At 52.3% G+C, this 64,353-nt stretch overlaps 1 protein-coding gene across 2 annotated transcripts; it reads left to right on the top strand.

Annotated features, from left to right (window-relative positions):
• The first annotated feature begins 29,409 nt into the window (after positions 1–29,409).
• On the top strand, positions 29,410–57,532 carry IRS2 (insulin receptor substrate 2). Of its 2 annotated transcripts, none has more exons than XM_059378237.1 (2): positions 29,410–33,398; positions 55,039–57,532. In XM_059378237.1, the coding sequence occupies exons 1-2, from the start codon at positions 29,420–29,422 to the stop codon at positions 55,041–55,043; spliced, it is 3,984 nt and encodes a 1,327-aa protein (XP_059234220.1). In that variant the 5' UTR covers positions 29,410–29,419; the 3' UTR covers positions 55,044–57,532. The 2 variants fall into 2 exon arrangements, with proteins under 2 accessions (XP_059234220.1, XP_059234219.1); XM_059378236.1 differs by lacking the exon at positions 55,039–57,532 and adding an exon at positions 35,473–35,838.
• Positions 57,533–64,353: the final 6,821 nt, after the last annotated feature.

The raw sequence follows: 64,353 nt of genomic DNA, 5'->3' as shown, positions 1-64,353 counted from the left end.
TGGCCCGTCCTGCTGGCTGAGGCCCCGTCGTGATGGCGAGGAGAGTGACCCGTCCTGCTGGCTGAGGCCCCGTCGTGATGGCGAGGAGAGTGGCCCGTCCTGCTGGCTGAGGCCCCGTCGTGATGGCGAGGAGAGTGGCCCGTCCTGCTGGCTGAGGCCCCGTCGTGATGGCGAGGAGAGTGGCCCGTCCTGCTGGCTGAGGCCCGTCGTGATGGCGAGGCGAGTGACCAGGAGGCGGCCGGTCAGCCTCGGCCTTTCCCACCCACCGAAGCTCACACCGCACCCTTCGGGCCGGTGGCAGCGTGTCCAGCTTCCTTAGCTCCTTTGACAGGAGCCCGAGCTGTCCTTTCCTGCTCCTTCACTTTCTGCCTCGACAAACTGTCCCCGGCTGATCGCGTTCGTCGCCCAGGGCTTCGGGAGCAAAGTGCGGCGGACTGAGGGCGCCGAGCCACGGGCGTCCCCTGAGTTCTGGAGTCCGAAGTCTGGAGTCGCGTGTCGGCAGGGCCACGCGCTCCCTGAGGACGCGAGGGGACCCGTGTGCCGTGCCGTGCTCTTAGCTTCTGACACGGCCGGCGGTCACCCCAACCTCTGCCTCTCCGTCCCGCGCTGTCTCGCCGTGTCTCTGCGGGAATGTCTGTCTCTGGGTCTGTTCTCTTCTGCAAGGACACCGGTCACGTCATGTCGTCCCATCTGACGTTCTGCTACCACGCTGTGTTATAAAAGGGAGACACACGGCTCCTCCCTCTGCTCTCAGCCTCCCCCGTTTGGGAAATGCCGCGTGCCCCACGCTGTGCCAACTCCCTCCAACGTCCAGGGAGCGCAGGCACGAGCGTCGGGAAGACACGTCGTGTGAAAAGCCCCGGGAGAGAGCGAGAGACGAGCCGCGTGCCTCCGAGTGCTGACAGCCACCAGCGCGCCTGGAGATGAGGCTGGGCGGCTGGGAGGTGGGAAGCTTTGTGCAAACGCACGCAAAGCAGGGCTCGGAGGTGGGCTCCATATCCACCCAGAAGTCCATGCTACAGAACCCAGCGGGCTGCCCTGCCCTCTTCAACACGAATCTTTCACTTCCACGTCCAAAGCCTGCAGAAGTCAGGGGGCGTGCACCCTTGCCCTGGAGGGGCGTGTCTGGAAAGGGACGCCTGTCCCGTCGCATCAGCTGGAACTCAGGGACTCACCTGCACATTGGAACGACCTTGGGGAACTCCGCCAGCTGGTCCCAAGCTTCCGCCAGCCACCGGGAAGGGAACAGGAACGGAGCATGGTCATCGGTGGACAGGGGTGTCAGGACGCACGGTGGGAGCAAGGCGGGGAGGAGCCGTGGCCACCAACAGTGCTCTCGGAGGACCGCGGAGGACAGCAGGGGCGGCGGGGGACTGCCGGCAGCCAGTCCAAGGGCATGCCGGGCATCAGTGCGGATAGAAACCCTCTTCCCGTTTGCTGATATGGTTTCATTGCGGAGGAGTTGGGACTCCTCAATATTCAGGCCAATCTCCTGTCTGGATACCTCCACCGATTTTTCAAGTAAATTTGCAGCCAGGTACTTCCAGGACCCTGCTTAGCTCAGTCACGCCGGTGGGCACCACGCCGAGCCCAGCGCTGGCTCCAGGGCACAGTGCATGATCGACAGAGGGTCTCTCGAGTCCGTGTTTACAATCACATTCGAGATAGAGGACAGGCTTCTCCGGCAGCTGCTCGCCGGGAACAACAAGCAGACTTCTGTGGGCGGGAGAGGCCAGCTAAGGTGGGTCCCTGGGGTTCTGGGTGTCGCTCTGCAGGCCAGAGAGCAGGTCGGTCATTCTCTGAAACTCAAAGCCCTCCTCCAACCGAACAGGGTCCTTCAAGAATTTTAAGGTACAAGGTGGCCTCCGGATGGCCAGCGAGTGCTCCTTCCTGCGTCTCCCAGAGAGCTCTTCCCCATTCAGAGCTTCACTTCTCCGTGAAGCCTTTCTGGACCCTTGCCAAGCACACAGGTCTCTCTTTGTGGGGTTCATTCCTGACCTTCCGTGACTCATGGTCGTGCGGTTGGCTCTGTCCTGTGCGGACTCGGCATCCCGGTTTCTAACGCACCCATTCCTAACCACGGGTTCCTAACCACGGCCGCCAGCCGTCTCTGCACCTGTTGCATCTGAGGACCGCAGCTACCGGGTCTGCAGTGGATGGTGGTGCTCACGGGAGTCTGGCTCTGATTTCCTTCTGCACACAGAGGGCTGTCATTCCCAGACACGCGGAGGTCAGCAGGGCTGTGGGATGAGGTCCAGGCCATGGGCAGTGAGTGGGAGGGGCATGGGAAGCCCCTGCGTACGTGCAGGTGCCTGGCCTTCCACTGCTCTCCGCTGGCAGGGAGCAGGAGGCCACGCCAGCCTGTGCACGCAGGGTTCTCCGGCAGAGCCCATCCCACCCCACTGTGTGTGCTAGGAAACACACGCTGGCTGTGCTCCGTCACTGCGACTGACTTATGACCACAGTGTGACCTGGCTGGCCTGACAGCTAGACCCGAGAGGGAACATGCATGTATGTGTGCACAGTGCACACAAGCACATACGTGCACATACCTACATGTACACACGCAAACACACACGTACACACACCTGCGTGCACACACGTCTACACACACACACCTGCACACACGCCTACACACATATACACGCGCGCACACACGTCGACACATAGGCACACGGCTGCACATGGCACACACACGCATGCACACAAACATAAATACACATGCACACACATGCATGTGCACACACATCTATACACACATACACACACACCTGCACACACACCTACACATATGCACATGGTTGCACATGGCATGCACACACATGCACACATACATACACATGCACACCCGTGCCCATGTGCACACGTCTACACGCACTACACACACACACCTGCACACACATCTACACACAGGTACACATGGGCTTGCATATACACACAAACATACATGCACACATGCATGTGCACGCACATACACGGCTGCACACATGGGCACACACATGCATACAAACACGCACGCACGTGTCTACACACGTATACACACATACATGTGCACGCACACGCCCACACGGCTGCACACATGGGCACACACGCACATGCATGTGCACAGTTTATAGACGAGGCAATTAAAACTGAGTAAAAAGTGGTTCCGACTTTCTCAAGCTGAGCGACTGACCGGGCCCCGGGACACAGACTCTCTCCACCCCCCGCCGGGGAGCTCTCACCTCCTTTCCCCAGGGCCGCCTCCCCCGGGGGCCTCTTCCCGTCCCTCCCCTCCGTGCGCGGCCCTCCTCCCGTCCGAGCTTCGCACGGTTCTCCTGCCCGGAGGCGGGTCTCCACTCCCTCGGCTCTGACGCATCTGTCCTCTTCTCGGCGTGCACAGAACTTCTCTGGGAAGCAGCTTCCAGCCCCCTAAGACCCGGCGAGGGGCTCCTGCTCTGTCCCCGCGGCCGTCCTCAGCCCCTCCTAGTGGAGAATGTCCCTCACCGAGGTGCGTTTATGCACTGACTCTGCCACAGCCTCAGACCAAGCAGGTCTCGGGTCCAGCGTCTGGACCCTGCTCCTGTCCGCGGCGGGCGTCCCACGGTCGTTTGCAGAATGACTGTGTGACGTTCGACAGCTGCCGGCTAGCGAGTGCTTCCTGCCGGCTGCAGCGCCCCGTCGCATACACGTGAGGTGGAGGGTATCCCGTCGTGGTGAAGGATCAGGAGGACTCTTCAAGTCTAGAGCGATTTAAGATCCAAGATTGAAGATTTAATGTTTCAAAACATCTTTAATCCCAGTGAGATTAAATACCTACCTGACGTCCCTCAGTCAAGAAATGGTGCAGACAGGACAAGGGTCGTGCTCTCCTGCCCCCAGCTGCCGGCGGCCGGGCTGGGAGCACACCGAGCGGAGGACATACGGCTCCGGGGGGCAGCCTGGACAGCCCACCGCCCCGCTGACCCTCCCAGAGCCTGGATGGGGTTTGAAGAAGACACGGCTCCTGTCCTGCTCCGTGAAGCCTTCCTGGCTCCTTGCCAAGCACACAGGTCTCTCTTTGTGGGGTTCGCCCCTGACCTTCCACGACTCACGGTCGTGCAGTTGGCTCTGTCCTGTGTGGACTCGGCATCCCCGTTTCTAACGCACCCGTTCCTAACGACGCTCCGAGGGCGTGGCAGGCCTCCTGGGGTCCCCCGTGACTCAGGCGTCAGGACGTCCAGTGGGGGCCAGCAGCGGGCAGCCGGCCGGTTGGGGGGGTGCTTCACCTTCCTTTCGGGACAGCACGACCTGACACTTCAGTGTCTGTGAACGAGGAACACAAGCCAGTGACTCTCTTCGCCGCCTTCAGACCCCGAGACGCGCTTTGGGACCGAGGAAGGATCGTGGAGGAGAAAGAGCTACACCAGAAAAGAGCCGGTGCGCTTGGGCCCACTGGCCTTTCAGAGAAGGGGGAGCTGTGGGCGGCCCAAGTGCTCTCCATTTAGGGGAACAGTCGGTCAGGGCGGTGGCAGAATGCCTGAGCCCGAGGCCATCTCCGGTGCCACCCAGAGCAGGACATGCTGGTCACGCCTGGCCACCGTGGACCCCGGGACCCCTGGGAGTCACACCGAGGGCCTTGGGAGCTGCGCTCAGCCGCACGCTGTCACCTGGACGGTGCCGGCAGGTTTGCCCCGCGGCTTCTGAGTGACCTCCGAGGTCGGACACAGGATTCCAGAGATACAAATGGTCACGCGTTCTATTCAACACACAGTTGTGCAACACTAAGCACCCAAGGCCGCCTCCCAGGGTCAGACACGTCCGCCGCCCCTCGGGCCGGCCGTCAGCTCCCGGGCTGGGATGACCTGCAGGCGGCGGTCCCCGTAGCCCGCGGCGCGGTGGCAGCACACTTGGCGGCGGGCGGGGAGGAACGCCGCATGCCCGTGTCCAGGCCTTGGTCTGAGGCTCCACACGCGTTCTCACGGGCCCACACTGCCGGGGAGGAAATACTCCAGGTTTGTGGACCACGTGGTTTGTGCCATCGCCACGGTCAGGCAGGGGTTGGAGCCAGGATTCTAACTTGAGTTTGTCATGTAGAGCCCCTGAGCCTTTCTACAACCCTTTTACCCAAATAAATGTGGCTGCTTACACTGCCGTGCCGGTGCACGCCAGACCTCGCGTGCAAGCTCTTCACAACTTGTGCGTCAACAATGTGAGTTATTTAACCTCACATCTTAGGTAGGAATGACCCTTGCCACCCTTTTCAAAATGGAGAAACCGAAGCACAGAGAGGGCTAGTCACTTGCCTAAGGTCACACAGCTCTCGGCGGGGGGAGGTGGCTGGGATCTGAACCCAGGCAGGCTGCCTGCAGAGGCTGAGCTCCTAACAGTTGTGCTAAAACACAGGTGAGCCAAGATGTTGCCTAATTCAGTGTTAAGTTGCACGACAAGGATCCGAGTGGCTGCAAAGTCCATGAGGCCCGGAGTTGTCCCCCTGCATGAGGGGGCAGGTGTGGGAGTCGAGGGCCCACCGTCGGGGGCAGCAGGGGACGGCGTCAGGCTCCGAGGAACGGTGTTACTCGCTCCTACGCAGACACCTTCTGTCTGCCCCAAACCGAAATTTATCGAGACTTTCCAGGGCGCCTTCCCTCCTTGAGCACTTTCTCTGTCCTGAAAGACAAATGAATCTGCTTTACTACATGGATAATCAGAGACTATGAAAACGAAGCATGGCTTTAAAAACCATCCCGAGAGTTCCAGCTGCCCTCCTGAAGGGAAGACAGGCTGGGGCGCTGCGGAAGCCGGCGCGAGGCCCCGTGAGCCGCACGGCCATTTCCAGGGAGGCTTCTCGGGGGAGACCCGTCCTTGTCAGACGGCAGAGCATACAGTTCAAGTGGCCCAGGTCGGAAAAGGAGAGTTTATTGGCCGCATACCCAAAGGTCCAGAGTCGTTCCCTCTGTCCCCATGAGGTGACCAGGTCGCTGATGTCCCAGAGCTGGTGTGTCCTCCCCAGACGTGAAGGTCCTGGGCTGGGGCCTCGTCCTTCACCTCCTCAGCACCCACACCCTGAACGTCCTGCAGTCTGATGGCAGCGCACGCCAGTGCTCCGAGATTTCCCCCCGCCACCCCGAAAGACTTCAGGGGAGTCTGGGCCTGGCCTGGCATCTCGGGAGGGCCTCCCTGCCCACTGAGGGCTCACTGGGGCGGAGAGGGCCACCCTGAGACCCCCCACCACCCACCTTTTACAATGTGGTCCAAAGACCTGGACTTGGCTGCCGAGGTGGGACAAGGGTTGGGTGCTGAGGCATGTGTGCCCAGGGCTGCCTCGTGCAGCACGTGCGTGTGCAAGGCTGTCCGGGTGCAGGACAGAGCCCCGGTGGGAGGGGATGGAGGCAGGCTGCCGGCCAGGCCGGGGAGCCGCGACTCCAGCGGGGCCGACGTGCACACTGAGGAGTCTGGGAATTTGAACCTGGACGTGCTAAGAGCGGGGGAGGGGAGAACAGGGTGGGATGTGATCATTTGGGGGCTTGGTGGATCTGTAGGGTGTTTGACGCTGCATCCGCGCTCTGCCACGAGTGCAGGCAAACACTTTTTCTTACAAAACATGGAGAAAGTCCGTGAAGGGCCGAGAGAGTGGGTGCACCCAGGAGAGGTGTGACCTGAGTCCTGAGCAAACCAGAGAGGTCGGCAGAGGAGGAATGGGGACGCCAGAGAGGAGGGAGGGAAGGGGTGTCCACGCGGATGGGGACGGGGGGTGACAGAGACACGGGGAGCCTGTGCTCCCCTTCGCTGCTGGGGGCAGTGGGAGACTGCTTCTAATGTTCTCGGAAGAATGCAAGAAATTGTAACAATCCGTGTCACTGTATTTGTGTATAGGGTATAGCCTTCTTTGAAGGCAGCTCCAGTGTTTGAGCTGCGGACTGCTGCCCGATCATAGGTGTGGAAAGAAACAAAGTGCTGTTCTCAGTAAGTAGGAGAGATGCGCAGAGAAAGCACAGGCAGTGGCCCGCAGGAAGCATCGCTTCAAGAAACTTCTTTCTGCCGAGGATGTGTACATATCGACGGGGCCACGACATAGAATGAACGGGCTGTTGTCAGGAAGTCTGGAGGTCCCTGGGCTCTCCTGTGTGACACACTCATATGTATTAGTGCTACGTGAGCACTGAGTGAAATGAGACGCACAGAATTCTAGCAGAACGCCCAGCACGCGGGGCACCATCACTTTCATGCCAACCTCTGCGGTGTGTGAGGTCCACCCTCACCGCCAGGAGCAGCCGAGACCAGCCTGGAAGTCATTTTTCTATCCTCAGTCCTCGAGCTTTTCTGAAGTTCTACACACCTTATTAGAGATGTTCGACGAGCTAAGAAGTTGTCAGTACTTTCTGTGTGATTTTAAAGGCTGACCTCAACCCCTGACACACAGAACAACACAACATCACAATCTTAACTCTAAATGACTCCATACAGGAACACTTTTCCCTTTCTGTTGAGGTAGAAAGTACAAACATTTTAAGCATATAGCTTGAGAATCTTTGCTTTTCTAGACCGCCAGGCGCACACCCAGATCAAGGAGCTCTCCCAGAAAGATCTCGGATGCCCCTTCCGTTACTACACTTTATGACCCGAGACCAGTCTTGCTTTGTATACACGCGGATCACACCGTATGAACTTTTTTCCCACTCACCATTTTGTTTATGAGGTTCACTTTTGCCGTGACCTGGTGCAGTAGTTCCTTCTGTCCGGTTGTCTAGTGTTCAGCTGTATGAATATAACCTGATTTGTGACCCATGATAACCATGACAGAAGTCTAGTTTGTCTCTAGTCTCTGCTACTATTTATCTGGTCCTCGCTATTAAAAGAGCCGCCAGGAATGTTCCTGTGCCTGCGTTTTGGTGGAATTAAGTGCCGACTTATACTGGGTGTTTACCCATGCCTATAGAAGAATTCAAATAATTACAACTTTGTAGACAACAGAGTTCATCAATATATAATTTGTGGTAGAAAAAGAAAGAAACTACAGAAATCAACAGGGAATAGACAGATCATTAAAGATGCAGTCTTGGGAACTAGTACTTCCATACGGATAAATGCCAGTTCTATTTTTATTCATGCCATTTACCAAAACGAAAGCATCAAATAAATAAATAAAACCATAATGTGGTCCACAGTCCAGTATAAGAAAACATAAGCAATACTTCTGTCTGGCCAAGGAAAGAATTCCTAAACGTGAACATTTACTAAGTAAACCACAATGGAGAACAGAGAAAATGTTCGGGCGCAGGGCAATTTCAAACTGCTGAAGATCGAGACACATCACGAACTAAGTGACAACTCACATGTTATTTCAGAACAATATTCATAACAAGTGCACCGTAAAGGGTTAATGACCCTACTGTCCATAGAGTTCATGTAAAATTTGGTGAGAAAAACATCAGCGACCCAAGAAAAGAGTTCAACATTTAGTCCCATTGAATGTATTTCTATGTTCAGGGAATCCATCCCTCGGGAATAATGCAAGACAGAAACAATAATGTACGTGTAGCACCTTTGAGGCCAGCATGAGCAGCCTCCCGGGGCAGGACAGACCGGGGACAGCAGATGCTCTGCGGGGCCCCACCGTCCATCCACCGCACTCCCGAGCAGGACCAGCCGTCTGGCCCGCGTGGAGGGGGCTGCAGAGCCTTTAAGCCACAGAACTGGAGAACTGGAGAAGCACCACCGTGGATGACCTGGGGTGGTATTCAGGGTGGGGCTGGCCTGGGAAACAGGGGGAGGTGGTCGTGCCACCTGCTCTCAACATAGGGAAGACTCTTGCTGCTCCCCAAGCAGTGAAGCCTGCTGTGGGTTCATCTAGTTGAGCCGGGTGATTGGTGCTTGTGGGTCGCACCTGCTGGGGGCAGGAAGAGATGGACAGAGATATGGTCAGTATCAACAGACAAAGTAAAGTCCTTACAAGACACACAAGACAGTGTCAGACCACATGCACCCCAGTGTTCACAGCAGCAATGGCCACGATCGCCAAACTGTGGAAAGAACCAAGATGCCCTTCCATGGACGAATGGATAAGGAAGATGTGGTCCATATACACTATGGAGTATTATGTCTCCATCAGAAAGGACGAATACCCAACTTTTGTAGCAACATGGACGGGACTGGAAGAGATGATGCTGAGTGAAATCAGTCAAGCAGAGAGAGTCAATTATCATATGGTTTCACTTACTTGTGGAGCATAAGGTATAACATGGAGGACATGGGGAGACAGAGAGGAGAAGGGAGTTCGGGGACATCGGAGGGAGAGATGAACCATGAGAGACTGTGGACTCTGAGAAACAAACTGAGGGTTTTAGAGCAGAGGAGGTGGGGGGTCGGGTGAGCCTGGTGGTGGGTATTATGGAGGGCACGGACTGCAGGAGCACTGGGCGTTACACGTAAACAGTGAATCATGGGACACTACATCAAAAACTAATGATGTACTGTATGGTGACTAACATCACACAATAAAAAAAAAACTTTTTTTTTAAAGCATTAGACCAAACGCAGCAAATGGCTAGACATTATTCTTCGGCTCGTGGGAGAATCAGAGAAAGCATCGGGTAGGTTCTGTTCCCGCAATTCTCTCTTCAATCTCCTGTTGCGCTGAGCTAGGAAAACGTTCTTGGCACCCAGGAGAGAGAGAGTGGAGGAAACACGGCTTCAAAGCTCGCGGTGAGATGAAAAAGAAAGCAGGAACCTGGGGCGACCCCACTGGCGACCCCACTTGACTGCTCGTGCCCTTGGCTTGAACCGGACTGTTGGCGTGACTTGATTTCGTCGCTTGAAGTTCTTCACGGAGTTGAGGCAGAGACAAAGATCTGGCAGGCGTTGTAGCAGTTCTGCGGGTTCCTCAAGGACGTGCGCTGCGGTAGGATTACCCTTTGTAGTCACTGCACGTGGGTTACGCTCTCTGTCCACTGCATGGCCCCTACCATCTGGTCCTCATTTCGTCGGGAGTAACTGATGTTCGGGAAGGCCAGCCGCCACGAGACCACCACTCTGCCCCAATCCAGGGACCAGTGTTCAGAAGGCACAATGGCCCCGAGGTTTCATGTGGCCCCCACCAACCAGAAGGAAGTGGTAAAAGGAGGTGTCCAAAGCAAGGTTCTTGGCCAGCTCATTCCAGGGAATCCCCTCGCTTAAATCTGTAAGGGAATGAAGACTTCTGTTCTACCTTTGTCTTCCTATATTACAAATTATAATTTATGTTGCAAGTATGTTTCCATTCATATACAACGTCCTCAAGAAATAACTCTTCCCTTTAGGGTTCCATATCTTTAAAATGTTAAGTAATGTTGTCCAAATGTATTTTATTTAGTATTTGTATCTATTGGTATGATACAGTAGGCATTCGAATGCCGCTGAAAGAGTATGTGTTAAAAAGAGTTGTAAGTTCTTTTAGGTATAAAAACAAAAAGATAAACCGCAAGAAAGTTCTCTAGATTGAATGAAAACATTTGAAAGCCTTCGGTTTTCCCCTTTGGGCAAACTTATGGACTTAATACCTTGAAAATTTTCTGCTGTAAAATACTTATAAGTTATCAAATAAAAACCACATCTTTAAAGTTCATCACAGCTTTGTAGGAAAGTAAGAGAAATCCTCAAGGGATAAAACAAAATGGCGCAGGAACCTAGTGGTGAGCCCGCTATGAGTAATGGCTCACTGGAGGCCTGTGTCCCCAAACCTTGTGCTTTGGTTTTAAAATCCACAAAGAAGCAGAAGAAAATAGCTAGGGCTCTTGGAAGGCTAGACTCTGGCTGGACCTCCTCCTGCAGCAAGAAACTCCAAGAGCCACACTCAGCAAGAGGATGAACACGAGAAATTATCTGTCCTTCAAAGGGGGACGTTCAGACACAGAGACCGACCGCAAACAGGCGATGACCCGGACACACACAGACACAAAGTGAGAAGCTAGGACTGTCAGACGCAGGGAGAGACCTTGTGTCCAAGTCTGCGTTCAGGGGACCCAAACTGAAAGAATGACAAGGTTAAATTCACTCCAGAAACAGAAATTTGGTCTAACATTTGAAAATCAATTAGTGTAGTTTGCCATATGAGTAGATTAAACCAGAAAATCCAAAGATCACAGCAATAGATGCCGAAAAATATTTGATAAATGTTCCCATCCTGTCAGCTTAAAGCCATGAGTGTAGTGGGATTTAAACGGGATCCACCAAAGTCTTTGAGAAAGCACGATGCCAAATGGTAGAACTTAAAATGTTCCTTTTCAAAAATCATTAAGACAATGTTGTTCTGGTACCACATACTGTTTGTTCTAGAGAATTCAGTACGAGTTAAAAATAGAGGGAAATGAAAATTTGAAAGGAAAATACAAAATTCCCACAACTTGAACATTATCTACAAAGAATTTCCCTTTAACCCTCTGCAAGTTATTCAGATTGAGAACAAGGTTTTTAACACAATCGCTGGATATAACAGATTAAAAATCAACTTGATTTCTATACCCAAGCAATGAAGAGAAAAACAGAATTTTTATATACAGATGCTATTTATAATAGCAACAAAATATACAAGGCGTTAGGAATCAATGTAACCAAATATGTTTAAGATGTCTACAGGAAAAATTAAAGAACCTTATTAAAAGACATTTTCAGCTCCCCTGAATCGATTGGGAGAGACGCCGTGGTCATGGATGGAAGCACTCAGTGTATTAAAGATGTCCAGTCTTCCCCAAATTCCGTAAATTTTAACAAGGTGGTTCATTAAGCTTGTCAAGCTGATTCTAAAATGTGTAAGGGGTAGGGGTACAAGCGTTCAGAGGTTCCTGTCGAGGAAGGAAGTGTCTCACCAGACAGTGCGATGTGTTACGAGAAGAGAGGACTCCAGCGGCGTCAAGGTGAACACAACAGAGGAAGAGAGGACAGCGCGTCTCTCCATGCGAACAAGGGGATTTGGCTCATCCAAGCAGTGGGGGGAAGCCAAATATTCAAAACATGCCTCCAAAAGGGTAAGAAAAACGGAGCTGAGCCTCCATCCCGTGCCGTGCATACGCAGGTGAATAAATGTCAACGTGAAAAGGAGAAGAAAGAAGGAAGGAAGGCTCGTGACTTTTATGGTAGCGGATTTTTTAAAAAAAGCAAAGCACAAAACCAAAAAGGAAGTTTGATAAATTTGACTCCATGAAAGTTTAGAATCTCTGCTCATTCAGAAGCCAACGTAAAGAAAAGGAGGAGACGGGAACAAATCAGGAAAATCCATTTTTGCAAAGATCAGTGAGCGGAGTAGGTACCCGACTCCTACAAACCAGGGAGGAAGAACCAACAACCCTGAGGCTGAAATGAGTGAGGGCCATCTTGATCCCCAGTTCACGCAGGAGGAACGGCAAAGGCCCGCCACCCTCCCACGAGCCGCTCTGCGTCGGGGGCGACCGAGGAAACACAAAGTTGAGTCTTGAGACGCCATCTTGCATCCCTGTGTGCAGGAAAATGTAGAGTCAACGATACCTTGCTAGTGGAATTTTTTTTGCATACTTACTTGGGAAAATAATTATTAAATATGTGTTACAATTAAGAATGGGCAGAATTAAGAATAGAAATTCCATTCCTGGGGCACCGTGGCTGGGTGCTTCGGCTCAGGTCATGATCTCAGGGTCCTGGGATCGAGTCCCGCATCGAGCTCTCTGCTCAGCGGGGAGCCTGCTTCTCCCCCCGCCCCCGCCCACCTCTCTGCCTACTTGTGATCTCTGTTTGTTGAATAAATAAATAAAAACTTAAAAAAAAAAAGAAATTCCCTTCCTGTGTCCAGACCAATGTGTGTCAGAATATGCGTGCATGTGCGAGTCATTGCTAAACAGTGCTTTAATGGCTAAGAACCACTTAGTTGTTGAACTTACATTTTTTTTAAAGCAAGTAATTCTAAAATAAAAATTTCAAAAAAATTATAAATAGTCAAAACGGCCACCGGCAGAAATGAAACATTATTAGACATGTGTCACCATTAAAATGAATAAATTATGGCTACACTGGCCAAGTTAGACGACTCAAGGACGTCTTGTTGATGAGAGACGGAAGGATCGGTGGTTGGCTGGGCCCGGGGAAGGGGCGTTAGGGGAGAGTCTTTGTGGGCACGAGGTTTCTCTTCAAGGTCATGAACATGTTCCAGGTTTAGACAATAGTGATTGTTTCACAACCTTGTGATCATGCTAAAAACCTCTGAACTGTATGTTTTTATGCAATATGAATTACATCTTAAGATATAGAACGTTGTTTAAAAAAAAAAAAGCAAGTGACAGAAGACTGCAAATAGTGTGATGATGTTTCTAGAATGCTTGAATAAAAGCACAATGCAGAAATTTACCATTTAGGCTTACGACATATCAAAAAGACAAATCATAACGACAGTAAAAGAATGATAAAACCTCATTTAGAATGGTGGTAAGGCCAGTGTCCGGACTTCCAAATAATGAATCTGCTCTCTTAGTTAGAGTTGGAACTGAGTACATTGATGTACCATTACTTATAATTGGCATATATGTTAAACGTCCTTTTGCATGTGTGTACTATGTTGCATAATGTTAAAAAAAAAGTGTTTCTTAAGGTAAACAAAACAAAATCCCATCAAAAACGTGTGAGAAAAGTTGGAAGAGGAAAACAGGATCTACTTTGTAAGTGTGACAAGTAAGAGCTAACAAGTGCCTTGCCCTGTGATTACTCGACCCATGAGGAACTCAGAAAATCGAGACCCAGGCATGCACATGGGGGCGGGTGGTGATGGAAAAAGGTGACATGTCTGTAGGATATTTTGCGTGCAAGTAGACGGGCCCTGGCCCTGGACGGGCTGGGAGCGAGCCCCGTGAGAACTGCTCGTACATCTCCGGCCCGAGTAACTGAAGTGTCGAGACCCACTGGCCAAGATAAGGAACAGCACAAAGTTATGTTTAGTCTCCGCAGCTCAGTGCTTAACAGTAAGAGGTTAGAAACAACAAAGACAGGCGAGCATAAGATGGTAGTTGAATGAATCATGGTGCATTTGCGCAGAGGAATGGTATGCTTAAAAATTGATAGTTCAAGACACTGGAGACATTTCAAATTTTACAAGAGGACTCAAGTCTGCCTAGGCACTATGGTTTCCGCTTTGCACGATAACATTTCTATTATTTGTGGAGTTCTGTATCTGTCTATAATACACATATTTTTATATCTTTTATATATCTAAAAGATTATATATACATATAATCTTTTATATACACTTAGTGATGGCCAAACATCCAACAGTGTTAGCAATGGTACAATGATAATGCATTTAAATTTTCTTCTCTTCACTTTTCCTGGAGTCTAAAAATGTTCTACAATCAGCGATGATGACTTCAATAATCGGAACATCTATGTGGCATTTAACATCGCCGCTGGAACCGTTGCCAGGCTCTTCGCGCATCTGTTGAGACGGAGAAGGGACACGGGCTTGGGAGACGCCTGGGAAGCTGCGGTGCCGCAGCCGACGTGGGAGAGCTGTGGGCAGGAGCAACGTGCGTGTGTTACGAAATGATTGTGTGTGTGGGGGGGCTCCAAGCCTCTCCAGGCGATCAAGCTCCAGCGCTCACTCCGACACTTCTAATGCACGAGTGCTGCACCTTCTTTTCGAGGGGATCCCACCTGATGCCAAGTGAACGCTCGGCCCCGTACCTGCCTGCAGGAAACCACCTGCAGGCAGGAGGCATCTCGGATTTTCAATCTCTTTTCACCAGGTGGGATTCCAGGCGCGGGCGTCTCTCCTCCACAGGTCGGCGCGTTCTTCTTGCCTTGCCCTTTCTTCTTCGTGTTCTCCATCCTTCTCTTCTGCTCTCCTACTCTTCTGCTTTTGGAAATAGGAACATCTTTTGGAATAAATACTACACGTTGTGGCATCTACTACAGTTTAACCATGAGGTTCCTTGAGTCCTCTCGCCGAGGTGACACGCTTCAATCGGGGCAGATTTTATGAAATAAAACTCACATCATACAAAAGAGTGACATTAAATTATTTCCTTTCATACTATCTTATGGTAGGTTTTTGTGGAGAACATTTTGTGGCTTATTGTTTTAGAGCAGGTTCAAGGTCACAGCAACACCGAGAGGCAGGTGTGGCGATCTGCCCAACCCCCTCCCCGACCCGGACGCCCGCATGTGGGCCCTTCCCCGCCTGCTATGGTCACTCACCAGGATGGTACAATTTTTACCAAGAATGCATCTTGGAAAGTAGATTTCAAAATATGAAAGCTATGTTTGCACTGAGCTACAGAGACCTGGGGACCCGTCTACTTCAGCACAGAGACGGCGAGTGAGCCGCTCCCTTCCGGTTCACCCCAGATTGCAGATTTCCCTCGAGCCCTACAAAGTACACACACATATTCAGTAACTGGAAAATGAACAAAAACGTAAAGAAGACACACGCTTTATCCCGATAGGTTTCTGCAATTAAAAATCAGAATAAGAATAAATGAAACAAGATGGGATCGGGAGGGAGACAAACCTTAAGTGACTCTTAATCTCACAAAACAAGCTGAGGGTTGCTGGGGGGAGGGGGTTGGGAGAAGGGGGTGGGGTTATGGACATTGGGGAGGGTATGTGCTTTGGTGAGTGCTGTGAAGTGTGTAAACCTGGCGATTCACAGACCTGTACCCCTGGGGATAAAAATATATTATATGTTTATAAAAAATAAAAAATTAAAAAAAATCAGAATAAATAAGTTCTACATTACCATACTAGCACAGGAGAAATGACTAAGATTTTATACATTAATCCACTTTCCTGCCAAAATGACATTTTTTTTTCTCCCTAGAAACCTGTAGCTTTTTCTGATTGGCTTCACTCATTTTTTGCCTCTAGCCATGGTTAGAAAACAAACCATGGGTTTTCTAGAATTAAATATAGAAATAGTTACTAAATATCTACTAGTTTATACTATGTATCCACTTCATATATATGCTTCCAGAATGCACACCTTGGCATAAAGAAGAGTCATTTTTTAGGTGTTGACCTTGTCTGACTCCCCCACAGAAGACCTCAGTTTCCCTACCTCACTCCGTCCCTTTCCCAGGAGGCGTGAGGATGGATTCTTCTAGAAACCTTGAGGGCAGTGAACTCCTGTACGGCTCAGAGCTCTGTAACTCATGGTCTCACTCACAGTGTTGATTTCCCGGGTCCCCTCTTTCTCCCCCGCACCCCGTCTCTCCCTGCCCCCAGCACCCAGCACCCACTTCTGCCCTCCCTTCCTGCTCATGTGCGGTACCCTCTGCAATTCCCACGGCTCAACCTCAAGAAACAAGGCTCTGTATATCCTCGGGCGTCGGCCCCCAACTCCCTGAATAGAAGGGCCCCGAGATCTCCATGCTTGTGGCGCACAGAAGGTATGACACAGAACACAAAATAGTAACAACACACATTTATTGACTGTTTACAACGTGCAGGCCCTTTATCATTGAAAAGGCTTAATAGAGCGCTTTATTTGAGGTTTTCTGTAATTGCAAGAATGTCCAATTAGAGGACATAGTATACAAGCACAATCCGGAAGGTAGAAGAACAATCCCGACGAGAACGGATCGAGCACCTGCGAGGGGGTGGGTTCCTTAAGAAAGTGGGTCAAGTCAGCAAAAGCCCTGGCGGGTTCAAGGGCCGTGAAGGGAGGTCTTTCAGGATGGGCCGTGAGGAGAGCCCGCCGGCCTGCAGCACCGAGGGCAGGAGGAAAGTTCGGGCATGGCTTCTGTCTGTTCCAGAATGACGTCAATGCTCATCCCGCGTGGTCAGTGGCACCTGACAGTCATCTAATGGCACAACGTCTGGAAATTCTTGACCTGAGCTTTCACAGGGAGCTGCTGGCATAAACAAGTCACCTCTACCCCAGGTACTATGTGAGCAAGTTCTAACAAGCTGTCCGCTTGAGAGTCAAGGAAAGGCATTCTGACCCGTGTTCCAAAAATGCAAAAGCAGAAGAGAGATAGCAAGATGACACTTTGGGGGAAAGTTGGGAATGAGGGGTCTACGATTTCCAACAAAGCAGAACCGTGAGATGGAAAGGAGTGGTGGGGACCCCGTGTCCGGACATGTCCGAGGGCCCCAGAAGCTCCGTGCCAGGGACTCCCCCAGAGCGATCAGGGGCACATGTAGATCTCTCCTTGTCCCTGTCCCTGTCCCACACAAGGGGTGCCCTGGCTGGAGCCTCTCTGGTCACCAACTGTGGATGCCCACACAAGCAACACTGAGGGAAGGGGTCTCGAGTGCCCTGGCCTTCATGAGGGCTGGCCCCAGCTCAGTGGCCACCTTCACAGACGCTGTTAAGCCCAACCTGCTGTGGACATCAGGCTCCCGCCCACAGCAAAACCCCTCCTGCCAGACACCTGCTCCCACACGCTTGCCCTAAGCGGTTTGTGCCTTTCAACCAGCCCCGTTTTCCTTCTTGGTTTCCCGAACATTCTGGTACATTCTTCTACGTGTCATCTCACTGTACACCGGAGTCTGTGTCCTGTGGGGACCCCAGTTCCGTCCCGAGGACGCCGCTGCCCTTTGCCCCCAGGACCGGCGTGTTCTCCAGCTCAGCTCTCTGGCTCCTGGTGTCCCTGGTGACCCCCAGGGCTTTGCCGGCACAGGGAAGGGACGTGCTGTACTCATGGCATTTCCTCCGCAGGGACCCTGGCCAGTCTTCCATGTGCCTCTGGGCTGCGTTCCAACCTCCTCCTCCTCGCCGATGCCCACAGGGGAAGCGCTCTTGCCGTGGAGGTCAAGCCCCAGTTCACGGGATGATTCCCCACCATTGTCCCTGGCCGTGCTTCATCACCGCGGCTGCCACCACACTCGCCTCTGCTCACTGCTGGGACTCCTCCCCGGTGGTTTCCTCCCACTTCAAAGGCTGCTCCTGCCCAGGACCCTCTGGACCCTCTGTGGGTTCTTCTCCCATCGCCTGTCAGTGCTGGCGTGGTCTGGGCAGCTGAGACCACCTCTCGCTCACCCTCTCAGCCCGGCACCCGGTTAACTGCAGCTCTGGGCCCCAGCCCCCCAAACTGATCCCCTGTCCAAACCTGTCTATCCGAAGGTCTGCTGACCTCTTCCCTGGGGCGGCTGACAGCTCTGTCCCACCCCTCGTGTCTAGAACCATTCACTCCATGCTCCCTCCCTGACCTTCTCTTAGGAGAGGGCACTGCGGGTCCCAGTAACCATGCGGGACTTTCCAGGAGCCATTTCTGACTCCCCCCCTTTCGCACACCTGAACCATCCCAAGGGCAACTGAGCCATTCATTAGAGCTAAAATTATTTTCACATCTTTGACTATTTAATAGGTTCTTGTGTTATAAAATCCAGAAAAACCCCAAAAGTCATTTGGTACAAGGGGGGTCCTCACCCTACTTCCCACCCTCCCAACCCAGGTCTGCACTGTCCCCAGCCTTGAGAGTATGTTTCCAGAGCATCTCTGTGTGTACGCACACATTCCCTTTTTATAAAAATAGCAGCATTCCATTAAGCACACTGTTCTGTGACGTCTACCCCACCTTGTAGTGTATTCTCCAATGGGATTGCGGTCAGTGTAGATAGAGCTGCCCCGTTCCCGTCGAAGAACATTCTGGTATGCATTAAGACTACCCTTACACCTGCTAGGTTTTACGGGGATGTGCCCTGTTTATGAAATGGGCACTTGGTTCTCATCGTTAAAATGTTTTCATTATGATTATATTTAAAATTATAATCCGGTCTTGATTAGGGACACCATCTGTCTATTTCCTTACGAGCTAATATCGATGGCTAGATACGTAGAGGAACAGGCAACATTTGATCAGTCCCAAATTGTTGGCATTCAACTTGCTTCCAAGTTTTGGCTATCCCAGGCAAGCCTGCAACAAACACACTTGCATACGTACATGTGATTTCACACAGGCATATTTCTTTCTAGTCCAGTCATTAATGCGATAAACACCCTTGTAAAGAAATCGCCTCGTGTATGCATGAATAATTCCTAGAAGTTAAACTGTGGGTCAAGGACCATGGGCATTTGCCATTCGGGTAGATTCGGCGGAAGGGCTGGGCGCACGCGCTTCTGTCGGTGCCCCTGCATCCCGCTGTGGGAACCCCTCCCGACATTCTGGCGAACACGCTGTGCTATCAAACTTCTTAGTCTGAGCCAATCTGATAGGTGAATGATTGTACCACTTTGTGGTTTTAATTTGCATTTATCTTATTATGGGAAAGGTTAAGCCGACTTCGGTATTTTCCAGACCTTCTGGTGCTTATTTAGTTTATCGTAACGTTTGTGTTCAGACCCGTTGCCCATTTTTGGATTCTTGATTATGGTCTTACGGGACCTCTCAGGTACTGACTAAGGACAGAATTAAAGCATCACCTGTGACACAGCGTGATTATCTCCCCTCACAGAATTCTGGTTTAGGAAGTCAAATTCATCCAAATTTCTTTCATTTTCTCTTAAACTCCATGGTTTCGTGTTTTAATATTGAAATCTTTGGTTCAACTGACATTTCGGTGAGAGCAGACGGCCACGCAAGCTTAACGAGTCTTCAGATGTGCGTCCCGGTATGCGAGCCCCGTTTAGTGACAACCTGTCTTCTACCCTGGTGAAGAGTAGTGCCCACTTGGGAAACGCATCAGGTCCCCCCGGGGCGGTCCCTCTAGCTGTGGACGCAGCACGACGGGCCCCTCTGATTCGGCTATTTGCATACACGTCCCCTTCTTCCCCGCGGACGGCGAGCTTCCTGAGGGCGCTGCCAGGGCTGGAAATTGTGTTCCATCTCCTTACCGGCTCATTGGTTCGCCTGCCCCGTGACACGTGCGCCAGGCGAGGACTGAACATCTTGGCTCAGAGACTCGGGGTCGCCTTTCTTCTGCTCCACCCAAGCCCCGGCGGGGGGGTGCCCTGGAGAGCCCCAGTGCACCTGCTTCTGCGTGAGGTTGTCCCAGCTGACTCACGGGGGCTTGGAGAGCCCACCTCCTCACCTCCTTTGTAGCCTGAAATAAGCAACTTTGCCGTTTGTCTGAGAAGGAGCCGTCGCTTTCTCTGTTCGGGTGGTTGTCTGCAAACCCGTCCCTGGAGAGGCTTAAGTTGAAGGGGGGCCACCGTTTACCCCTCGTTCACGAACCCAGCCGGAGGCGTCTGAGCAGGAGTGAGCCTGGGAAGACTGTCCCTCCCAGCAGGGCCCACTGGGGGGTGGCTGCAGGTTTGCGTTGTTGGGGGTTTGCATTTTTGTCCCCAGAGGACCCCACACAGTGTCTAGCACAAACTGAATGCTTGAAATATATTGATAAATTTTCCAGACTATTTCATTGGTTATTAGGGATTTATCACCAGATAACATAGCCAGAAACAAGGTATCCCGTGTCATTCCACACTATGCAAATAGTTCCTCAGCCTGGAGTCTGGGGCGGGCTCAGCACGCCGCTTTTTAAAAATTAACCTAACACTGGACTAAATAGAATTAGTCATGTTTGTCTAATTAAAACTGATCTCCATGAAACAAAATTTGGAGACTGTATTTACTAGTTTCATTCCCTGGGAAGGCTTCAGCCGGTAACTTGGAAGGCGAGCTCTGGGTGTAAGTGCCCTTAATCTATTTTAAATGAATGTGCCTTAGTTATAAAATGGGCACTTGGTCATTATCACTAAGATGTTTTAATGATGCACTGTCATGTTTGCAACTGTAATCTAGTCATGAGTAGGAACACCATCCAGTAAAGAAAGCTGGAGACAAAGGGCTTGTCCCCCGATGGAATTAGCTGCAGATTGCAAACACCATTCAGGAGGCAGAAAAGGGAACTGCATTAAGAATGTAAAGGGAAGGGGCGCCTGGGTGGCTCAGTGGGTTAAAGCCTCTGCCTTTGGCTCAGGTCATGATCCCAGGGTTCTGGGATTGAGCCCAGTGGCGGGCTCTCTGCTCAGCGGGGAGCCTGCTTCCCCCTCTCTCTCTCTCTGCCTGTCTCTCTGCCTACTTATGATCTATCTGTCAAATAAATAAATAAAATCTTAAAAAAAAAAAAAAGAATGTAAAGGGAAGGGCGCCTGGGTGGCTCAGTCAGTTAAGTGGGTGCCTTTGGCTCAGGTCATGATCCCAGGGTCCTGGGATTGAGCCCCTCATGGGATTCTCTGCTCAGCAGGGAGCCTGCTTCTCTCTCTCTCTGCCTGCTGTTCTGCCTGCTTCTGGTCTCTCTCCATCTCTCTAATAAATAAAGTCTTTTTTAAAAAAATGGGACAAGTTCGCCTAAGAGTGTTTACTAAAAAAAAAAATAATAATAATAATTTAAAAAAGAATGTAAAAGGAAGAGAAGAGCCAATGGGAATAGCAGCGAGATTCAACAGCACGGGGTTAATTTCCATGTTAACGACTCGGCGCCTAACATCAAGCACAACAAATCAAGACACCTTCAAAGAGATTCATTTCGAAGTTGCCTTGCACTCGTTCTCGTGTATCTCCTTTCCTTCTTGTGCTGCAAACAAAATTATAATCGGAGGATGCTGCTACTTAGCAAGGTGAAATTCAGATTCAGTTCTTCTTCTTCTTGTTGTTTTTTCCATCCTGCCTTGTCCTACAATTTTTCTGAACATGTAATGTGATGTGGTGGGAGATGGTTTGTAAAACCTTTGTGCTCAGAGATGAAAATCACTTTCTCTGCCATATATTATTGGCAAGAAGAGGCTAAAATAGCAATATTAGGGATGAATATCAACTGTTAAAAAAATTAAGAACATGCCAGATGATGGTCATAATAACATATAATAAATTTTTGTTTCCAAATTATGAGACAATATCGAATAAAAGGTAGAGAAAAAAAGAAACTTCTTGGACATTGATCATTTAAGGAAATAGTGCCTTATTATTTAGATAGACTAAAAGGGTAAAGACTTACATTCTAGATAATTCCTAAAACACATTTGAAGCTTAACAAATACTGAACATATGTTTAGTGATTTTTATATTTTGGATTGAGGAAGATACAAATTCATCTGAGTAGTGAAGGATATTCCTCCTTTCCTATTATTCTATAATTAAAAAACAGTGTGATTTTAATCAATGGGGCCAAATGGCTACAAGCATATTGATTTCATTTTTAATTCATACTAGAAGGGGTATGGATGCCATGTTGAAATTGTAATACACTCTCGGTGTGTAGAAATGTCAAAATCAGGTACAAGTCTACCAAAATAAAAACAGAAAAACATCAGCTCTCAAAATAGCAATATACTTCATTTTCTGTTTGCTTTTCAGTAGCAGTAATAAATACAGCTTTTTAGTTTTTCTATTTACCACGTAAAAAGGCATTCTCGCAGTATAAAATGTAATTTTAAGAGAACTTTTATATAGAATTCTCATTTTTTCCATGTTTTAGCAAGACGAGAGACTGAAATCTTAATAAAGAACCAGCAAAGGTGAAATTCTGGCTAGTATTTACACTCAAAGTGGTCATTCTTGGAACGAGCTTATTTGAACGGACCTCTCCACCCATCACTCAACAGCCAGCAGGAAACGGCCCTAAGAGCATCGTTGTTATTTTCGGGCGAACCTCGCTAACTCGTATTTCCTCAGGCCGGTTCAGTCCATATCATTTGCTATTAAGTGTTCTAGACAAGGAAAAAGTATAGTAACTATGTGAGCACTTAATTGTTCTTACAATCGTACGTGGGCACATAGCACACGTGAGTGGCATTGAAAGACTGAGGTTCCATTCCCACTTGCGCTGGAATCGTGTCTTTACATGGTATCAGCATCATGGGATAATTACCTATATTTCACTTGTCCCATAAGCCGGTAAGAATCAAATATAGTAGCATCCATGTATATACTGATAAATTGCCCTTACCACTTATAACATTGCTTTTTCCATATCGGTACTTTTTTTTCATCCACAGGTAGTGTACCTGGAGGACACGCTTGGTGGCAAAGAAATGGAGTCTTCTGATCTCCTCAGTCTATTTAGACAGAGAACTTTCCTCTAAGTGGCATTACTCACTTGAGTGTCTCTATTATTTGCACTGCCTGAGGGTGAATTAGAACAATTAAAAAGAAGATGTAATTTATACATTTAGAGTTGATAAATAAATCAAGTGTATAAGTTCAAATTATTTCAATAAAAAATAGTCACATTGGACATTTATTAATTGCCATTTATTGTTTATAGTTTAAAAGTGTTTTCGTTATTCTTAGCTTTTAAGATATATTTTCTTTCCCATCCATTCTTTTTCAAATTTTGCTTTTCAATATCCTTGAAGATGACCAGCATTTATTCTCAAAAAATTTGAGACTGGTAGGTCAATGTAGTGAAGAAATACGATTTTAAAAAAAAGTTTGCTTGCAAGACAAGCAAATCTTGATTTTAAACTCACGTTTACTCCAAAATAGTCCCAAGTTTAGATCCTTGTTTGTTTTAACTTTGTTGGCTAGGTGGCTTTCTAAGCTCTTAAGCGAACACTGATGTTCATTTTTTTATCCACTGACTGTTCTTGTAAATACATATGCAAATTGAGATATGAAATGGATTTTAAATTTGAATGTATTAGCTTGATACTTCCCCAGGCATAAAAAAATAAGTTTTTCAACTTAATGGAGCCATTCGTCTGTCCCGATAATGCCCTGGTTCGCTCACTGCCGGTGTTTCTTTGTTTTCTCTTTCAGTGTTTCTAGCAGATTCGTGCAAAGCAAATGGATGTTAGGTTGTAACCAACTTTCTGCCCCTACTCTGACTGCAACATCTTGCAAAAAAGCCTGCTCTGCCTTAGGAAACAGCGTTGCCAGTTGGTGGCACCATTCACAAGACCGGGTCCCATTTCGCTGTGATCTTTAGGTTGGATTTCAAAACAACTCTAGAAAACAGACTCAAAGGCGAGCCTAGAAACAGCACGTGAACTGCAGTAAAGTAGAAGGTTTCTGACTACAATCCAGTTCCACAAAACCCCGGAGCATCTGGCAAAAAGCAGGGTGGCTCGTGTCCTATTTACCTCCAGAGCGGTTTACAAACAGGGTGAATGCTTGCTCGAGAGCAAACAGTGGGATCAATTGAACTCAGGCTGATCTCTGCTTCCTAACATTTGCTCTGTTCAAGGACACCCAGCGCTCCTCACGGCTCCTTCCCCCTCCCTCCTAGAAAATAGAGCTGTGTCATTTTAGAGACTTTTTTTTTTTCTTTTATGTCATCTGCTCATGATCTCAAATTGAGAAGCAGACAATTCTGTTCTGCTCTGATAGAAAGCCACAATAACAACAAACAAACAACGTTTTAACCCAGCAGCGAGGACACTGACAGCCAGCACTACCCAGGGCACCAATCTGGTCGTGCAAAATGTGAGTGTATTAGGCTACAGGGCAAGTATTCCAAGAGGGATATTCTAAGAAGGAAGCTCCCCCCCTTTTTTTTCACGGTACAGTAATGTTATACAGTCATTAATGTAAAATTTTTATTTTGATCATGGAAAGTCCATAGGGAAAAAACGGTGTTTTTTTTTTCAATTTAGAAATATATTCTCAAAATTCTAACACAACAAAATCCAGAGGTGAACTGATAAAAATGTTAAGTCACTAACTATAGTCACTTTGTAATTCGTGGTTTATATGTTTAAATTTCTTCAACATAATTATATTTAAAATGAAAATGATTTCGGTATTGGGTGAGCTATGCTTGTTCCTACAACATAACTGAGTGTTTTCCTAAAGAGCAGTAATTCAGTGCATACATTTTTCTGAAGAACTCTTATTTTTAAGTCATATTAAAAGTTACAGTAGTCTGCTCCACCAAATACGCCCATGAAAGTCATTTATTTTAGAAAATCCCTCTTTCAGAAAACCCTCCTACCTAATGAATATTTAAGAAAGATGTATGTATTCTTAATGAATGAGCAACGTAAACACCTAAGTGGGAAGCCTTTAGAATTTCCAAGGAACCAATCTGATCTATTAACAAACCCTGATTCCTCAGACATTTGGAATGCCATGCATAGATAGTAAGCTATCCAAACAGTACTTACATTCTCTCATGTCAATCATTCTGTTGCACTCAATTAGCATGTTACAAAATTCTTGTGAAATTTCAGTTGAAACATATTAGCAAATATATTGGTGGGGAAAAAAAAAAAAAAAACAAAACCAACAGCTATGAAAGTCCAGGAAGTCCTCTTACGAATTCTAGATGAGGAAAAGGCTGTCTTTGCATGGCTCATTCATCAGAGAAAGAGAACTGTATTAAATGAGCTACTGAAATACATTATTTAACAAAGCAAACTGTGATAAAATGCTGTCCCTTTTTTAAAAGACTAACTAGGGGGGCACCTGGGTGGCTCAGTGGGTTAAAGCCTCTGCTTTCTGCTCAGGACATGATCCCAGGGTCCTGGGATTGAGCCCCACATCAGGCTCTCTGCTCCGCAGGGAGCCTGCTTCCTTCTTTCTCTCTGCCTGCCTCTCTGCCTACTTGTGATCTCTGTCTGTCAAGTAAATAAATAAAAATCTTAAAAAAAAAAAAAAAACTGATTAGGTCCTCTGACATAAGGCTCTGAGGTTCAAATCTCTTCCTAAAGCATATTTTATGTTACGTTATTTTGTTTTTTTCCCCCAAAGTACATTTTAAATCAAAGCTATTGTAACTGGTTGCATAGTGTTCCACTTAACTATCTGCTCAGACCGTTTTTAGATACAGCTCATCCAGATAGGAAAAACTGTCAAAACTACTGGGTTAAGAATTACAAAGGGGAAAAAAAAAATCCAAAAACCTCCCAAGCACTAAAATGCTATTTACTTTGTCCCCCTAGGTGTGTCTGCCTTCCATGAAGCAGCGAAGAGAAGGATGCTTACTCTTATTTGCATTATTATTATTTGTATTATGGAAGTGATGCATTTTTAATGTCTACCTTTTTATGAAATTGACTGTTTTGTGAAAGGTCATTAAAGGATCCCAGGAAGGACATTTGTTTTAATCAAAGGATCATTGTGTAGGATTCTATGTAAACAAAACAGAAAGGACAAACAAAAAACACTCCTGGCTAAAAGATATGACCATTTAGTTATTGGTAAAACCAAGGAGAACTTCCAACGAAGGATCTTGGACCACGAGAAAAAATTTCATCCAGGCTGCTGGCTGGCAAGAGGCCATGCGAAACAGCACCCAGCCCTGCACGGAGAGCTGGTTGACAGATGTTATTAGCTGACTTTTGCTGAAAAAGTACGGGAGAACAGTTGGAAAATCACAAGGTGTCGGACAAGCTTTAAATAAATAAATAGCTTATTTGGCAGTAGAAAGGGAGAAAGACAATGAGCTCCTTCGTTGAGGAAGAAGACAGGGGTACTTCTAATTACAGAGTTCCTTACTGTTGGTTTCATGGGCTGACTTCTTAATGAGAATGGAAATTGTGCCTCCCACACTTGTATTTAGAGGTTCTAGGACTTGAGAATGACAATTAGTTTGCAGTTTTGCTCCAGATTTGTGATCTTCCTGGTATGAGAATGCCACTGATGTAGGTGAGAGCTCGTCACCCTCCTCCCTTGGTGACGGAGGCAGCACGTGGGGAAAGTGCCAAGTGCCGACTTAGGGCTTCTAACACCTTGACTTGAATATGGCATTTAACACTAGAATAGCCCTAAGGGAAAAAACAAACACTCCACAGATGACACTTGTTAACGTCTGAGGGGCACCGCAAATAAGGATTCAGAGAATATGTGAAAATCTAATTTTGTAGGAGAGGCCCAGACAAAAGGAGAAGAATGAAACAATTGCAAGAGAGACTTTCTTGGAGGAGATCATTAGCCCACAAGGCTGAGAGGAGGTTATCCCAGGATCACCCTTGGCTAGTCAGGGTTGCTGAACATACAGGCAGGCCCATTTGGATCCCTCACAAAGTGAGATGGAAATCATCACAAAGCAGACAAAACTGGGCCACATTTCTTTCAAATTCCAAGAATCCCGTCATCTCTCTTTTCTGAGTAGACATATTGCTAGGCAACATTTGTTAACACAGAGAGGACAACAAGATCTAAAAAGAATAGAAATCCACCAAATCTACAAAGGTGCGCCAGACACACAATCTTACACACACAGATGCACACGCGCACACGCACATACAGGCACGCACACTTCACACGACCTTCCAAAAGGTATTATTTTTTTAAGCATGACTTAAAATGGAAGATCGACTTTCAATTCACGTCTTTGAGGCAAGCTCTGTCCTTCCAAATTCATGGTACTCCACAAGAAACTAAATGTATTGGGGCTAAAACCCTTGTTATCTTTGTGTAAACAGGGCTCCTTTGGCACAGAAGATCAACTGGCAGAATCCTAAGTCACATGCGGACAAATATGTGAAAATCTTTATTACCCTTTCAAAAATCACAATCTTAACTTATTATCCTTAGACTTAAGATTTCATTATGTTTAAAATAAAGACCTTTGTAAACTATAGAGGACATTCAAAGGCAAACTTCCAGGACTTAATAGAAAATAACCAACATTATTGTTTCCAATTATTTCACGAAGACACACAAATTAGAGGAACAGAATAGACAAGGGCTGGTTTTGTTCGCCTTCTCGGGTTCCGCAGGGGCCCGGGGCCCGCGCTGCTCTCCGCTCGGGGACGCCACCCCCCCCACCCCCCGCTGCTCCCACCGTGACATTTAGGAGACGCGGCTGCAGGGCTGCTTATTTGTGATCGACTTCGAAAGTCACAAAAGCCACCACAAAAGCCCTGTAGCTGGAAAACACTAGAAGCGCTTCTTCAAGGGCATTTTCGAGGAGGCCGTCGCCGCCCGCGAAGGGCGCGCAGGTCTGGAGCCGCCCGCCCCGCGCCCGGACGCGCGGGGCCGCGAGGGTCGGGCGGAGAGGGCCCCCGGCGCGGGGACCGGGGCCCGGGCTGCGCCCCCGCCGGCGCCCGCCCTCTCCGCGGCGCTATGGAAACCGCATTCTTGCGCGCCTGCTCCTCCTGCCGCTCCTCCGACCACATCCCGGGCCGGGGACTGCAACTTCCCGGGCGCCCGACGAGTGAATGGCGCTGATGACGCCCCGGAAGAGCCCGCGACCTGGGTGCGGGGGAAGGGCGTCCCCGGGCGCGGGGGGCGGAACCCCGGGAGCCGCCCCAGGGGAACCCGGTCCGGGGGTCGGGGGCGCCGCCCGCGCCCCTCCCCTCCTGCTGGGAAAGGGCCCCGCGCGGCCTCCGACCCGGCGCGCTCCGGTGACTAATGGGATGCTCGTAAACAAGGCGCGGGCCGGGCTCCCGGGAACCACCCAGGCGCACACCCGCCGCGGCGGCCGGGCGCGCGCCCACCCCGAGTTTGGGCGCCAGATCCGCGCGCCCAAGTGCGTGATGGAGGGGGGGGGAGGCGAGGGCAGCCGAGTTCACGCGCCCCCCGGACCCCCGCGAGGGCGGCGGCGGCGATGCGGGGCCCGAGGACGGGCGCTGCTGCCACCGCCGCCCCCCGCCGCCCCCCGCCCCCGGCGCCCAGCCCCGGCCGGCGGTCCCGGCCCTCGATCTCCGCCGGCCCCCGCCCCGCGCGGCGTCCCCTCCCCCGGCCTCCTCCCCGGCGGAAGCTGCGAGCCCAATTAATTGAGTCCGAGGCGGGAGGGGAGGGCCCTCCGCGCGCAGGCCGGCCCCCGCCCCTCCCGCGCGCCCCTTTTCCCGCCCTGGGTGGCATCTCCTCCGCCGGCATCCACAACGAGCCTCTGATTAATGAGGCTCGGGCCGGCCCCCGCCCCGCCCGGGCCCCGGCCTCCGCGGGAGGGGGAGGGGACGGCGGGAAACGCAGCCCCGGGAGAAAGGGGGGCGGGGCGGGGGCGCGCGGCCCGCCCCCTCTGCGGCCCGCGCCCATTGGCTGCGCCGGCCGTCCGTCGGGGGGCGCGGCGCCAATGCGGGCGGCGGGGCGGGGCGGCCGCGCCGTGTGTGCCTGCGTAACGCCGAGTCACATGTTGTTTTGCTCTTCTTAGTTCAGTCACTCGGTGCGCGATGTGTTACTCACTGTGCGGCGGGGACCGCGACGAGCCCGGGTCGCCGTTGGCAGCAGCGGCAGCGGCAGCAGCCCCGGGGGCGGCGCGGACCCCGAGTGCCTGGGCGCACCCCGGCACCCCGGAGCGCGGCGCAGCGGCGGGACCCGTGCGGCTGCGCGCGCCTTAGGCTCGGCCCCGCGGCTCGGCGCGGGGACCCCGACTCTCGGCCCAGCCCGCGAGTCCCCCAGGCGCCGCCCGAGAGAGCTCGCCCGGGAGGCAGCGGCCGCGGGCAGCCGGGCCGGGGGGCGGCCACCGCCCGCGCCGGGCATCCTCCGGGGCCCGGGAGCGCGGAGGGCGCTGCGCCACCGCTCGGGGCCGGCCCCCGCGGGCCTCCCCCAGCCTTCCCCACCTCTGGGCCCGAGGGACGCGGGCTCCGGCGGACGAACGCGGGGGGCAGGGAGCCGCCCCCGCCCGCGCCCCCGCCCCCCCCACGCGCGCCCCCAGCTCCTCCGCGCCCGGCCGGGCGGCGCGGCCTGAAACGCCGGCGATGGCGAGCCCGCCGCTGCACGGGGCCCCCGGGCCGGCGGGCGGCGACGGCCCCAACCTCAACAACAACAACAACAACAACCACAGCGTGCGCAAGTGCGGCTACCTGCGCAAGCAGAAGCACGGCCACAAGCGCTTCTTCGTGCTGCGCGGGCCCGGCGACGAGGCGGCGGCGGCGGCGGGCGGGGGGCCGGCGCCGCAGCCGCCGCGGCTCGAGTACTACGAGAGCGAGAAGAAGTGGCGGAGCAAGGCGGGCGCCCCGAAGCGGGTCATCGCGCTCGACTGCTGCCTGAACATCAACAAGCGCGCCGACGCCAAGCACAAGTACCTGATCGCGCTCTACACCAAGGACGAGTACTTCGCGGTGGCGGCCGAGAACGAGCAGGAGCAGGAGGGCTGGTACCGCGCGCTCACCGACCTGGTCAGCGAGGGCCGCGCCGGCGACGCGCCCCCGGCCGCCGCCACCGCCGCGTCCTGCAGCGCCTCCCTGCCCGGCGCCCTGGGCGGCTCGGCCGGCGCCGCCGCGGCCGATGACAGCTACGGGCTGGTGGCGCCCGCCACGGCCGCCTACCGCGAGGTGTGGCAGGTGAACCTGAAGCCCAAGGGCCTGGGCCAGAGCAAGAACCTGACGGGCGTGTACCGCCTGTGCCTGTCGGCGCGCACCATCGGCTTCGTGAAGCTCAACTGCGAGCAGCCGTCGGTGACGCTGCAGCTCATGAACATCCGGCGCTGCGGCCACTCGGACAGCTTCTTCTTCATCGAGGTGGGCCGCTCGGCCGTCACGGGCCCGGGCGAGCTGTGGATGCAGGCGGACGACTCGGTGGTGGCGCAGAACATCCACGAGACCATCCTGGAGGCCATGAAGGCCCTCAAGGAGCTCTTCGAGTTCCGGCCGCGCAGTAAGAGCCAGTCGTCGGGCTCGTCCTCCACGCACCCCATCAGCGTCCCCGGCGCGCGCCGCCACCACCACCTGGTCAACCTGCCCCCGAGCCAGACGGGCCTGGTGCGCCGCTCGCGCACGGACAGCCTGGCCGCCACCCCGCCGGCCGCCAAGTGCAGCTCGTGCCGGGTGCGCACGGCCAGCGAGGGCGACGGGGGCGCGGCGGCGGGGGCGGCGGGCGGCAGGCCGGTGTCGGTGGCCGGGAGTCCCCTGAGCCCCGGGCCGGTGCGCGCGCCCCTGAGCCGCTCGCACACCCTGAGCGGCGGCTGCGGGGCCCGCGCGAGCAAGGCGGCGCCGGCGCCGGCAGGGGGCGCCCTGCAGCACAGCCGGTCCATGTCCATGCCCGTGGCGCGCTCACCCCCGGCCGCCACCAGCCCCGGCAGCCTGTCGTCCAGCAGCGGGCACGGCTCGGGCTCCTACCCGCCGCCCCCCGGCGCGCACCCGCACCTGCCGCACCCCCTGCACCAGCCCGCCGGCCAGCGGCCCTCCAGCGGCAGCGCCTCGGCCTCGGGCTCCCCCAGCGACCCCGGCTTCATGTCCCTGGATGAGTACGGCTCCAGCCCCGGCGACCTGAGAGCCTTCGGCGGCCACAGGAGCAACACGCCCGAGTCCATCGCCGAGACTCCCCCGGCCCGGGACGGCGGCGGGGGCGAGCTGTACGGGTACATGACTATGGACCGGCCCCTGAGCCACTGCGGCCGCCCCTACCGCAGAGTGTCGGGGGACGCCGCCCAGGACCTGGACCGAGGGCTGAGGAAGAGGACTTACTCCCTGACCACGCCTGCCCGGCAGCGGCCGGTGCCGCAGCCCTCCTCCGCGTCCCTGGATGAGTACACCCTGATGCGGGCCACCTTCTCTGGCAGCTCCGGCCGCCTCTGCCCGACCTGCCCCGCGTCGTCTCCCAAAGTGGCCTACCACCCCTATCCCGAGGACTACGGAGACATCGAGATCGGGTCCCACAGGAGCTCCAGCAGTAACCTGGGTGCCGACGATGGCTACATGCCCATGACCCCTGGCGTGGCCCTCCTGGGTGGGGGTAGTGGCAGCTGTAAGAGTGATGACTACATGCCCATGAGCCCCACTAGCGTGTCCGCCCCGAAGCAGATCCTGCAGCCTCGCGCGGCTGTCGCGGCAGCCCTGCCCCCCACGGGAACCGCGGTGCCCGCGCCCACCCCTACGGTCAGCAGGGCTTTTCCGGCAAGCGGGGGCAGCTATAAGACGAGCTCCCCAGCCGAGAGCTCCCCCGAGGACAGTGGGTACATGCGTATGTGGTGTGGCTCCAAGCTGTCCATGGAGAACGCTGACACCAAGCTGCTCCCCAACGGGGACTACCTCAATATGTCCCCCAGCGACGCGGGTACCTCGGGGACCCCTCCCGACTTCTTCTCAGCCGCCTTGCATGGCAGCGGGGAGATGCTCAGGGGAGTCCCTGGCTACTGCTACAGCTCCCTGCCCCGCTCCTACAAGGCTCCCTACACGGGCAGCGGCGACAACGACCAGTACGTGCTCATGAGCTCCCCCGTGGGGCGCATCCTGGAAGAGGAGAGGCTCGAACCCCCGTCCAGCCCCGGGGCTGCGCCGGCCAGCAGCGCCTTTGTGGCGGGAGGTGGCCACAGCCAGCCTCCTCACCCAGTAGTGCCTTCGCCCAGCAGGCCGAGTGGCAGCAGCGGCGGCCGCCCAGAGGGCTTCCTGAACCAGCGCGCCCGGTTAGTGCGGCCCACACGCCTGTCCCTGGAGGGGCTGCAGACCCTGCCCAGCATGCACGAGTACCCTCTGCCGCCGGAGCCCAAGAGCCCCGGCGAGTACATCAACATTGACTTTGGCGACGCTGGAGCTCGCCTGTCTCCGCCCGCGCCCCCGCTGCTGGCTTCCGCGGCCTCCTCGTCCTCACTGCTGTCCGCCAGCAGCCCGGCCTCCTCCCTGGGCTCCGGCACCCCGGGCACGAGCAGCGACAGCAGGCAGCGCTCCCCGCTCTCCGACTACATGAACCTCGACTTCAGCTCGCCCAAGTCGCCCAAGCCGGGCACCCAGAGCGGGGACCCCGTGGGCTCCCTGGATGCCCTGCTGTCCCCCGAGGCCTCGTCCCCTTACCCGCCGCTGCCCCCGCGCCCCGCTGCCCCCGCCTCCTCGCTGCAGCCGCAGCATCCCCCACCGCCGCCCCCAGGGGAGCTGTATCGCCTGCCCCAGGCGTCCGCCTGCCAGGGCCCCAGCGCTGCCTCCTCTTCGTCCTCGGAGACCGGGGACAATGGTGACTACACCGAGATGGCCTTTGGCGTGGCTGCCACCCCGCCACAACCCATCGCGGCCCCCCCGAAGCCGGAAGGTGCCCGTGTTACCAGCCCAACGTCCGGCTTGAAGAGGCTGAGTCTCATGGATCAGGTGTCAGGTGTCGAGGCCTTCCTGCAGGCTAGCCAGCCCCCAGACCCTCACCGGGGAGCCAAGGTCATCCGCGCAGACCCACAGGGGGGCCGCCGGCGCCACAGTTCCGAGACCTTCTCCTCGACCACCACTGTGACCCCCGTGTCCCCGTCCTTCGCCCATAACCCTAAGCGCCACAACTCGGCCTCCGTGGAAAACGTCTCTCTCAGGAAAAGCAGTGAAGGGGGCAGCAGCGGCGTCCTGGGTGGGGGTGACGAGCACCCCATGTCCCCTCGCCAGCTGCAGCCGCCGCCCCCCCAGCAGGCACGCCCATGGGTCCCGAGTCAGCCGGGTGGCTTGGTGGGCGTTCCCGGGGGCAGCAGCTCTCCCATGTGCAGGGAGACCTCTGCCGGCTTCCAGAATGGCCTCAACTACATCGCCATCGACGTGAGGGACGAGCCTGGGCTGTCACCGACCCCACAGCAGCACCCGCATCCGCAGCCCGGAGACAAGAGCGCCTGGGGCCGGACCCGCAGCCTCGGGGGTCTCATCAGCACTGTGGGGGGCAGCGGCAGCAGTGGGGTCTGCGGGGGGCCGGGCCCTGGCGCCCTCCCCTCCGCCAACACCTATGCCAGCATTGACTTCTTGTCCCATCACCTGAAGGAGGCCACCGTTGTGAAAGGTGAGGCCCTTGGATCTTGTGGTTGGCGGGTGGAAGCCGGGTGGGGGGGGAGCCCGTGGGCGGGCTCTGGGTTCACTGCCATTCTCTTCTCTGGTACCTTGACCTGAGCGCCCAAATACCGGACCAGCCTTCTTGTTTTGTTTTCCTTGGGGCTCTTCCCCTGGCTTCCTCCTTCTCCAGACACCAAGAGCCGTCCGGCGGTCTTGGAGTCGAAGGTGACGTTTCCCACGCAGGAGGCGCGGGTTTGTTTTTCTGGTCCAGCCCCCTCTTCCCATCGGGTCCCAGGACGGTGTCTTCCCAGGTCAGCTGCCCCACAGTGCCAGCTGCGGGTTCTTGACCTTAAGTTTGACAGCTGCCTCACCTTTTGCTTTGTTTTCCTGGAACCACGACCCACCTGGGATCTTTGTGGCGGCTCAGAGGTTATCACTACAGGTCTGCAAGTCATTTGGAAAATGAGTGTCCATTCTGGTGGTTGCAGCAGGGAACACTGAACCATTTTCTCTCCTGAGGGTCTGGAATGGGGACGGTGCCCGCGCACGGCAGGAAAGCGGCGGAGTCCAGGTCTACATGGCCGTGACCTGGTCTGAGCTAAACCCGGGTGGTCGGGTTGCAGAAGTTCCGACGGCCGAGGTCTAGGGTGTGGCCCAGAGTGCGCCTTCCTAAGAAGGCTGTGTTGATGCTGCTGGTTGGGGGGCGTCCTCTGAGTGCCCTGTCCCCCTGAGGCTCACCTGAGGAAGTTAACCTCCGGGGCCTGGCCCAGACGCAAGCGGGGGAAGCCTCCAGCGGGCAGACCGCAGGCCCCGGCCCAGGTGATGGGAACGTGCAGCGGGGTCTAGTATCAGTGCTTTAGGGAGAACAAGTGGAAGACGACCTCATGGGTCTTCTCTGGAACAACTGGGCGGGAGGGTGCCCTGTATGGTTCACAGACTCATCAGATACCCACGAGGAGGACGGCTGGTGGTGTGTTCTGAGGATCTCAAACTTCAGATGGCTGGGGGTGGGGGTGGAGAACAAGGGGGAGCCAGTGTTCGTTTCCTCATTTTCTTTGGTGGTGGTGGGTGGGCTGCTAGGCACGGAGAGGCTCTGGGGGAACCATAAGACAAATCCCAAAACGCAAAGTAGCGAAAAGGGTTCCGTAGCCTGAGTTCTATGCTGGCCCGAGGTCAGCAGGCTGCCGAGGGTCCGAGGGGATGGTCTCAGGGGCTTGGGGATCCGTGTGTGCCCTTTGTCCTTAAAACAAACAGAGTAGCAGAATGCCCCCTGAGTCCAGCATGGGGTTTAGAGTTTGCTGGGACGGTTGGTCCCTGGCGTTCGGAAGTACAGCGACAGGGTAAACAGGCAGTTGTCCTGTTAGGACAGGGGAAGAGCTGTTTGGCTTCATTTAAACCATAGAGTGAAAGAGGAGAGAGTCCTAGGGAGTTACCAGGAGCATAGAGCTGTGGCATCTGATTAGATCCCGTGGAACTGGTCGGAATGTATCCCGTAACCGGCGACTCTCCACTGAAGGTCACTGCACTTGGAGTTAAGTGAAGCCCTTGCAGGTACTTCAGAAAAATGGCTTGTGTGAGTCCTGGGGTGGAGGGAAGAGCCGCCTGCCAGGACACACGGGAGAAACGGCCCCTGCAGCACTGGAACTGGGTCTGGGGAGAGATGCATCCTCACAAAAAGTTCTTTTCGTCCGCCCACATGGGTGTATAGGGTATATGCCCTCGTGAATGTGAAAGTACATTTTGCTGAAATCTGATTCTAATCAGAAAAGCAGCCTGAGAACATAACACCTTTTAGGCCTTTTGGGGAAGGAGGCAGCAAAAACCTGGACTGGACCGCGCGAGGCCCCGGGAGCAGGCTCTGGCAGCCGCAGGAGGAGTGAGCTGGGGTTTACGTGGCCAAGCCTGCAAGGATTCTAGGCCTTTCTGATAAAGGAGATACATTCGGGAGCGTGATTCGTGTACAACAGAATGACCTTTGCAGACGAGAGAAGATTCTCAACCTCAGGGAGGAGTTTAGTTGGAGACCTGATTTCGCTTTGTTCTGTTGGTTTTCCCACCAGTATAAAATTCCTTTCAACCTATAGGATTCAGGACTCTGAAACCGAAACAGCCGTTCACACGCTGCACGCTGGCTGAACAGGGGTGAGGCCGGATTTGCTTGCTGTTTTTCCAGTCTCTGGGGGAATTATGGACGCCCCCTGGTAAGAAGGAGCGCTGGACTCTTTTGGAGCAAATAGAGAGCTGTGATCCGCTGCGGTGCCCAGACCAGTTTTTTAAAAGGACTGCATGCTCAGGAGATCCAGTAAAGGATGCGACAGGGACCAGAAAACAGGAAGGACAGGGATGTCGTGTTTATGGACGTGAACCCGAGCTGTGGTCTGCGGAGAAAGGAACTCAGAGGGAACGTCCACTTTTCTGTAACTCACGTGCGCGTGTAGAAATTGGTTTGTGGTGCTCGTAAATAAAAAGTTCACAGGAGATAAGCGTCCTTTGAGAGAATGATTTATAGGGAGGAAGACTTGGAAAGCGATTCTTTGAAGATGAAATAGGAGAAGAACTTCCTGGGTCATCGCGTGCTCGGGCCTGGTGCTCAGAGGAGGCTTCTGTGTGCACACTGAGCTCCTCGGGCGCCCCTGCGGAGACGTCATTAATTATGCTGAAGCAGAATAATTTGGGGTTGTTTGGGTAGGGTTTGGCATTTGCATAAGTGGTAACAAAGATACTGGTTTCCTGCAAGACTGGATGGTTGTTTACAATAGAATTGGGGATGGTGGGATTTCTGTGCCTTAGCGAAGGAAACAAGTTAGTACACTTTGGGGTGTGTGTGTGTGTGTGTGTGTGCGCGCACGCGCACGCGCTCTGGGTTAATATATAATAATATATGTGATACAGTAGTTATATATATTAACCCAGAACAAATAATAATTAAACTCTCAGTTACACACCTTACTTGGGAGCAAGGGAAGGGTCTTACTGCGTGTTCTGCGTGCGTGTGTGTGTGTGTAGAAAAATCCAACCCATCTGTCCGAGCATTGTTGTTTCAGAACTGGAACTAGAGTATGGATCTATTCTGTTTTAAAGCAGCATTTGAAAACTAACTGTGTACATTTTGTCCTATGATTGGAGGTTGCTGTATGTTGTAAAAAGTGCTATCTCAGTGTTCTGTTCCTCTGTCGTGGGATTTTATTCTAAAATTGGTTTTCGTGTATGTATAAGGCAGGTTAGATAAGAGTTACCATTGAAAGCGTGTGTATTTAAATTCTGTTTGCTAAAAGGACTATTCATCCATGCCCTATGGCCAGAGAGTCTGGGGATGAGAGGAATGTCTCCAAAGGAACAATATAATCACGATTTACGTTTGAAAGGATTGCCTATTGGAAATCTGAAAGCAAAGACCATGAACATTTTTAGAACTCCTATGAGGTCCCTTGACAAACCACATGCCCTTTGTTTTTCTGTTGTGTGTGGTCTCCTGCTTTGGTTGGCCAGCTCCTGTGGTAATAAGATAATAATGTACGGCGTTCTGCCCTGTTCCCAGGAACAGAGGACTCAGGTGCTAATGAAAACACACAGGCTTTCGTGAATGAAAGTCACGTGACTTGGTCTACTTCCTTTATTGGAAGAGAAACCTTTATAAAAATAGTACTTCATAGAAGGAAGCATAGTATTGTGGAACATTAAACCAGGAATCAGGAAGCCAGGTTTCTGGTTGCTGATCTTAATGAGTCATTGTGGGACAGAGGAAAACCATTCAACCCCACTTTCTCATTTTCTCTGTCTGTAAAATGGGGTAATTATAACCCTCTCCCTTCCGTGTCCTTGGCTGCTGGGCAGTCCGGCAGAGCATAAAAATGAAGAACAGTTAAAGTGCCCTTCTAAAGGGCCCTGCTCATAAACCCACGGATACCCTTGATACTTACTGCCTTGAAACCATGAGTATTTACAGGAAAGTCACTTTTGCCCATGAGTGTTCTTAAAAAAAAAAGCCAAAAACCTCAATCTGAAAATGGAGCTAATACCCTTTTAAGAAACATGTGTCTTTTTTGCTTCCTTGCTAGTTCCGCTCCAGTCTAGAAGAACCGTGTTTCCCCCCCTTTACTTAACTTGAGATGCTGTGCATAGATAATCATCCATTGCAGAGAAGCAGTGGTTAAATTACATAGGAAAATAACAGTTGAGGAAAACAGCGTCCTAATGCTGAAACTGCATTAAGACTGCCCTTTTGATTACCTTTTATGATTTGTTTATATGTAAAAGACACTGTCAAGATGAAAATTTGCAATTAGAATATACATCTTTTTTTGTTGTTGTTGTTAACGGGTAGTGTTGGCTCTCAGCATGGGGTGTATTGAAAGGAAACCAGAACCCTTCAACTTTGAGCTGCTGAATCCAGTGTTGGGCCTGGGTTGGTTCAGTTAGGGTCGCCCCTCCTGCAGTTTGGGGTTGTATAGTTGTCAGACACCATAGGGAACCTCCGAAGTTTGCTGAAGGCATTTGCTCTTCCGCAGTCCCCTCCCCCACAAAAGGAATTCTCATAGATAATTAATGTTTTATTTTCTCTGGAGCTCTGTGGATTAAATGAATCTCTCTTTTTTCTGGAGAGGAGAACTTGCAGCAGTTTAACAAACAGCATGAGTATAATGGGTTTTCTGTTAAAATTCCCACTAAGGCATTTTCTGTAGAAGCATAGTTCCAGGAGCTGGTTAACTTTTGGTATCAGATTTGGCACGTGGAGAGGGTTCTTTTTTTTTGTTGTTTTTTTTTTTGGGTAGCGCAGAATCAAGTGTTCCCGTTTCACCTTAGAAACTTAAGGGAAAATGTAACTTTACTCTTATCTGCGTTGCCAAGTAGAGTGGGGAAAAACTCAGAGGGCAGTAGAGCCCCGCCCAAAGTCGGTTCTTCACAGGAGTCCACTAATAATAGGGGAATTCGCTGTCGATTTTGTTTAGTACAGACGGGGGTAGGATGTGTCTTTCTGTACGAGACGGGGACCGCATCTTAACATTGGCTCTTTAGTAAACAAATAAAAACAGAATGTTCTGATCTTCCGCAGGATCCGTAATAAGCATGTTGTTGATCAGACCGTGGGTTTTCTGAAAACATACTCTCTGAATTTCAGTGGGGGAAGCTCTGTGTGTGTTTTACCTGCAGACTGAGTTCAGCGGGGAGCTGGGGGAGTCCTCGTCAGGACGGGGGAAATGTCGAGGCTGGACATTGCTGGCGATGATCAGATTGTTTCTCGATAGCCGCAGAAACTTGCTTGAACTGGGCGCAAACAGGAAAGGCACAGCAGGTTTGAGGAGAGGGAGCCGGAGCACACTTTGTAGGCTACTGTCTTGCTCAGTGGAAGCAAGCGATACGGGGTCCTTCCGGGCGTGGTGGTCTTTCTGCTTCGTCGAATTCCTTGCGTGGGAACACTGAGATAGATAGATAGTCACCGTGTAAAGGCTGTGTGTTTACAAGTGATAAAATCGGCAAGTTAGTGGTTCTGATTTCTTGGCGATTGGACTGGAATAATACTAAGTTTGCCTAAAGTTGCTTTTACATGTCCAGAGATGTGGTAAAACTCCCGTCAGGTGAACGCGTCTTCCAATTTGCCCTCTTCGCTTACGTCACACATGATGTAGATGCCCACAGAAGAGACTTACAAAATAGTCTTTGCCTGCTGTGCTTTTACTGAAATTTGGAATATTTGGTCAAACTTTGTGGTAGATCAACTTTAAAGGTTCATAGCACCTTGTAAATACTGGGTTTTATTTTAGTGTTGATTTTATTGATTTATTTATTTTTAAGGTTTTACTTACGTATTTTAGAGATGTGGGGAGGAGCAGAGGCAGAGGGACAAGCTGACTCTGCGCTGAGCACAGAGCCCCACTTGGGGCCCGATCGCACGACCCCGAGATGGGGACCGAGTCCAAATTGAGAGTCTGATGCTCAAATGACTGAAGCCAGGGACCCCTTTAGTATTGATTTTTGAGTATCAAATTTTCCAGAAAGAAATATTTTGTGTGTGTGTGTAATGGGGTAAGGGTCGCCATGCCTCCTCTGGTCATACGCCAAGAGGCTTGATGTGAATTTCTTTTTAAATTGAAACTCGAATATTGAATAATGACATATTCTCTAATCATGTTAAAACTTTAAAACCGCAAGTACAATTAAAGTCTTACTGGTGCTTTAATCTAGCCCCACTATTGGTATTGGTATAAATCGTTGTGTGAATTATTATAGTCTAGTATTAAATTTCAGTTTTTTAATGTGTAAGAAGGGGGATTGTGAAAGATTTCATTATATTATGTGATTTTCATAATTACCTTAAAATCCATATGTTTCTCCGAAGGATTTATGCTTTTCCGTAGTCCTAATGCGTAGCCTGTCGTGTTTATGAGTGTGAGATAGTGCTCTCTCCCCGCAAATTTATCAGTAGGTGTTTTCAGTCCATCTTTTGCCTCCAGTGGTGGGTAACTGACCGTCCCAGAGCTTGATGGGCAGCTGCAGCTGGAGGTGGTGACAGCGTAACCATTATCCTGATCAATATTGAAGGATTATTGTGCGTCCCTATCCCCTTTAGGTCAGAGGAATTGTTTAAGATCCAGAAAGTGTTTTCCCACTTCATGGTGGAGAGACATTTTCCTACCTGTAGTATCACGTAATGCCCCAAAACCCAGTGCCGCGGGAATCTGCTGCTGAGGGAGGCCCCGGGACTCGCCAGGTTCCCCGAGCCGAAAGGACTGTTGGGAGGCCCAGCGAGCGGTCCGGCGAGCGGTCCGGCGGCGACCTGGGCTCGCGTCCTCGTGCGCTTTTCCTCCTGTCCTGTCGTCTCCTGGTCTGTGCTTCCGAAGCTCCCGGCCAGTAGTTACGTGCGGACCTGACCGTGGACCTGCCCCGGCAACTCTCCCGGGGACTGTGTGGTGTTTTGTCTCACTTGGGGATAGTTACTTCATTTTCTCTCTTTTTTTCTTCCGGGTATTTATTCATTCCCAAGGAAATGTGGGCAGGTGAGCAGGAGGTAGCCCGCAGGGGGACGGCACCCTAACTTTTTTACACCAGTGACACGCCCGCATTGTGAAGACCTTGGAATCCGACGGGTCTTTGACGGCTGTCTGTCGTGGTGTGGCTGGCGTCATTCATTGTGTTGGGTTGTTGGTTGGTGACGGGTTCTGGGGGTTTCCAGGCTGGCTTCCCGGCGTTCTGGGGGTCTGCGGTAAGGGGAGCTGCTGTTCCCCCAGCTGTTTTTACTTCAGCAAAGCTGGCTGTGCCTTCCCCTCGAGAAGACCCCTCCCCGCCCTCCCAGCCCCACGCGCACTCAGACTCCTTCCCTGAAGCAGGGGGAGAACCCAAAGGGATGGAGTTCAGTGCGTTTGAAGGGAGAAGGGCTGGGAAGTGTTGGTATAATGTAACTCATCTAAGGTTGTGAACAGGGAGCCTGAGGGAGGTCAGACGTCTTCTCCAAGGTCACCATTTAATTGGTTGGTAGAAATGTTTGTAAATAGTATCAAGAAAGAATCGAGTGTGCGCTGTCTCTGTGGGTCCTTTGTGTACTGATGAGTAACTTTGTTCCGGGGCTGTCATTCGCTGCAGAACAGCTCAGTGCTTGTAGAAGTGCTATCTGCCTGTCTTACTTGGGGACACTGTGTTCCACGCATGGACTAAAAGGTCTGGTCACCAGAAGTAGGGGACACACCGAAGCGAGGCTGTGAGCTGTCAGTCCGGGAACGAGCCTGCTCACGGCCATGTGGGCAGTGTTTACTGTGAGGCAGAAGAGCGAAGGTTTGGCCGATATTCAAGATCATGTACTCACTTGTTAAAAAAAAAAAAGAAAGAAAGAAAGAAAGAAGAGAATTCCTGGCATAATTCAACTGGAAAATCCTCTTTCATCTGGGGAGACGGACGTCCTTGATCTCCGTGATGGGTTCAACCTGCACAGTGGTCCTGGTCATGGCTTGAGGTGTCTTTATGATGTATTCATTCTATAAGTGAAATATCATAATCTCCTCATTATGCATAAGTCCATTAACAGTTTCCTAAGAAATGAGTCATTAACCTCTTTAATGATGAGTGTATTTGAAAACTAACCAATTTAGAATTTGCCTAAGGACCGATAAGTGAACTCATCAGTTTTTGCTAGGTGGTGATCTTCTGGACACTGGGTTCTTTCACGAGTGCCTGTCTTGTTTTCAAGACTTTTTTTTTTTTTTTTTTTTAATCATGTAACTGAAGTTTTACACCAAGAAAAGTGGTTTTTCTACCTTCCTAAGGATGTAACTGCAACCCCACTTTCCGAGGCATTAAGGGAAGACGTCCGCCAACGTGAGTTCAGAAGCTGTCCGTAGTTTTAAGAATCGCAGTGGGGATCCGCGGGCTTGTGCGGCTGTGGGTGACTCGGTTTTGTTTGCATGAGCTGCTGGTCCCTCGCGTCCTCAGAGAGCCGACTTCCATCCGAGCAGATGGCAGCCTTGGGCCCACGCGCCTGCCTGGTAGACAGGGAGACCCGGTAATCTACCCAGCTGCGCGGGACCCGGGCCGCCTGCCGCGGCGGGGGGGGGGGGGGACTCAGCAAAACAGGGGCCACTGCTCTGCCCTCCCCATCAGTGCAGCTTTTTGGGGAGCAGGGAAAGCAGTGTTCAGAGTGCCCTGTCTCTTTGCTTCTGGGTCTGGGGAGTACTTATCAGGATAAATAGAAAAGCTGACCCATAAAGATCGTGGTGTGCCCCTCTGTAGGGAGTCTTCGGAGATAAGCTCAGCAGTCTTTCCCTGGGCAAGGTTTGGATCCCTTCCATAGAGCACCCCTGGAACAGGCACAGCTGCCCTGCCAAGTGTGCGGGATGGGGGCACGGGGGATGCCAGCCAAAGTAGGGACCGCAGTGTCTCCCCCCCACCCCATGAAGGCCGGGGATTCCCAGGCCTGTTGGAGAAGCCACGCCCACACTCCCTGGGGCTGGGGGGGGGGCGGAGGGGGGGAGTTGTCTGCACTGAGGGGTCTGACCAGTACCTCCTCTCCTGTCCCCAAGCTGGGTGTCGGGCACCTGGTGGGTGGATGAGTTGGGGGAATTGTGAGGTGGGGAAGTAGTTTTGGAAATAGGCCAGGATGTTCTTACTAAGTTTGAAAACTAAGCAAATCATGCTTTAGAAACTCTGAGCAACAAGCAGGGTTAAACCAGGCAAGGATTAGTGTGTGGAGGGTGCAGCTTGATTTGGTCGGAAGGTGAGAAGCGGAGGCACGAGGACATCGGGACACTGTGGAGCTCCTGGACCCCTCGGGCGGGCGAGGTTGCTAGAAAGCAGTCAGTCTTACGCAGCAGCCTGGATGCATGTTTCAGAAGATACATCACTCAGGAGACCAGCAGTGGGTGCTTCTGTTTTATTCTAACATGAGAGTAGCGTTTTCAGAAATTGTTTTCTGGCATAAATGTGACCAAAAATAGCGCTTTGTGTACACAGATGAAATGGATTAGCTACTCCTCCCCTCTTCCGGTTGTATATATCAAATAAGTTCGAAGACATGTCTTCAAAGAGTTTCATTTGTTTGCTGAGTAGACTTCTAAATGTACAGTCAACTGAAAATGTTTAGGTAGGATTTAGCAAAATATATTAGTTGCAACACTGCTGCATTTCTTCCTTTTTAGGATATTGTAAACCCGGAGGGTACAGTTGTATTATAGTTGGCATCAGAAAACTAACTACAGCTAGTTCAGTTAAAAAAAAAAAAAAGAAAAGAAAAAAGAAAACTTAAATGATGCATGGTGTGGAAATATTAGATATGAAAGCCTGACAAACTTCTAAACATTAATGAATTTAAAAACATTCTTTAGCTTTTCCTTACTTTGACAGTTTTTCAAATGAGCGCTTTCTTTTCAAGTTTGAAGTTTGTGTGGCTTCCAAATATAATGCCAATTTGGTATTTGGGGTCTTATCAGAATTTTAAAGAGGCAGAAGAACTGACTCACCTTAATTCCATTCTACTTCTTATCATTATTTGCAGTTTAGCTTATCAGTAGGGCTGGTTTATTAGTAGCCTCCGTTCCAAATGAAATAACCCCAGCAGTAAAATACCCCAAGTTTCTCTGGCATGGAGCATTTAATTAAGTTCCTAGAATAACTCAGGGTGATAAGCATTCATCTCCACACTCTGGAGTCTGTCCTGTTCCGCTGGAATGTTCAGAATTCTTCGGATCTTAAGCCATTTCCTAGAGTCAAAGACGGTTCAGCCGTCACTCGGTTGAGGTTCAGTGCATCCCAATGTCCAAGTCCTCGCAGGGGCGATGTGACTTCAGCCTCTGTTCTCGGAGCTCCCCACGCCTGCTGTTCCAGGGGCACTGCCCACAGCACTCCGAGAGGTGGGTGTCCACCCTTCACGGGGGCTGGCCTCGCCGAAGGTTCTGATGGGGGAGCATCTCCAGCGCGGGCCCCCTCCCCCCACACCCTGGGGTGACCTCTCAGGATTCTGGATCGGTTTTTGGCTGGGGTCTGAGCTGCTTGGTGTAGCTCACTCCAGCCCGTGCCCTGGAACTGTCCCGGGATCTTTGTGCCCAGTCTTCGCTGTCAATGGGAGTTTTCCAGAAACCTCCCGCACTAGGTTAATGGCTTCCCTTTCCTGTATCTTCTGCTTCTGCTCGGCCCACCACCCGCTCCTGTTTCACAGAGCGCGCTCTCTTCAGTGGGGCTGGTGGGAGTTCTTTCTGTGAGCTCATCCTTGACTCTGCAACCCCCAGGTGGAAAGCCCACGTTTGAAATGTTTGCAGCGGCTGCTTGCACGCCGGGTGCCCTTCCGTGAAAAGTGAACCTGGAGATTTTTAGCCACTGTCCTAATAATTTCCAAATAGGACTGTGTTTGCTTAAGACCCAGCTATAACACAACTTTGATGGAGTGCAGGTGGATCTGAAGCCCTTTATGAATGCCTAGATCCTGTCCTTTTATAGACCTCGTGACCTAGCTGGGAAGGCCCCTCTCTCTCCTGTGCAGAGGAGGGTCCCGATGGCCACCAGCATCCCTCTCTGCTCATGGAGCCTCTGGGACCTGCCGCTGCTGGAGCCCCATCCTCTGCTACGGTGGCCACTCTGGCTGGAGGCGGGCAGTCCATCGGCTTGGCCGCTCTGTGTTACCAGCCCATCAGGCTGATGTGGGAGGTGGTTCCAGGCAACTTTCCTGTGCTTTTACCTTTTAGTTGCTCATTGGGAGGTTGGGGACTTCACCTAGGGGCTGCTTGAGAGAAGGAAGGGCAGTGGGTATCCCTGTGCCCAGGGACAGTGGCAGAAAGGTCAGGTCAGATCTGCCTTCAACTTGCAGATTCAATCCAATTGTTGAATACTTTTTCATTACAAAGATGCCAGTTGTTACTTGTTAAACACTTAAAATGTTTCAGGTGCTCGAAAAATATTAAAGTGTGGGTTAAAAAGAAACTGGTTTGGTTTCCATGCTAAAAAGAAAACTGAAAGGTATTCAGTCTTCAGGTCTATATTTGAGAACTAGAAGTAAATGTAATTTTGAAATGGGTTCAGACGGTGAAGCATTGCAGGTAGTAACAGATGCTCCAGAAAATAAAGTGGGGAGGAGAGGGGAAAGGGGACGACTTGAAGGTGATGAGGAAGCAGGTCTTGTAGCGGTTTGGGGGGAGAATCCACATATGCAGAGGGAACAAATAGCCATGCAAAGGCCCTGGGGCAGAAGATGCTGCCATATTCCCTAGTGAGAAACAGAAGTGGATCTGTGTGACTGAGGAGGGAGAAAGAAAGGCAGAGCTTATCAGGCGATGAAAGAGGTGACAAGTGACAGTGACCTGTAGGGCCTGGTCAGCCGTCGTAAAGCTGTCAGCTCGTATTTAACAGTATAAAAGCAGAGTAGAATCTTCGGAATAACACAGCATTTAAAAACCTTCCTACCGGAGTCATCTGATCCGTTCATCTTGTGGTTTTTGCCTGGTGAGGGAGATGGCTTTGCTTCTCCAAACTTCTCCAAACTAGCAGAGAAGATGGCAGAAGCCCTTAAAGTGGGCTGAGGCCCTGCGATGCCACGGGGTGCGGGTAACCGAGATAAGCAGCCAAGCCCTCCGTGAGGAGTCACATACTTGGTTACACAAACGTCTGCAAAGCACCTTAGAACTTATAAAACATTTCTGAACGAGGTCGAGTGCTCAGGACCTCCTTGGAGGGAGGTTCTTGTTGTTCTTCGTTTTAGAGGAAAAACCTGAGGCTGGAGAGACCCCCTGGGCCTGGAAGGTGGCGTGGCCCCGGTTGGTTTGCTGCTGCCTCGTGCTGAGTCTTCCATCCGACGCAGTGGCTTCTCTGGGGTGGGGGGAGAGGCCGTCACCCTGACAAGACAGACCGTGGCTGAGTCGGGAGCTGGGTCAGGGCCTCGTGGGGTCGCTTACGATGGACCCCGAGCTGTGGGCCCAGCAGGCTCTGCTTGCCCCAGGGAGTGCCCGGCTCTGGCTGTGCAGCGGACTGGCTCCGTCCTCCAGCCAATGGGAACCGAGTCTTCCCTGTATTCCTTGGCCAGAACCCCGACAGGACAGTGCTGGTGCTGAGTGAGCTGGGAGCTACGGCCCCGGGGCGGGGGGTGGGGGGGAACCCGCGGCCACGGGGAGGACCCGCCTGCCTCAGCCTGTGTGGGAGGCAAATGCACATTTTGCACATGGATTTGTGTGCAGGTACTTGTAGCTTCTGTGGTTCTCAGACTTGACGTAGCATGGAGGTCCGTCTTCAGGATTTAGGTTTGTTTCACTTAATTTTGGTGAACTGTGTACAGAGTACGGTAGCAGACACAGACCGTGTTCGGCTCCTCCGTCGGCCTTCTCCCGATGGCTTGCGTCCCTGGGCGCAGGTCCTCCGCTTGGGGATGCTCTTGCCTCGTCCGGGCCAGAAATGGGAAATTTCAGTTTTCGTGCTCAAGTGTGCGTGCTAGAAAGTGCGTCTGTGCTCATGGGTCTCCTTGATTTCTCTGGGGCCTAAACTCTAAAGAACTTACTGTGGAAGGCCCCATGGCGGTGAGTCGCGGGAGGGGGAGGCGTCGTGTCCCTGAGTGGCCGTCCAGGCCGTGTCCAGGGCCTTCGCAGAGATGTGTGGCTGAGGCGCCGTGGACTCCACAGCAGATGGCCGGCAGAATCCCACACCCCAGCCCCTGGGGGTCTCGCTGTCACAGGCAGTGTTCAGAGTGAAGCCGTTTTTTTCCCATTCCTCTTGGGCTAGGCTACTTCGAAGCCCGATTGTGGTCAGTTCAGTGCAACAGGTAGAAATTGCAGAATGGCTTGTTGCTCTCTAAGGAAAATCGTGAAAATAACTGTTGTTTTTCTCTTAATTCCTGTGGACTGTGTGTCACTGAATCCTTGCGCTGGTACCTGTGAGTTGGAGGAAATGATTTGCGTGGGTGGCTCGTCGCGGCAGGTGGGCCGCGCTCCGACGTGTGATGGAACCGCGGTGAGAGGCTCTGTCCGCTCTGTCACAGTTTTGTCATTTTGGTCCCTAAACAGGTGGCTAGGAAGGTGTGTGTCTTTTAAATCCATTCTAAAAGTCCTAGAGAATTCTGTCCCGCTTGGAGGGACTGGGGATGTGACCAGGCTGGTCCGCGAGCCATCCAGCCTTCTCGCAGTGGAAGGAGAGATGTCTTCATACCCAGTGTCCTATGTCCCCCTCCCCAAGCTTTGAACTGTTGGGGAAGCTGTGTCTTGCTCTGGTCAGCCGTTTTGCTTCTTCACTGGGCTTTCTTCTCGCCAGAGGAGAGGGGAGGGTGAGAGCCTGTGGGCTCCTGGCCCCAGTGTGCCGCGTGTGGGCGGAGCTGGGGCCCTCCATCCCTGCGGGAATCTCTCCCTTGCCAGAGCACAGCAGCGGCAGCTCTCCTGGCTCTGGGCATGTCAGCCGCGGCCTTGGCCTCCAGCAGGCGCCCGGGGCCAAGGTGTTCAACTTGCTCGTCCTCTTGAATCTCCCAAAAGGCCGTGAGAAATTCCAGGCTGGGCCCCTGACCAGAGCCCGTCCTGTGGGAAGTCCTTCCCAGCAAGCCAGCATGGAAGATGCCCACCGGGTCGGGCCACTGAGTTCTGCGCCGGTGGAGAGCCCTTCTTCTGTGCAGACACCTGCCGTGAGCGGGTCCGGCTCTGGCACTCTGGCACTCTGGTGGAGAGCACACGCGGCACCCCACCCTGCCCTAGGTGCTGTATGGCTGGGAAGGGGGGTTGTGGAGGTGGGCCCCCCGCGGGCTGGGGTGGGGCCGGGGCTGGGGGCAGGAGCCACCATTATCCTGTCCCCTTTGCCCTGGAGGGCCTGGCTGTGGGCAGCTGTTGTCTCACGTGATGTTACTTTTCAGTAAATGAACTTGACAAAGATGGTTTGCAGCTTAGCCTTGGCGTTTATCGTTCCTGGAGCTTGAATAAATGGTGCTTCCTCTGGGTGTGGGTCTCTCTCGCGTGCCGTGGAGCCTCAGTGCTCATCTGCGGTTTGCTGTGCTTTTGTGCGTAAACCGGAGACACAGAGGCCCATGCGGGTGGCCCCGCCGGCCGGAGCCCAGCTAGCTGTGCGCTTCGGGGTTCGCTGTGTACCTGGAGAGGCGTGGGTGCCTGCCCTGCCTCATGCGCCTGCAGGGGACCTGCCCGCGGGGGGACGCCCGCGACCCCGGCCCCATCCGTGCGCTGGGTCCCGCAGCGAGCCGCCGGCGTCCATGCTGCGCTAGGAGCGGGCAGCTGTGACCAGCCCGGAGCCACCCCGAGAAGCAGTTCGGCTTCTGTCTGCTTCTGTGCAGCTACCCTGAGGCTTACTCACGTGGCTCCGGGAGCCCCTTGCCCTTGTTTCTCCGCGCTCATCGGTTTGTTTGCTGCCTTCACGTCCAGTCCATGCTGTTGTCCGCGGGCGGGGCTTTGAATGCGGAGAAGTGCCCGGATGGCCAAGAGGTCGCGGTGGGGCGCCGAGCCCCGGGAGCGCCGTGGGGGGACTCGGGCTGCTGGCCCAGGGCTGCGGGTCTTGCTAAGAAGTCTTTGTAGTTCGCAGGGACAGGTGGTGACAAGCAGGTGTCGTTTACAGGAGCTTGGAAGAAAGCTAAGGGACCCAGCCGCAGGGCGCAAGTCAGGCCAGTGGCATGGGGTCCTCTGCTGCAGAAACTCAGGTGTGTTCTGGACTGTGCTGACTGCTTTCTGTGTAACCGGCCCATGTAAAGTCTCCTTTGGTAGCTTCTCCGTGGCCCAGGGAGGAACTCTGCGCAGGACCATAAGGTCCCCGTTTTTAGAAGAAGGAACAGATTGGTCAGTGCTGGATCCTGGGCCCCAGAGACCCTGACTCCAGTGGGACCCGTGGCCATCCACCCCCACGGCGTACTGAGCCACTGGAATGGCATTCGCTTCCAGGGGCTGGGGATGGCTTGACCCGAGTCACTCCTAAGCTCCCAAGATGCTCTGGAGATGAGCGGTGGTGGGAGTGGGCCTGGGCGCAGCAGGGCGGGGCCGTCAGCTTGACTTCGCTGGGGGGTCCTGCCCCTGAGGGCTGGCTGCCCATTCCCACCAGAGCCTTTAAATGAGCTCAGTTCTGAGCCCCCGAGAGACAGCAAGGACACCCCGTGTTATGAGCGTGTTAGGGACAGGGAGGGCGTCTGCGGGGCAGCCGGGGCCGCTCAGGCCGTCAGGCACGGTTGTGCACGTCGGTGCACGTGGTGCCCGTGGAAGTTCCTGGCTAGAAGGGAGATGGCTGGGCAGGGGTGAGGCGGGCCGGGGGTGGGGGCAGTGGATTCCAGAATCTTCCTGTTGCCATTAAATGTGTCTTTCTTTTTTCCTGCAATGAAAGACGAGTGTTTTACTGCTTATTCTCTATTTTTAATACATTTCCAAATTACAGTATTATTGTTAAATGTGAAAACCGAAGTCTATTTTAGAATCCTCAGGCCATCCCTTTTTAACTACTCTAAGTCTGTTTCCTATTCAGTGATATTATAGAGGGGATCTGAGTTGTATTTGGCATAATTTCAGACTTGCAAAAAACGCTTATTTCGATTTCCATAATAAAAACAAAAAAGGGGTGAAATCATAAAGCTAAAACAACCCCCGTAGCAGTTCTTAAGTATTTAAGTATTTGAAGGAGAGAGACGTGCATTAGAAGTGAGATACGAAAACAGGATATTTGGGGTGAATATATTTTGAATAAATTGCTGTTGTACATGCCTTAATTTTGAACGAAACACATAATATTTAGGTTTGAGAAGTTCAGGTAACAACAATGTAACCAACACTTTTGTAGTCTACATAGAATACACGTTCTTTATATCAGTGTCAACGCGTAAGCATAATAACGTGTTAAATCCGAGGAGAGGATGACACCGTTCACTGGACACGCGCACTTTTAATGCACGTGGTGTCACTGGGCCCAGTGTTCTTGCTGTTCCATAGGGCAGAAGCGTCGTGCTTCTGTTCCTGTTCTTAGATGGCCCCGGAAAGAGAAGAGACCTGCGCGAACATATTGTGAGCTCAGCTCTGTTGAAGGTGGGTTGTGTTTTGTGATAATCATACGCACGCAGGGCCGACGTGTGTGTGTGGAGAACCGAGCAAGAGGAGCCACGGGTAAGGGAAGTTAATCCCCAAAGCGTGCGGGCTTCATAAATGAGTGCGTGACTTGCTTCGTCCTTTTCAGCAGGGCCTGTAACAAGATAGCGTGGTTTTCCGTCCATGGTGTTGCGTTTCTGAAGGACGGAAGCTTGCAGAGAGTCTCCAGAGGGAGAATCCCGTTAGTCTCCAGGTGTAACGCACAGATGGAAATATATGGTGTTATTTTGACTGCTTCAGCCTCCTTTGTCCTCAAAGTTTTCCTCCTGTCCAGGGGCAGGCAGTGCTCTAGGACCACTCCCGTCTGCTGTTGAGTGCAGAAGCAGCCCTCTGCTAATGGATGAGCCTTTGCTCTGTTCCAATAAAACTTTATTTACAGAAACAGGCAACAGGTCAGATTTGGCATACTTGTGGACCTCTGCCTTAGAATGCCTGTGTCTCTCTTGCTCTCTCGCTCTCTGTCTTGTGAACTGAAGAGGTTTTTCTTTTCTGTTGGGCCTCAGACAGTCCTAAATATTCGTTCTCCTTTAGAAGAATTTTTTTCCCCTTTTTTAAGCTTTCTGCCTGTGAGAGATGGCGTAAACCACATGGGTCTTTATTTCAAGGTAATCCACTAAAGCTTTAGGAAGGGCCACCAAGCATTATACGGGATGCTGGGGACAGGTGGGGTTTGAGGGCTCCACTCCCCTCCTCAGAGGGGAGGAAGGTGTGTGTGGCCGCAGCCCATGGCCCGGGCAGGGTTTCATGTCACTGGGGAGAGTTCTGGAACGAGCCCTTGGGGCTGTGTAAAGAGTGTAAACTCCAGGGATGCTGTCACAGTCACAGACCCTCTCTCCCCCTCCCCAGCCCCACTCCTCTGTCCTTATTTGTAACAATGGACAGTGACGGCCCCAGCGGAGCAGGGAGGGGCCCCAGGGGACAGCTACAGTCCATCCTTCACTGCTGACCAGTCTCTGACGCTCCGCCATCTGGTTGGTACCTAGGAAGGTCTGACATTTCATGGTTGAAGAGCAGGGTCCCCCAGGACTTCAGGGGGACCTGCCCCCCGGGCAAGCGTCCTGTTTCTCCTGCACTGTTGGACGCCACTGCCTCGCGTGCAGAGGGTGCTCGCGCGGTGGCACAGCTTGGAGGAGGTGTGCGTCGGACTTCTTGCTGACCAGCACGGGAAGGAAACACACACGTGCGGTGGGAGTCTGCTGGGACCCCCAGCCCGGGACCCCTGGGGGCTCTGGTGTGCGGTGATGAACACCAGGTCTCACCTGAAGGTTTAAACGGGAGCGAAAGGAGGAGAAGCCCCCTTTTCTGACCTTCCAGGGCTCGAGCGTCTCGTCCCGTCTGTGCTGTGTCATTTCCATCGGGTGTCAACTTGGGGCTGGGACATTTCTTCAGCAGCAGCCGTCAGGACGCAGTGATCTTGCTTGTCGGTGGAAACGGTGATCTCATAGGACAGACGGTTCGAAGTCTCTCACGAGTAGGGTTGGTGAAGAGACTCACCGCCTCCGTTTGTCCTGGGGGAACGTCTTCCCTGGTTTCCTTTTAAATTGTGTGTCTTTCTTTTTTTCTCCCATTTAAATGAAAAGTTCAAGTAACCGTTTTTCTTAGAATCTCTGGCTTGTTTGTTATCACATTTCACCGTACTTTTTTTTTTCCTGCTGGTATAGTCAGGAGAGCTTTGTCAAGTGCGGAGATACTGTGTTATCAGGGTAATTTTTCTAGGAATTTCTCATGTAGCTGAAAGGTTGATGTTCTCCTGTAAGTCTGTGTTTAACATCAAAGGTTTAAATGGGCCAAAGGGCATGTCTGGGCTCATTGCAGGTTTCTTTCCTCCTAATCATAGTTGCCGCTGGAAATAGAGGTTTTCATTTTGAGAATATGTTGTTTCTTTTCACGTAAGTCGTCCTCTGCGACTCTCCTAAGTGCCTGCAAGGGTTAAGTCCGGTCGGGTTGGGTCCAGGTCGGGTCCCTGCCGCTGCGCTGGGAGCTCCCTGCACCGTGGAGTCGGGTGTGGGGCTCTGTCTGCGTGGGGCCCCGGAGGGGGGCCAGCATGGGGCCCCGCGTGCACCCCCACCCAGCCTGCCCCGGGGCTCCGCGTGGGACGCGGGTGGGCACGAGGCTCTCTGCAGAGGGAACCGGGGCCTCCCTGGGCCGACTCGCCACCACTCAGGGCTGGGCGCTGAATTCTGGCTCTGCAACATGGACCGTGAAGCCACCCGAAACCCACAGACTTCTGAGAAATCAAAACGAAAACGTCTTGAGCCGGAATGTGTATCGGAAATGCTGCTTGAATTAATTTGCCAGTGCAGATTTCCCCGATTTATCTCTAGAACATTCTAGACCCGAAGCACACCATCCTGGAGCTCCGCGCACCACGGACAACACACGTGGCGAAGACCCTTCCCGCTTGTTTTTATGACAAGGTCTTCAGTGACTGTTTTCTGTTTCTGCCTCTTCTTTTTGTAGAGCAGAGCAGACTGAAGGCGGAGTCTTTAATGACACGCCCTTGCTCATTTGCCTTCTGATTGCTCTTTTAATTTAAGAAAAGTCCCGGGATTAACCCTCCTCCCAGGAATGAGGGTGCCAGGCGCGTGGAAGCTTGTCCTTCCTGCGGCCATCCTTTGTCACAAGACCGGGAGTAGCGGGCCAGGTGACGTGTCCAGCGGAACAACTTAGATCTTGTTAATGCAAGGTTTTTTTGTTTTTCCTGAATCAGCTAATTTTAGGGCTGTGCTTCTGGGAATGGGTTTCTTTCCAAAGCAGTGTCTAAGCCGCAGACCAGCACTGTGTGTGATGATTTGACAAATTCAACGAATGCCAATAAGTCTAAATTCCCTGGAGACGCGTACCCCCAGGACCGCACCGGATACCCTGGCGATCACATTCACGGGCAACGTGTGGTTCTCCATGTTTCTTTCTTGTTTTGCTGCTACACCTAATGGGCTCAAGGGGTGTCTTCTGTCCTGGTGAATATTCTGTGTGGAGTGACCATAAAATTCATGATTTGTACTTTGCTCCTAGTAGAATTAACATAATAAAGCCCATGAAAGTTTGCTGTATCACTCTTAGAAAGCATACATACTTGCAGGCAAGGATGTCAGGTTGGTCGTGTTAGAAGACTTTTTTCCTAGTCTGGATGAAGCAGATTAATTTTCAGGAGAGATCATTTAACTTCCTCTGAAAGTTAGTAAACAAAGGAAGAGGCTAATGTGCTGGGTTCCCAGGCTCCAGGGAGGGGGGAGTGGAGCAGAGCAGGGTGCGGGGAGGAGGGCGAGGGGGCAGCCTGCCGACCTGCAGCTCCATGTCTGGGAGGCCGCTGCCTCTTGACCCTCAGAGCCCCGGCGCCTTTCCGCTTTCCGTTGGCCCCCGCGAGCGCGTGTGGGAGCCGAGCTCCGGCTGCTTCCACTCCCTGCCCCGGGGGCTCCCCCTCCCCCAGCAGCACCCGCAGCCTCAGGGAGGCCCTGGTCCTGCAGAGTCACCACCTGCACAAATGCAGGAATGAAAGCCCCCCCTCTGCTGTCCTCCGTCACTCCTCACAGCTCACGACAAAGCACAGAAGGGAAGGTTTTGACAAAATTCACCCAGGGATAAGGTCCGGTGTGCCCTGGAGGGGCGCTCCGGGAGGTCCGGTGCTGGGAGCTGGGTCTCGGGATGGAGCGTCCCCTCCGCCTGCGGTGTGCACGGCCACCAGGCCCCCGAGAGTCAGCTGCGTGAGCGGGGCATGTCCTGGGGGCGGCTGCTGCAGGTTTCTGGGACTGTCCTTCCACGTGGGAGGAGCGACGCACTTGCTTCGCGGTTCTCGAGGCGGTGGGTGTGCGGTTCGCAGGAGACCAGTCCACCACGCTTGGCTGATCCTTAACGGCAGCCGCGACCCCAGACCTTCGTGTTGGCGGATCCAGTGCCCCGAACACTCGCTCGGGCCCGCCGGGGACTCACCTCCCACTCAGAGCCTCAGGACAAAACGCGAGCTCGTGTCTGGGGAGAGTTGGGAGTCCGAGATGGAGTACGGCAGTGCCCGCGGTTGGAGGGGTCCCAGCGTTCAGGTCGGGCCATCACACGGGCTCTCGCGGGGACGACGAAGTAGCGAGGGGTGATGCAAACAGACCACTCGGCAATTTGATTAAAAAGCCAGGAAGCTTTGGGCACCTGGGTGGCTCAGTGGGTGAAGCGTCTGCCTTCGGCTCAGGGCATGATCTCCGGGTCCTGGGATCGAGTCCCGCGTCGGGCTCCTTGCTCAGTGAGGGGTCTGCTTCTCCCTCTGCCCCGCCAACCCCTGCTCATTCTTGTTCTTGTGCCTTCTCTCTCTCCCAAAATGAATAAAATCTAAAAAAAAAAAAAAGCCAAGAAGTTTAAAAAGAAAGACAGTTTGCTATCAAATGGCAAAGTCTACAACTCAGTCTGTCCACTAAAGAGCACAGGAAGTTAAAAACATGCCAGAAACGATGAAAATTAGGAACAGGTTGAAGAAGTTTGATCCTTGGGCCTGAAGGCAGGAAGCTGTTAGGGCAGGTGGGGGTCCCACGGCTGCGTCATCAGTGGGCTTCTGCAGGTTCTGGGGGTCAGTGACCTAACCTGGCCCGGGGCAGCGAGGCCCATGGGGAGGGTGTGGGACGACAAGCGTGTCCCTGCAGTAACGTGTGTGGTCCCCGCCGTTTTCGGAATGGGATACATGACCCAGGCGGATGGTTTTCCGAGGCAGGTGTAGAATCACTGCCTGTCCCATGTGTCTGCCAACCCCCGATGGCATGATTTCCGGGACGTGCTCCTGGGTCCTGGTGTCCATCCTCTCGTGAGCTTTCCCCCGCAGCCCCTGCTGAGAGCCGGGCCAGCAGGCTGGCCACTGGCTCCATGGCTTCTGCCCCCGAGGGCAAGGGCAGCGTCCTGTCTCTGTGTCCAGTCCAAGCCTGGCCTCACCAGAGAGCATGCATGGCCCTCACAAGTCACTAGCCCTGGGCTGTGCTTCCAGGGGCGTGGAGTGTGTTTGCGGGGGCGGGGGGGTCACCCACCCTAGAAAACACAGTGCGGAGATGGTTCTTCCCAGAGTGCATCATGCTTGCAAGTCCATCATGGTTGTGAGGGGACTTTTTCTCACTCAGGATGGCTCTGTTCTGTGACAGTCACCACTGACTTCTTTCCTTTCTCTTCCAGAGTGAGGATCTGTCTGGCTTGATCACTATGACGTCACACATCAGAGAATGACATCAAAGGAGGATGCTCAGCGTGGGGTTTTTTTGTTCTGTTTTTAAATCTGAAGCTGCTTACAATTTTCTTTTGGATCTGAGCAATGACTAGGTTTGGGAACATCTGCGACTCTATTAGACTCTGAACCCACAAGACGAGGACGCCTGCCCCTCTCCTGGCTCCCGCGGTGGGGGAGGGGGGCACCCATCACTCTGCTGTTTGTGCTGTGTTTTGTTTGTTTGTTGACAAAATTCACGGAAGAAGTTACTCTCAAGAAAATTGGATGTTCCCATTGGCCTTCTAAATCACGGCCAGTGTCTTAATTTCTTCTTACTTTCATTTTGGCAAAGCAAATCGCTCCCTCGGCATGCTGGGAGGTTCTACCGATGCCCACGGAGGTGGTGAGCTCTGGCACTTGCTGGCACGCACTCAGACCTACCACAGTCCTACCTCAGTTCCAGGTGAAGCCGGATTTGTGCGGCGGGGGGGCTGGCGGGACCTTTGCACGTCGCTGCTGAGCGCGGCTCGAAGACGGCCCTTCAGCCTTATGAACTGGTCCCAGGACGCATCTGCTCCGTGGGCTCCAATCCAGGTCCCTGCGTGTTTACTCAGACAGAGCCCAGTGTGGGGCTGATGTTTCTCGACGGAAAGGCAGTTTGGGATTGGACTTCGAAGATGGATTGATAAATCACGATAATGATGTGTAACTGAAGCAACCTACTTTTGAAAAAATCATCAACTATATTAGGGAGTTGGGGGGGTTGGGGCAGGGGTAAATACCTGTTTTTCCCTTTAACAGACTTGTCGAATCTTCTCTCTGTAGATGTTTCTGTAGGTACTTCAGACTGCAAAAGCCTTTGGTCCTGTTCACAAGCTCAGATGTCTCTGCTGTCCTTAACCTTGAGCTTGCATTTCTTTAACCAAAAATTCACGCGGGCATGCTAGCGATCCCAGGGTGGTCACGGCTTTGGCAGATTTAAAAGAAAAAAAAAAAAAAAGTGTGTTATCTTTACTCGATGCTGTTGTGGCAGCCAATGAGGCTGTCCTGAGCAACAGTTAAAAGAAAAAAAAAAAAAAAAACACACAAAAACTCAAAAAAAGACAAGGGAAGCAAAGAACTTGGTAGAAGAGCTGTTCTGGCCCCGGTGCTGTGAAGAGAAGAAGACAAAGGAGGAGACAAGAACCTCACGGTACATCTGACTTGTCGAGAAGCTCCCGACAAGACTACCCTCATTACGTGTTTCCAGTGTTCGGATTTCCGCAGGTGTCGCCCACAACTGCTGACCTTGACCAGCAGAATGTCCTGTCACCACGCTGCCTCCTTGACGCGTGGCGGAGGGCTGCCGAGCCCCCTCCCACGGGCACGTCCGCAGTGCCTGTGTGCTGGGGATAGTCCTCATTCATTGGAGATGGGAGCTTTTTTTTTTTTTTTTTTTGGGAGAAAAAAATATATATAAATATATAGATATATATCACTATAGAATAATGCATTAATAAAATGAGGCTTTTTAAGAGGAAGACCAAAAAAATTCAATGTCTTAAAAAAATATTTAATGGCAATGCAAACGTCTTCCTGCTTCCATGCTGACTTCTAGAACAGAGGATTGTATTGCAAGACAAAGTTGAATGTAAAGTGATCCCCCAGAACATTTTTAAAGTTTTACTTTTCTAAAATTACACATCGCAACAGCGTATGGACCGTACGATGTTAGCTCGAAGGTCAGTTTCAGTGTATGATACAAATACTTTATGAAAATGTATAAAACATCCTGAAATTTGCATTCAGTTTTGGGGACTTGGGATCGGTGGGTGGTATTTGCTGTGTAGTCCCCCCCCCCCACCCGGTCCAGTAGGACTGAGTGCGGACCCTGTCGGATACAGCTTGCGCACGTCTGGTGTGGGCGCAGGCTCTACACTTACAGTAGGTCTCGGCACCTGCCCCATGGCTCCCGTTCATACCGCAGCTTACAACAAGCAGAATAAAAAGTTGATAATATACTAAATTTTCCTCTATCCTGTACATTTCAAAAAAGAAAAAAAAAGGCGTATGCAATATTTACATTTTTAATTTAGTTTACAGAATGGAACCAAAATGTATAAATGTTATGTTTGCTAAAACTTCACAATGTATATTGGGTCTTTGTACATTTTGCCTGACTTACCTTAAATTTAAAATATTTTTTGCTATATAAACTTTAACAGTTATTAAACAGTGTTTTCTTTTTGGCTACGTATTGTTTCTGGATATCAAGATGTTAAATATATTTCTTGCTATTGTGATATGACGAAAGACTTACTTGCTCTGTCTTCCACTGTCCACGCTGTACATAAAGCGTCGATGAGACACTGCTGGAGACGGCGAGAACGGGCCTAGAGTAGTGCATTGTACTTAGTCTGTATTGATCATGGATGCTCTCCTTAACAGCCGTATGCAATAAAATAAAATACATTATTTATGAGATGAGCGCCTGGAGGACGTCTTCTTCCGCGTGGATGTTGAGTTTCGCGTAAAGCCACTCCTGCTGTGTGAGAGTGAAAAAGTAAACACGAAGCTCTTCAAATACTTTGATGCCTCGTAATTTAAATGTTTTCATCCCGGGAGCCTGATAATGGTCCCCAAATGATAGAACTTATGAAAAGGAAGTGTATTAGGAAAACAAAGATGTTACTTACTTCGCAAAACACACAGACCGCTCCCGGCGTGCTGGCTGCCCGCTGTTCCGAGTTGGTCCCCACGCCAGGTCCTTTGTAGTCCCTCACCACCGCGGCGGTCGGAGCCCCAGACCATTTTACAGATGACGCGGTGGGAGGGCGGGGACACGGAGCCCTGAGCCCAGGAGCCGGGGTCCGGGCCGATGGGGATGCTCATGCTCCTGGCCCTGCCGCTTCCTGGGCATGCCCGCGTGAGAGGGGTGAACCGAAGCCGCCAGGCAGGGTCACCTCGGTGGCTGGCAAGTGCAATTTAGGAGGCAGAAAATATAAAAATGATGACTCTTGATTTTTATCGAGAACAACGTGACCTCCTTTTTGGAAATAATTTTTCTGTCTCTCCACGTTACCCTCAGGTCACAGGAATACCACACGTGGGTGTCCCCTCTTTTGAGCAAGTAGTGATATGTGCTGCCGAAGCGAGCACAGTAGAGCCGGAGCAGTTGGGAAGACGATTTTAAAATTTGGTTTTTAAGTCCTGAGACTGACGTCCTCCCTATAGGGGTGTCTGGGGACTTGGAGGTGGCAGGACAGCCGGTTGGAGGTGGGACAGAGGATGCCGGGGAGGGTCGGGGAGGGGGCTCCCGTTAGCAACAGGGGGAGGATGGCCTGCCAGGTCTGATGCCTCCGACATCTACTTTAATGAAAAGAGCAGGTCATGGTCACCATTCTGGGAGAGTCCTATGAAGCAGGAATCGGCGAATGGATTTACTCGAAAGATCTTATCACCGATGAAGTGGGGAGTCACGGCCAAAATCTGCAAATGCCAGGAGGGTTCGCTTGAAAGTGATCTAGAAACTCGGAGGAGAAGGCGAAGTGTCGTAGGACAAGCGCCGGGAAGGGTGGAGATCCCCCTCTTTGGATTTTGGGAAGAGCATGGCTCTGACCCGTGGAGGGTCTCCGTAGTGATCTTGGGAGACACGTCTTGCTCCCTGTCTCCTGGCCTGGCGTCCTCCGCGGAGGTCCAGTATCTGAGCTGCCCTGTGGGACCTGGGGCCCCTGGTCAGACAGTACGGAGCAGGCTGTCCGTCTGCGGGTGCGGGGAGGTCTGAGGAGACAAGTGTGTGAGCATTTGGGAGAAGCCAGCACGACAGACTCACCATAGCGGCGCTTTGACGCCCTGCTTGAAGGACAAGGGACGCTAATTGGTGCCTTGAAATGTGCCCTGTGTCTTCTCCATCACTGCTGTGCTGCACGGCCCAACCGCGCTTCTTCGATGGATACAACTCGGCGGGATGTGAAGTCTCCAATTCTTGCTTTGGCAGTGATCCGGGAGACAGGGCTGTGGCCTCGTGCCCTTGACAGCTGGCCAACGTGACCGTCCCTCTGGGATCTGGCCAGGGTTTCTCTCCTGCAGCCGGGCTCTGCCCTGCTCCACAGCGTGTTCCCGCCTCTCTGAAGGACGCCGTTGAGCTGCCGGGCAGATTCCTGCCTGCATGTCCTTACTACCTCCTTGACTTCGTGCTAGAAATGCCGCGCTAGCATCCGCCCAGCCCTCCAGTGACTCATGGCCTTTGCCCTGACGTGTAGAGAGTTCTGGGCTCCTCTGACCCGAGCTGTGCCTCCTGGGTTGGTTGGTTGGTTGGTTGGTTGGTTGGTTTCCCGTCTTTTTCCGAGTGCACTCCTTTCACCGAGGGCGGGAACTCTACAAGCTCTAAATTTTCACAAAATTCCTTACACCTCAAGAACGCCGCCAGAGTGGCCCCAGCCCCTCTCTCCAGCCTGCCCATCTCAGACGTCACAGATTCCCGGGTGACCCCCACGTAGAACAAAAATGTTAAACTGATTGCATTTCCCAGGAAAGGGGGTGTGAAGTACCGTGCAGGTATTCACGAGGCAGAGTTTACTGCAGATGACAGAAAACTCAGGGCAGTGGCTGACGTCTGCTCTCCAGCACGCGGGCAGATCAGAATCACCCCGAGGGCTTGTTAGACCCGATTTCCGGATGGTGGGTCCCCAGACTTTGTTTTCAGTCATCTGGGGGCTGGGGCTCAAGGATTTGCCTTTCCAGCAACCGTCCCAGGGGCTGCTGGGGCTGCTGGTCTGGGACCGCACTTTGAGAACCACTGAACAGTAAAGGGATTTGTTTCCTCCGGTAACAAGGGTCCAAGGCTGGATTATTTAGGCAGCTACCTGGCCTCGTCAGGGGCCCAGGACCTTCTCACCTTCTACTCAGCCACTCTCAGCATCTGGGTTTTTCTTCCTCAGACCTGTCCCCTCATGCTTATACGATGGGTGTAGTGGCCCCATAGGGCGTATCCTCCCGTCAAAATGTCCAATAAAGACAGTTGCTTGTCCTTGTGTACTTTTGGAAGAGATGCAATGGTCCCAGAGCGGCCAGACCTCTCTCCCACGGACCAGAACCAGGTCCCTGACCATCGTGATGCTGTTCCCTGGGGAGGGAGAGCCCCACAGCTGGTTGGCACTGAACGCGGCTCACCCCCGAGCCTAGGAGCCGTCGGCATCCAGGGACACGCCAGGCACCAGGTAGTGTTGGCTGCTGGTGACAAGCTCAGAGAGGGTGTGGGGTCTCGCAGGGCGGGGCTGCCACAGCTACACGGGCAGCAGAAAGTGGACCCGTGATCAGAACTCTTTCCAATGCAAGTAGACCTCAAACAGGCCCTGTACGTTCAAGGTGCACGCACCCCCAATCTCCAGCTGGCTTCGGAACGGGGGCTCCTAGCAACGTACCCGTGGAATAAAGTGGTGAGTTTAGCTTGATCAAAGACATAGTAGTGATGCCAGCCTGTGTTTGCAGACTTGTTGTGTTCCAGACCCTGGACTCACTCCACCAGTCCTGTGCGGGCTTCTCTGTTGCTCCGTACCCCACTGGACGCTCTGCTGTGAACGCTCAGGATACAAAGACAGAAAGTTGGACCTTTGCGGCCACTCTAAAAGCAAGGACTGTTTGGGTTGGAAGAGAGAGAGCTGCTGTGATTTATCCCCATCAGTGCCGTTAGAGGCTATGATAAGAGATTCGTCACCGACCTCCTTGGAAGAAGATAGCACCAGAGAAAGGGCGAAAGGCTGTGGGGGAGACACGGTCGTTTTCCACAAGGAGTACCTGCATAATGACGGGACTGTTGAACGCCAGCACTGCCCTGAAAGGACTGTAGTCTCCATCTCGGAAGCCTGAAGACGGAGGACGTTTCTGAAGGGAACGGAGAGTGGCAGGCCGGTGGGCGAACTCCGGCCTTGCTCAGCTCCCGGAGCCGGCGGCGGCCGTCCCAGACGCCCCTGGAGCAGCGCGGCCGGGAGCCCATGGAGCCGCTGCCGTTTCTGGTCCTGGCATCGCCGAAGAGGGGGACTCTACTCGGCACCGGGTGTGCGCAGGGACAGGAGAGTGATTATGCGCAGCTGACTTTGTCGCATGAGTACGTAGCTTCAGAATCTGCAGGGAGGGGCGCCTGGGTGGCCCCGTCAGTTAGGTGTCGGCTTTTGGCTCGGGTCGTGATCCTGGGGTCCTGGGATCGAGTCCTGCGTCTGGTCCCTGCTCAGCGGACAGTCTGCTGCTCCCCTGCCCCTCGCCCTCCTCGTGCTCTGTTTCTTGTGCCCTGCCTCTCAAATAAATAAAATCTTAAAAAAAAAAAAAAAAAAAAAGAATCGTTAGTAAAGGTCTGAAAACCTGAGGACGAGTTCAGGGTCTTAGATCAGTCCTGACCATCCTCTACGCTATCAAGTCCTGCTGCTAGACGACCGCCAGTAATACGACGCCGAGAGACGACAAAACCTGGCGCAGCCAAAGTGACAGAAGGGTGCTCACAAAACCCACGCGTGACGATCTTTCCATCTGGTTAAAGATGCTCTGCCCCTCCTCCAGCCCATTTTCTTACAGGGAGTCGAACTTCCCGAGCCTGGTCGACACAGCCCATGGCCTTCGACGGGCCCATCGCCGCTCCCCCCGCGGCCCAGTCTTGCCGAAGTCCGGGAGCCACCCCCAGCTCACCATGTGGAGACAGAAAGACGCCGGAAAGAACGTGTGGACTTGAAATCATGTTGAAAACGTTCTTGTATTATACGTTTGGAAACCTCTTATTTCGAAATTTATTGAGTTTTGTACTTCAGGGGCAATGATTTTTGGATGGGTTTTATCTCTGATGCTTCTTCATATCCGGTCCTTACCTTCTCTGTGAATGTCTTGATGCTGTTCTCCGCTTCACGTCCGTATTCACTATGGCTAGAGTTTCCCCCGCGTCAGTAATTTCCTCCAACCGTGTCTACCTGCTCCTCGTGCTCCGAATGCGCTAGTGCCGCGCCGGTGTTGCTTGGTCCTGGTTTGTGGCTTTTGGACTTCATTCCGCTTTTGATCTTATTCTGACTTCTGTTTACGGGTTCATTTCAGAGCCCTTAATGTCTTGAATCCAGAGATTTGGCTGAATGGTTTCCGACTTTGAATCATTTCTGGGGACTTGGCCTCATGAAAGTGGCCACAGACGATACACCCTGCCCCCCATCCCCCGAACTGGACTCAGCTTCTGCTTCTCTGCCCCACGCTCCTAGTGCTGGTAACAGTGACACTGAACTCATGACCCGTGTGAACCCTTGCAAGACTGTTCCCTTTGCCCTAGAGCGTTGAGGGCGCCTTCTTCACCTGGAAAGCTGTACGCCAGCTTCCAGACAGGTGTCATTGGCTGGACCAGTCAGGATAAGCTAGGTGACATTAGGTGACGCTGCAGTGAGAGGCAAGCCTCGGATCTCAGAGATGCATGTCTCATAATGACCTCTCCAGTGTGAGCGGGCGGAGGAGGAGCGAGGTCTAACTTACAGTAGTCGCCAGAGACCAGGGTGGATGGAGGCACACAGATTAGCTCCCAGGACCACGGTGCAGTAGGAAACAACGCAAATTGTCCACCGTTTCTTAAAATGTATAGTCCGAAGTGAGGCATGCCATCACTTCTGCCCATTTGTCATGGACCCAAGCTCATGTTATATCCACATCTTCGAAGGGGACGGGAAGTGCTATGGACCAGAAGGAGGAGATCCAGAAGCATCGGGTGAGCAGGCTTAATGACAACCCAACCTATTTTCAGCTCAACTAAGCAGAGCTGGTTACTCACCTCTCTGGGTTCCTAAACCCTCAAGGGCTAAGTGTGATCCAGAGCACCGGAGCTCAGAGAGATGGTGCAGCTCGCTCAAGGTCACATAGTTCATAAACAGCGAGTCGGCACTCAGAGCTCTCACTCCGAGTGCCAGGTCTTTGCCGCCATGCTTCGGTAGAGCTAACGCAACACCTGAAGGGAGTAGGCTGACCAAGTGTTTGCTGAAGATTCTAAATGACTGCCTTTGTCTTGTATACTTCCAATGGCACCAGGCCAAGTGACCTCATCAGTTTTGAATGCTTATACTGTATGTGTGCATTATTTCTCAAAATTTACCTTGTTTATTAGCTTTATGAATGCATAATTTTACTTAGGGAATTAAAATACATTTGAATTATAATAAGTGACCGATACTTAATCCCAGTGTTCCCTCAATACCTAAAGTGTGCAGGAATTACACGTAGCTCCCTAGACTAGAAAACAATAATCATTCAAACAAAGGGTTTATTCTCTCAGGTAAAATGAGACCCGATGTGAACATTTCGTGAAGTTTCCCAGGATCACAGCTCCTTCTATCATTAAGTTTTGCCATCCCCAATGCACATCTTCTGTCTTCAGGTTTTCTTCATGGCCCAATGTGGCTTCTGCAGCTCCAGCCATCACACGTGCTTTTCCAACAGAAATGATGAAGGGGGCATGAAGTCAGCTGCTTTATAAGTGAACCTTCTGGTTGAGCCTCACAGGCTAGACTTTAGACACATGTAGAAGCTGCAGGAGAAGCTGTGGGACAGACTTGGAACTGGGAGCATCACACCCCCAAATGTGAGAGGGCTCTCAGTCTAAGGAAGAAGGGAAGACACATCGTGTATGTAGATCTGACTTCAAAAACACCCGCTTCCTTTGTATCACAGGATCATGGGGTTTGATTTTTAAAATATATACCTTTTATTAGGTTTCCTTTTCTTTCAAGGTTTTTAAAACTTGGCATGATTCCTAACTGAAGGAAGGACTTAGTCCCAAGGGCCGTGGTGCTCATGGACAAGCACCGAAAGCATCACCCATAGCAGAGTGATGGTTTAACTCACACGTGTTTCCTGTGACCTGTGCCGTGCTGGAGAGGAAATACACACGGGACAGGCCTATTAACAACGCATGATCTCATGTTGTGGGAACACCTCTGCTTTCTCAGGGGAAACGCACGCATTTAAAATGACTGAGATGACACGTGAACCTCAGTTCTGGTGGGAGACCCTTAGCTCTGCTCCCTCACTCACTCAGCCACCCGGAGGCAACGGGGAAATTCATTTGACACTAATTCATGACAAGACTCACTAGACCAGGAAATTCACTCAGTTTTTCCCGCTCAGAAGACAGAGAGAAGCACGACCGTCCCTGTCTGACTGTGAAGGTGTTTGCCTTCAAATAATTGAGAAGCCATGTCACTGTGTGTGCCTGCGTGTTTGAAACATGTCACTGTGTGTGCCTGCGTGTTTGAAACATGTCACTGTGTGTGCCTGCGTGTTTGAAACATGTC

This window comes from Mustela nigripes, chromosome 15 (assembly GCF_022355385.1).
Source record: "Mustela nigripes isolate SB6536 chromosome 15, MUSNIG.SB6536, whole genome shotgun sequence".
Taxonomy (NCBI): Eukaryota; Metazoa; Chordata; class Mammalia; order Carnivora; family Mustelidae; genus Mustela; species Mustela nigripes.
The sequence above is the reverse complement of the archived record's forward strand: the minus strand, read 5'-3'. Positions and strand labels throughout refer to the sequence as shown.

Coding starts and splice junctions, on each gene's coding strand:
- IRS2 (XM_059378236.1), top strand. CDS start 29,420: ATGGCGAGCCCGCCGCTGCACGGGGCCCCCGGGCCGGCGGGCGGCGAC. Junction 33,399..35,472: donor GGAGGCCACCGTTGTGAAAG/GTGAGGCCCTTG, acceptor TTCAACCTATAG/GATTCAGGACTCTGAAACCG.